This window comes from Aulonocara stuartgranti (assembly GCF_965226115.1).
Source record: "Aulonocara stuartgranti genome assembly, chromosome: 23".
Classification (NCBI taxonomy): Eukaryota; Metazoa; Chordata; class Actinopteri; order Cichliformes; family Cichlidae; genus Aulonocara; species Aulonocara stuartgranti.
This window is the reverse complement of record NC_138958.1, coordinates 8,124,093-8,180,997: the sequence shown is the minus strand read 5'-3', so window position 1 is coordinate 8,180,997 and position 56,905 is coordinate 8,124,093. Positions and strand designations below refer to the sequence as shown.

General features: G+C 40.3%; 2 protein-coding genes and 1 pseudogene across 5 annotated transcripts; all 3 read left to right on the top strand.

Annotated features, from left to right (window-relative positions):
* The first annotated feature begins 835 nt into the window (after positions 1-835).
* LOC309700162 (GTPase IMAP family member 8-like) lies at positions 836-3,575 on the top strand (annotated as a pseudogene). Its single transcript, XR_014280815.1, has 4 exons — positions 836-1,099; positions 1,161-1,217; positions 1,707-2,398; positions 2,824-3,575. The product of XR_014280815.1 is annotated as a GTPase IMAP family member 8-like (transcript).
* Positions 3,576-6,953: 3,378 nt separating this feature from the next.
* Positions 6,954-16,217, top strand: rabggta (Rab geranylgeranyltransferase subunit alpha). Its single transcript, XM_082525413.1, has 17 exons — positions 6,954-7,092; positions 7,419-7,455; positions 7,601-7,711; positions 8,382-8,506; positions 8,610-8,797; positions 8,945-9,202; positions 9,337-9,420; positions 9,517-9,599; positions 11,039-11,134; positions 12,665-12,770; positions 12,858-12,909; positions 12,994-13,082; positions 14,085-14,173; positions 14,275-14,391; positions 14,487-14,600; positions 14,752-14,839; positions 15,506-16,217. The coding sequence occupies exons 2-17, from the start codon at positions 7,453-7,455 to the stop codon at positions 15,652-15,654; spliced, it is 1,752 nt and encodes a 583-aa protein (XP_082381539.1). The 5' UTR covers positions 6,954-7,092; positions 7,419-7,452; the 3' UTR covers positions 15,655-16,217.
* A 4,778-nt stretch (positions 16,218-20,995) lies between these two features.
* Positions 20,996-42,417, top strand: LOC309699931 (protein-glutamine gamma-glutamyltransferase K-like). Of its 3 annotated transcripts, none has more exons than XM_082523184.1 (14): positions 20,996-21,104; positions 30,813-31,096; positions 31,210-31,401; positions 35,118-35,369; positions 37,537-37,655; positions 37,748-37,855; positions 38,155-38,332; positions 38,417-38,555; positions 38,917-39,109; positions 39,303-39,456; positions 39,589-39,873; positions 40,844-41,004; positions 41,102-41,238; positions 41,338-42,417. In XM_082523184.1, the coding sequence occupies exons 2-14, from the start codon at positions 30,814-30,816 to the stop codon at positions 41,495-41,497; spliced, it is 2,361 nt and encodes a 786-aa protein (XP_082379310.1). In that variant the 5' UTR covers positions 20,996-21,104; position 30,813; the 3' UTR covers positions 41,498-42,417. The 3 variants fall into 3 exon arrangements, with proteins under 3 accessions (XP_082379310.1, XP_082379311.1, XP_082379309.1); XM_082523185.1 differs by lacking the exon at positions 20,996-21,104 and adding an exon at positions 28,927-28,987; XM_082523183.1 differs by lacking the exon at positions 20,996-21,104 and adding an exon at positions 29,873-29,939.
* The last annotated feature ends 14,488 nt before the right edge of the window (positions 42,418-56,905 follow it).

Genomic DNA, 56,905 nt, shown 5'->3' with positions numbered 1-56,905 from the left:
GAGAGATATAAGCAAAGAAGTAAATCAAGCTCATGAAAAGTTAGCTTTCATAGATTAAAGCTTGATAAGTTCATGCATAAAATACTGATATGTTATATTAATAATTTTTTAAAATCTTAAATATAATAAATCATTGATATAATTAAGATTACACTGTTTATTGCCCATTATTGCTATTATTTTTGTGCAATAATATTAGCATTTATGGAACAGGGAAAATAAATGTCATAAACACAATAAAACCAGTTAAACCTGAGTTATGTTTGGCCAGAAGGGCAAAATGGATTGAATTCCTGCAGGCTATCAAAAACACATCACACACATATCAAATGACTCAAAATTCCACTTCAAACAGTTTTGTGTACCTTGAACATAAACAAGAGGAAAAACTGCCACGCAGTTCAATGAAAACTTTCTTCAACAAAGCAATTTTTGTTTTTTCTCTTTATTCTTAAGTCTTGTTGACGTTGCAGTTATATTCTTGATCTTCTCAGCTAAAGGTATGGATATAAACAAACGGGTAATTTAGTTTTGTTTTTAAATGGTTAGGATTAGGTTGTGTGGTCAAAGTAGATCAACTCAGTCTGAAGTGAGACATGAAGTTGTGGAAGGCAGGAAGCTCACTGTGATTGATATTGATATCGAATTTCCTAGAGGAACCCACCCGAGGGAACCCACCCGAGGGATTAATAAAGTTCTATCTTATCTTATCTTATCTTATTCCTGGATGAAGGAGTTGTGTTTCCCTCTCTAAGATCCCAGACAGGGACAATCAAAGATTTAAACTGCCTAGACCAAATACTTTTCTCCTCGTTATTCCAACAGACTCAGCTTTCTCTGTGGAGCAAAAGATGAGTGTGGGGGAGCACATGAAGCTCTTGGGTGAATGGGTTTGGCGATGCACTATGCTGTTCACCTTTGGGGATTTCCTCTGGGAAAAGACAATAGAAGAACACATCAAAAGCGAGGGAGAGGCACTCAAGTGGTTAATAGAAAAGTGTTTGAACAGGTACCATGTATTTAACAACAAGGGCAAGAGTAACTTATCTCAGGTCACAAAGTTGCTGCAGAAGATGGCAATGGTGGCAGTTACTACAAGGTAGAAGAGCACATTTTCCAAGTCATCAAAGAGAAGCAAAAGGAGGTAGCTGAGAGGGCAGAAGAGAGAAGGAAGAAGGCCGAGGACCAAAGACAACACATCAAAGCACTCATTCCAGGTGAGTTTGACAGAAGGTGCACTCGAGCAAAAGCTTCCTGTATTGAATGCTCTTGCATCCTTGTGCAGATTACTGCATAGGCAGTACAGTACATAGTTTCAGTCCAGGAAAACATCCACCACATGAAAGTCTTGTAAAATGACAAACTTTTTTTTTAAGTACAGGTGGAGAGATGTCATAGGGGAACTTTGTAAATGTTAAAAACTTAAAACTTAACTTAAAAACTTAAAAACTATTTTAGAAAGCACAGAAAATGAAAAACTGATCTATAAAATGTCAGGTTAAATAATATCTTGAGAAGCCACAAAAAATATGAATTAAAAAAAAGTGATTTTTCTTTTCTCAATGTCGTTATAGATGTCAGTATGGTGTATTGCAAATGTCCACTAAAATATATCGGAACTATGGGAATTTAATCATTGTATCTGAATTTAATAACTTACATGATCTGTGAGCTCCAAGCCTAATAAATGTTTTGTCCGATAACAGAAGAGATAAACTACTCCTGCAGATGATTCTTCTGGGAAGCCGTAATGTTGGGAAAACCTCTGTAGGGAACACTATCTTGGGGTACAAAGACCAGGAAGATGGAAAAAGAACGCCAAAGTCTGTTGCCTGCCGGGGTTTTGTGGCTAAAACTGAAATCATTCTTGTTGACACACCAGGCTGGTGGAAAGGCTTCCCTGTGTTCGACACTCCTGAAGCGATCAAAGATGAACTGATGCGCAGCATGTTTTTGTGCCCTCCCGGGCCCCATGTCTTCCTCCTGGTGATAGATGCAGATGCGTCATTTAATGCCAAACACTTAGATGCAGTGACATCACATGTGGAGCTTCTTGGTGATGGAGTGTGGAGACACACTATTATAGTTTTTACCAGAGGAGACTGGCTAGAAACAAACAGCATAGAGCAGTACATCGAAGGAGAGGGGGAGGCCCTACAGCCTCTAGTTGAACAATGTGGAAATAGATATCATGTAGTTGATAATAAGAATGCAAGTGATGGTACACAAATCTCAGAGCTGCTGGAGAAAATCACTGAGACTGTGGCAGCAAATGGGTGGAGCTACTTTGTTCCAGACCAGCAGATATTTCAGACCATCGAATAGAGAAGAAGGAAGGTGAAAGAAGGAGCAATGCTGAGGCAAAGTCAAGTCAAGGCCACACGAGAATCCCTTGGAGGTATGCTTCACTATCACCTAGCATCAGTGTCACAAGTAAAAACGTGCCGCAATGTCAGAGCTGTTTCCACACACTCATATTAAATAAATATTAGAGATGAACAAAACACAGAAATATACTTCAAAAGAACAGCAGTACCTTTTGTTGAAAATGCTAGAGGATATGAGTGACTGTAATAGACACAGTATGGTTATTCAGTAATGATAGCAGTATAGTGTCTGTCACATGTCAAATAACTTGGCTTTAACACAATGTCCAGGTAATTACATCTTACCGAACTCAGAAACGACCACCCCTCACCCCTCAAAATGGACAATATAGACAGAAGTGTATAATCTTACCAGTGACAGAGCATCCTCACTCAGATTATATGCAACATGACATTTTCCCATTTCACTTTGCTCTGACAGCTGTCTTCTTCTCAGTTTCCAGTAATAAGCTACAGGAACTGAGAATAATACTGCTTGGTCAGAAGACTGTTGGAAAGAGTGCAACAGGAAATACTCTCCTGCATAAAGAAGTCTTTGCATCTAGTCAGAATGAACAATGTCAAGTGCAAGAGGAGGAGGTTTCGGGCCGACGAGTTGAGATTTCACTGAGCCCAGTAGGAGTTCATGTTACTCTGTTAGTCATTCCTTTGGACCTGACATTCAGAGACGACATCCACCTGAGAAATGAGGAGAAGTTCAAGAGGAAGTGGCCGAAACAGGAGGAGAGAGCTGGAGTTGATGATGGGGTTCAAGGAAACACTCCCTGAGCTGCAAAATGACATCAAGGAATGTGTGAGAAGCATGAAATACAAGTCACTGAGTGAGTATTAAGATGCAAGAATAACAAATCAGGGGTTACTAACTGAAAAATGTCAGTTGAAGTGAGGCTGTGGGTGGGTGTAGAGTGAAGAGGTAATTATTTTGGTACACTGGCTCTATCACTTGTATAGGAGTGCTACGCTGTAGGTCAGAGTGGGATAATTATTAGGGATGGGACTGGAGAACTGGTTCTCTCCTAGTAGTTCAATGCCGCCCAAAGCCCAGCAGCCAGACCCGGAAGTTCAACAGGTAAAAGTAGTGATGTGCATTCAGGCTGTAGGGATATTTGTTGGCGCGTGTTACTGTAGCCTATAGGTTTATATTGTTACCTGGTAATCATGAGACAATGTGTTTCAGGTCATTTTACAGAGAAACGTAAGAGTAATGTTAAACAAATTACTTTCTCCTGGGAGTAATTCAGCAATGTACTGGATTACTTTTGTTTGATTAATGACCCCAAAATCTCGTCACAACAAAGAGGGGAAATACGTCCAGCATGTGCAACATTTGAGCACATAGAATGTAATTAATTTGGACGAATGTATATTCGATTTTTAATGTTGTATGTTATTTTTATATTGTTTTAATCATATGCTTTGATAAGCACCGTCACATGAGTTGCCAATTCCATGTCTACATGCCTTAAAGCCTATGTGCTTATGCTAGAGTGAGTTCCTGAAACAGCAGAGGGAGCTCAAAGTGTGCTAAATTTTGTCCAGGTTGGAAATCACCTCCACAGTGCTCCTGGCCAGTTGTTCTATGCAAGTGCAAATGTTGGCTTAAGCATTATTAGATGTAATGGTGTACACATTTCAGCACTATAAGAGCCAAATCTGCACCTTTATTGATGGCCAGTTCCCTTTGTAGGAGTATTGTAGAACTCAGGGTAATCAGAGCCTAATCATTTCAATTCAGTTAAATAAATCATTTCAGGTATTACATCTGATAAATAAAAGGACCTTCATGTAAACACTATATAATTTCTTGTTTCTTTTTCCCAAGGAGTCACATTGTGAAGATGGTACAAAAGATACTATTAATCCTCACAAACAGTAGTTTATCTGAGATGTATGTTAAAAGCTTTTTACCTTATCATATTCAGCAGTAGTAAATGGCCTGTATTTGTATAGCGCTTTACATGTTCAATCATCCACCCATTGGTGATGGCAAGCTACAGTCACAGCCACCCTGGGGCGCACTGACAGAGGCGAGGCAGCCGGACTCTGACCACCACCAGTAGGCAACGGGTGAAGTGTCTTGCCCAAGGACACAATGACCGAGACTGTCCGAGCCGGGGCTCGAATCAGCAACCTTCCGATTACAAGACGAACTGCCAACTCTTGACCTACGATCGCTCAGTAGCATTAATAAACATTTAGAGAGAGGTATACCGTTTGTCTTGTCAAGCATATGTTTCATTTTTATTTATTTATTAACTCCATGCTTTGTGTTGGATGTCATGATTCAGTTTAATAGTGATTTTAAAGAGTAGCTGTTTTAGAAAATATTTACATTTTAAAAATGACTCCAATAAATCTTATGATTCTGTATTCCTTGTTAAGGTAAATAATATAATTGTCTTCATTAATTATTATTAACTGAAAAACTGTGCCAATTCTCAATACTTTTATATTTATGATAATTTTAGCATGTTATGGGATTTTTATTTTTTTGCTAGAAAAAGTAATTTCAGGAGAAGGTACAACAATGTGGAAAGTTTCTCACTCGATTTAGCAGAAGCTGAGATTAATATCTATCTATCTATCTATCTATCTATCTATCTATCTATCTATCTATCTATCTATCTATCTATCTATCTATCTATCTATCTATCTATCTATCGGTGTATTTTCTTCCCTTATCTTTATAAAAGGAAAGATAAAAATCGTCACTTCACTTCCATGCATGCTGGGATTTCCCACAATGAAAATAAAAACAAAGTACAAAGTTGTACAAAGTTATGATTTTCCTTTTTCTATTTTTTGTGTTTAAAACGATACATATCGTTGTTATGTCCATCAGTTTGTTATGATGGATTTCTTTTTATACTTCTTACAAAATGATAATTAAAAAACACAATTTTACATAATCTCCTCTAGGAATAAAAAAAAGTATTCTGATCCTTTAATTCACCACATTTCACAAAAAACTATCTTGACAGTTAAGTGTGACATGAGAAGCTGTCGGAGTCTCTCCTTATGATAACAAATCAATTTTCCACTCAAGTTGCTATGTCTCTGAAGAATGTCCTAACTTAAAAGGACACATCAAGTCTGTGGCCCTGAAACTATCTTAAGATGTCAGTAATTTTTTCCTTTAAAAATCAATACATGCATAGTTTTCTTTATAGTGCAGGCCATGAACAATTTGGAACAACTTTAAAGAGACACTTTGAGTATATAGAGCTTGTTTCTGGCATTACATTTTAAAAAGGTCATATTCAGGGTTGGTTTCTTATAAATAATGCAAGCGGTATTGCATTGACCTTTCTATCTGAAGAGCCTCTCTGCAAGCCAGTATCAAGAGACATTTTCTGGTAAGTTTAAAAAATGTAAATTTTCTAGTCCTCAAATAAAATGCTCTGCATTTATGACGAACCTTTCAACCTTAGCTACATTCTACAAAGTGCTTTTTAGTATGTTTTGCATTCACCCACTCAGACACTCTGATGCTGCCACACCATGTGCTCGCCCACTATTGAGAGTGAGTTTGATATGATATTGAGACATTTTTAAGAGGTCTTTTTGAGTTACTTTTAAATAGTGAGGAAGACAGTCCTCGCTCACTGGCCACTTTATTACATTAACCTCTTCAACTGCTCGTTAATGCAAATATCAGCCAATCACAGCAGCAACTCAAGTGTATTTAGACATGTAGACCTGATGACCTGCTGAAGTTCAAACCAAGCATCAGAATGGAGACAAAACTGACTGTAGTGACTTTGAATGTTGTATAGTTGTTGGTGACAGGCAGGCTGGTCTAAGTATTTCAGAAACTGCTGATCTACTGAATCTTCCTTCACAACCATTTCTATGGTTACAGAGAATCTTCAAAAAAGAGAGAAACCTTTAAACTAATAAGAGGGGAGCAGTAATGAATAAATAACCACCCATTACAACCAATTTATGAAGAAAAGCATCTCTGTAAGTACAAAATGTAAAACCTTGAACTATGCTAAAGCAGACCACTAAGAACAGTTAAACTGATTCACATTGCTTCACCAACACTGAACAAGGAAAGATTGAAAAAATATTGCCTAGTCTGATGAATCTCAATTTCTGCTGTGACATTTGGATGGTAGAGCCACTGCTGAGTGTCATTAAAATTCTCTCTCTCATAGTGTGTTTTGTCCAGTCTCTTTAAGATCGCTTCTTCCCTTTCTCCTTTCTCTTTCCCTTCACCACCAACCAGTTGAAGGGGATGGTTCTGCCGGTGGTTTCTCCCAGTTACAAAGGGGGTTTCCCTTCCCACCGTCGCAAAGTGCTTGCTCACGGGAGTCGCTCGATTGTTGGGGTTTTCTCCCAAACTGTAGGTTTTTACCTCACAGTAAAGCGCCTTGAGTCGACTTTTGCTGTGAATAAACCTGAATTGAACTGAACTACACCGATCCTCTGTCTTATTTGACTTTACGCCTCATCCAGTCGCTTAGAGACTAGTGTCACCTTCTTAAGTGTCACCACCTTATGTGGCCCCTGTAACTCCGCAGCTGTGAGCCGTTTTCGCCACTAGAGGACAACGAAAGCGCGGCGGCTGTGCGAGAGCCTCTCAGTGACGTAGATGTCATGAGACGGAAGTGAAAAAATTGTAGTCGTTAGCACTCCTGATGGTGACATGACAAATCAAACTGCATTCTAAAACACACAATCAGCGTCAGTGAAACACCAGGTATGTATTTAATGGGATAGGTTGTGCTGCGTTCAGTGTACAGCGTTAATGAAGAAGTGTTGTATACCGCCGGTTGTGCTTAATCTGTGCTCGTTTCATTGAACTGAATGAGCCCAGCCCACAACGGAGCTAATTAGCATGCTAAGTTTACATTCAGTGATACTTGTATTCAGTGTTTTGGCATTACTGAGCACTGTATACCTGAATACTGAGAGCTCTTTACGTTAACTTGTTAAAGCTTCTGTGTCAGTCTGTCAGCACTTTGCTTCTGTATGTCATGTGAACATTACTCTGGCCTAAACATGACTGTCACCCCTCATAAACAGATTCTTAAAGAAGCCTCCTTCACTAACAGCAACGATGGTAAGAGATGAGCCATTTACTATACTTGTTCAAATCTAGGCATTTCCAGTGCATGTGGAATTACAGTAGGTCAATTATTTACACATTTAGCCAGCAGAATAAACTGTACTCTGCTGGTATATCCTTCTCTTTTTGCTTTTGACAGCATGGCAGAGTGAAAATTAAAACTACAGCCCAGCAGGAGGAGGAGAAAAGAAAGGAGAGGGAGAAGAAGCTCGAGATATACGTAGCAGCACGTGATGCCTGTTTTTCTAAGGTGGAATATTAAATTTCCCTTATGTTTTAGTGGCAATACTGCAGCATGTCTTTGGGTTAGTGTAGGGGTGTCAAACATAAGACCTGGGGGCCAGAATCAGTCCAGCAAAGACTCCAATGTACTCCACTTGATTACACCAACATTAAGTAATAACTAAACAATTAAATGACAGAAAGGTTTTTCACCTTTTTTTTTCTTTTACAGTGGGTCTTTTAAAAAGGAGAATTTTCTGTAAAGAACAGCAATTTTTTTTTAAATCATGTACAAAAATTGGGGGAAAAAATCAAAAGATTTTGTTAAAATTCTGCTTCTCTTTATTTATATCTTATGAACTAAATGTGAAGTTACTTCTATACATTGACAGAAATTTGAGTTCCATAGGTGGTTGGTCAGAACAAGGAAAAAACCAATTCAATTTTGTCCACATTTGGATATCAGCCCCCTTTTATCCCTTTCTAAATTTTCATCTGTCTTCTAATGTAGTCATCTTTTAACAGTTGTAAATAGTTAACTAATGGACAGGATTTAAACTTAATGTGATATTCATATGTAAAATGTTTTTGTGGCTCAGGTGTGTGTCTTTAACAGATAAAAATGTGTTGTGTTTTTCTCCGCCTGCTTTTCACTCCATGTATTTTCCTCACCCTCCTCACTTTCTCCTGTTTGACAGAGAAATGAGGGTATCTGGGATGATGAGGCTCTTCAGCTCACCCAGCAGCTCCTATCATCCAATCCTGACTTTGCAACCCTGTGGAACTACAGAAGAGAAATCCTAATGCACCTGGAGACTGTGAAGTTAGTACTCACAGATTCATAGTTGAATCCCTTTTTACTGAATGGTAAGTCATTTGCGGTGTCACAGGAGAATGACGACTTTGTTTCCCAATATCCTCTGCAGAGACAAAGATGAAGTGCAGAAGATTTACGAGGCTGAGCTGTCGTTTACTGAGTCTTGCCTGAAAGTGAACCCAAAATCTTATGGCAGCTGGCACCACCGAGGTTGGGTCTCCGCCCGTTTGCCTCGACCGGACTGGGCCAGGGAGCTGACTCTGTGTGATCGCTGCTTGAGCCTGGATGACCGCAACTGTGAGTGGGAGAAAAAAATAAAAAGGAGCTGAATGTTAAAGATGTGTAATAATGCATTTTTTTAAAAGTAATCGATCTAAACCTTGTCCTTCACTACATTATTTTTACTCATGTTTCTGGCACGTTCTGTGTTTCTGTCTTGCCCAGTCCATTGCTGGGATTACCGCCGAATGGTTGTAAAGATGTCTGGCGTGCCTGTAGATCAGGAATTGGCATTTACTGATCGTCTTATTGGCTCCAACTTTTCCAACTACTCCAGCTGGCACTACCGTAGCACCCTTCTGCCTCTGCTTCACCCAGAGTCTCCAGAGCCCCCTTCACCATGCCGTGAGCCTCCGCAGTCCTCCCCCCCACCTTCTCCTCAAACCCATTCCCATCGGGTCTGTGAAGAGCAACTACTAAAAGGTAAACTGCAGTTCCCAATAGCAACTGATAGGGGGCAGTGTAAGTCTTTATTATCCTTAAGTAAAAGGTGTTATTTTGCAAATGAAGTCAGATTGTATATTCTATTACAGTGAAATTGTATTAACTACTTTCAGAATATGAGCTTGTACAGAACGCTTTCTTCACTGACCCTAATGACCAGAGCGCGTGGTTTTACTATCGCTGGCTGTTAGGCAGAGGTATGTCTATTGGTCGTAGTGTCTGTAAGTATGAACGAGAATACATTTCAGCTTTGCTGTGCTTTGTAAATCACAAGTTCTTTGTCTTTTTAACAGCGGAGCGTGAAGAGATGATAAGCTGTGTGTATGTGAATCGGGATGAGGAGAGAGTGGCTGTGGCCTTCTCCAGGCCTGTGAATGTCAGTATCTCCACTTTTTCTTCACTTAGAAAATGCTGTAATGGAATTCAGGATGAGCTGTTCTTTATTTTATTTTTTTAATAAGGTGACCTAAATAAATACCCTGGCATTTTAGGGTTCATTGTCCTAAAGAAATTAAATGTGACAATATTCTAAAGTAGACTTGCAGATACATTTTTTTCACATAAGTACTTTAATTTGTCCTTTTAGAAAATTATATACTCTTTTTTTTTTTTTTAATTTTTTTTAGTTAGTTAGATGTTGTAGATTTGTGATATGTAAGGGTATGAATATGCACTCACCATCTACTTCTTTAGCTACACCTTGTTAGTACTTTTTCCTCCAGAATTCCCTTAAGCCTTTATGACACATTCAAAAAGGTGCTGGAAGCACCTTCTCAAAGATTTAGGTCTAAAGAAGTCTATAGAGTTGCTGCAGATTTTCTGGCCACTCGTCAGTGATATGAATCTCCCGTTTCCTCACGTCTCAAAAGTTGTTTTGGTCTGAGATGTGACTGTGGAGGCCATTTCAGTACAGCGAGCCTCCTGTCATCTTCAGGAAAACAGTTTGAGATGATTTCAACTTCATGATACGGTGCGTTATGTTGGTGCAAGCAACCATCACAAGATGGGTACACTGTGGACATGATGGGACGAACTCAGGTGTTTAACAATGTTCCTTTCCACTAAGGGATCCAAGGTGTGCCAAGGAAATGCCCCCCAAACCATTACATCACCATTACCAACCTGCACTGTTGGTACAAGGCAGAATGGATTTGTGATTTCATGTTGTTTATGCCAAATTTGAACCTATCATATGAATATTGTAGCATATATCAAGACTCATTAGACCAGGCATGTTTTTTATTTGCCACTTGTCTAACTTTGGTGAGTCTTTGCAAATTAACGTTGCCTTTGTATCAACTTGAAGCTGTCTGAATTTTCTATTTTTGAGACCATTCACTACGAACTCTAGAGATGGCTGTGCAGGAAAATCCCAGTGGACCATTTCTTTTTGAAAGACTTACACCAGGCCGTCTTGCACCAACAACTTTGGTACTCAAATAGGTGTCACTTAAAAACACGTTTCAATTTTAACTTATGGTCTTGACCATGTCTACATGCAGTGAATTGCTGCCTTGTGATTGGCTGATTAGATGTTAGCTAAAAAAGCAACTAAGCAGGTGTACCTGATGAAGTGACTGGAGAGTGTAGATTTAGGTATTCATGATGTGCATATAATCATGTGCAAAGTGGAGTTTGTGTGTGAGCAAGAAAAGAGTTTTCCTCTGCTGTCATGGAGACTGTGACAGTTTTGGAAAAGTGAAGACTGGTAAGATGTGTCTGACCAGTTTTTTGTTGTTTTTTTTAAACAAAGTTGCCTTCATATGGTACCCTGTCTATTCTTGGTGAACGTTCTCCCTGCTTTTGTCCTGTCAGGCGCAGTCAGTCGGCTTGTTCCTCGTCCTTGACGGTCAGCCCCAGAGAGTGGAGTGGAGGAGTGTCCATCCGCGCTTTAAACAGAGCCCTGTCTGGGTATCCTTTTCCATTGTGACTTAAAACTGACAGGTTACCCCTGCAGAGAATAAGAATACTTTTCCTGGTGTGCTGCTGATTGAACAGCATACTGGTTTAGCATTCTGCTCTTATCATTCTGCACGTACCTCATGCTGCTAAGACTCTGTGGTATGTGCATCAAGAGAAAAGGTTTCATCATGAAACTTTGATCAGTGCACTGCAGTGGAATGTTATGTTGGCTTTAGCACACTAGTGAAGGGAGTTCCTTGTCAGAGTGCTTGTCAGAGTTTAGTAATACATGACATCATGTTTAGACTGACTATTAAAGTTGATAGCTGAAGTTAATACTTTTGGAAAGAGTATCTCTAAGATTAGCTTTGTTTCTGACCTCAGAGGCCAAGCTAACAAGATGGAAAAATGGTTAAAACTCCAACTGTATTAGTATGTAGAACAACTTCATTGCTTTATGGTTCATTGGCACTAGAGTAAAACTAGGATGGCAACCTCCTGGCGACTGGGAAAAATTGGTGGTTGCCTGGGATTTATTCAATACCAACTGGTTGCCTAGAGGTTAAATGTCAAGCAGCTTTAACCTTGCACAGGTTTGCTTGATGTGAGGCAACCTTGTTTATAGTTTTAGTACCACAACAGGTCACATTGTAAATGCCAATGTGAACCAATTCAATCACAAACTGTTAGCAGACTCATTCCATCTTATTACCACTTTATCACTTATATATATTTTTTGAAGATGGCAGCTGACAACAAGCAGTCACAGACCACCTCTGTCTTGTCTCAGTCTCAAACTACTGGTTTTCCTTGTGTGACTGTAGAGTTACCTTTACATTTGGGTGAAGAGTAGGGAAAAAGCAAATACCAGTACCATACAAATTGATACATGTTTCCCGGTAAGCAGTTAAAAGCAATGGGAGTAGCATATAAGGAGAAAAACTTTGGAGTAATAATCAGGATTTTCTTCTAAGTGTGCAGTATGTAACACATTGGTCGTAAGCAATGTGTAAGTGGGCACACTTAACACTGTCTTCATAGGGTGATGGCATTTGCACAGTAGTCATGGAAATGACCCTCATTGATATGCAAGCTCAGTAATTAGTAAAATGTCCTCGATATCTGTCATTCACATCCATATTCATTCACAGTTCCACGTGAATATTTTATTTTTTAAACCAGATGCAGTCATTCGCTCAGAAACAGGAGTCTTCTTTACCTTAGGCTGCTTCTCTCTTTGGTATATTCTAAAATGTTTTGTCTGAAACAAAGTGCTCAGTGCTGTTTGTAAATCTAAATGAACTTATTAAAGCCTCAATAAAGTTTGGAGATTTAATATTTTAGTCATAATGCCTAGCTCTACCAGGTTGCCGTATTGGCCCTGGAAATCAGCCATGGACTTAGTATGCACACTCACACTGTGGGCCTGCGCGGGTTTGCTTTAAAGTGACTAATTTATGTTCAAATCAAATACTTCCGTTTCACTTTTGGAATACATAATTCATGTTTGGAGGTTTTCTCTCCTTAGCAAAGGCTTAGATATGCAATCTGCCTCCTGGAACGATTAGCGACATCACCAATGAACGCAACCTGACTGTGCACTGGACTGAAAAACACACTCATAGGGACTGTGCTCTCTACACAGGTGACACATATACATATCTACCATGTTGTGTTCTTTGAAAGGCAGGATGATGACCTTCATGACACTGTGAACATTTAACTTTCATAGGTCGAACTGAGAGTTGGTGTAGGGACTCTGCTACAGATCAGGAACTTTTCAGGTACTTTTGTTTTTGGAACAACTGAAACATTTTGTAGTTGGCCTTCTTTAGGGATTAGGAACTAGATATGGTCTTTTTTTGCAGGAGCGAACTTTCAGTAGAAAAGACTTCTGTGCTACAGTCGGAGCTACAGTCGGTTAAGCAGCTACAAGAATTGGAGCCACTCAATAAATGTAAGTGCTTTTTCTTGTATGTTACAGGGTTTACAGGAAATCACCGGCTTCGCACAGAAACAGATCTGTGGCTCTTTTTTTACAATGTGTGCATGTGTATGAATTTTGTAAAACTCAGCAAAGCCTCGATTCAGACAGGCCACAAAGTTGAGCTCAGCCCACAATCAGCTGATAACAGGTGATCTAAAACAGGAGCCCATATCAGCTGAGACCAGCTGAGAAATATCACATAAAGTGTGCTATTTTAGGTGTTTTAGCCTGCCTACCCTTGCTGCTTGTTCTTCAAGCTGCTTTGCGACCTGCATTCACCCCTGTTTTTCACGCTGTGCCCTACTTATGCAGCCTTTATGTCCTTGTGCTTGCAGAAGCGATCCCCTGCCTCAGGCTTTTCATGTATGCGTGCAGAATGACAGATCAGAGCAGAACAATAATGCTAAATGTGAATCTGATTCCTGCATAATTAAGAATATGGCTTTGTTGTTGTTTTTAAGTACTAATCTCTTGAGTAATTGTTCTCTAAAAGAAGTGGAGCCCACTGGTAGGGCATAGAGACACTACTTGGGCTGACCCTGGGGAAAACTATGGAGTGAAACTAACTAAAATAAATATGATTTGCAGGAAAAACACACAAGCAAATGTTTGCTGATGCTATCTGGTTGACCTTTACGTCACTTTCTATCCATTTGTGTTGTCATTGATAAAAAATTGTGGGGTGTGAGTATTTTTTTCAGCTTCTGAAATGGAGAATCTTTAAGAATCTCTGGCCTATAAACATAATTACATAATACATTAGCATTATAACTGTGTGCAATGTGGTTGCGAAACTTTGCAGGTGTGTAGTTGACATTTTCATGAAAGGCAGCTTTGATGATGGGAGTTAAGGAACGTATTGGTGAGATGGTGTGCTTGTTCCCATTACAAGATTAGGTTGAGTATTGAAGTTTGATGTTGCTGGTGATAAAGGTCTTATACAACCACTGACTGCTAGCTTTGCCTCGGCAGGGTGCTTACTGACCATTATTCTCCTGATGAGGGCACTAGACCCTCTGGGATACGAACAGGAGATGCTTGCTCATTTTAGAACACTCAAAGTGAGTATAAACCACATACAGTACAGTATATGGGAATGGCAATAAATGCATTTGTCTACAATGCAGTCAGCAATCACTAATTCAATGGCTTCATTCACTAGGAAGTGGATTCCATGCGCTCTGCATATTACAGTGACCTGTGCAGCAAGTTTATGATTGAAAACACCATCCTGAAAATGGAGTATGCTGAAGTGCGCGTCTTCAGCATTTCTGACAAGGTTGGGTCAGAATAACAAGACATCAGATTTCCCTGAAACCTTTTTTGCTGATTAGGGAGGTGCTTAAATTTGATTTCTTTTTTTCTTTGTAACAGAACCTGACCACTTTATGCCACCTGGACCAGCTGTTGTTGGTTACCCATATCAATCTGTCCTCTAATCACCTGCAGCGGCTGCCTCCTCAGTTTGCCATGTTGCAGTGTCTCGAGGTGATGAAGCTGCAATTGAAATCCAATTTGCTCTCCTGCATGGACAGTGATTTTTTTCCTCTTTTGTGTCTGCACCAATAGATTAGAAAAGGAAAGACAGATATTGATGAAATTCTTCTCCTGCAATTCAATGACTTCTTCATATTTGCAGGTCTTGGAGGCTGATAACAACGCCATAGAAAACCTGGAGGGAGTTTATCACCTTCCCAAACTGGAGGAAGTCCTCTTGAAAAACAACAGTATCCTTAAGTTAGTAGTGTGTTCTGGATCTCCAGTCATCCTTCAGAATTAGTGTCATAGGGATCAGTTTATATTGTCTGTTTGTCTTTTCACAGGGAACTAGTGACTCAAGAAATGCGTTAATCAGTTCTGAGTGGCTCAGTGCTTCAAAACAATCCTGTAAAGAGTGCGAACAGCTGATGTAAAAGACACGCTACGCACTAAGATTGTGTTTACAGCATTTAGAAAATTGCACTTTTAACAAGACTCTTCAGCTCAATACATGAATAATTTATTTTACCTACGTCTGAATCGATCGGGTAAATAAAAACAGCACCGCAATTTCACCGAACAAACAGCATCATTAAGAAGCGAAGAAACATTTAACAACACATCATCACCACAGACTCCCTCCTCTTCATGCTTCACTTCCCCTGCTACACTTGGGAGGAATTAATGTGATTTGCAGGTTATGATGAGGATAGTTACTGTTTTTCTTTTTTTCCTCTGGCAATCACAGTTGCTATTTTTAGAAAAATGAATTTATATCTCAGTGTCATATTTGTCATTTAGATCTTACTTTTTACACCGGTGCTTGGAATATGTGCATCAGAGCTCATGTTATTCATTGTTACTGATGTTACCACAGCACACTGCAAGGGATTTTCATTAACTCAAACATGCAGAAATCTCTACATTGGCAGATCTTCAGACGTTGGCATCCTGCCCCAAGCTGAAACGCCTTGACCTCCGTGGAAACCCCGTCACTCAAACGGCCAATGTCGAGTCGGAGTTAGCCGAACTGCTGCCCTCAGTCACAGACCTCCTGCTCTGATCTAACGCAGGGCAGGAATCACTGCCATCTTTGTTCTGTCGTTCAGTTGTCCTTCACGTTCTGAGCTGTTTTTGGTGGTGAGTGGGTGTCATCTTGTGACTGTGTCTGTTCCACCTGTTTTGGAAAAATGTCAGTCACAGTGAACCCTGTTGGTCTGAAAGCCTCATACTTCGGAGCAAATGTCAGAACCCTCTCTAGCATCTTCAGCAAAAAGTCAACATTTCTGTGTGTGTGTGTGTGTATGAGTGAGTGCGTAATAACCAATGTTGCATTTCTTTGTTTGTGTGTGTGTACAAATGTCTTTAATGCAACAGACCAGTGCATGCAGAAACATTAATAATGAAGTAAACTAATTATGGATTGGCAGCGATGATGGCTTATTGCTTCCAAAAGTTTAATGGCTGACTTTAAAGAAAACGTTATACTGGGTGATCAGAGTATTGCATCACTCTCTACGGATTTTTTTTAAGGTCGGTTAATGCATTTGATTTATGACATTATACTGTTGCACAGTAAGTCACAGATCCAGTAATAAACAGCACACATTGTGTCACTGCCTTCCAGTAAGCCTCTTGTGACTTTTTTCCACTGAAAGAAAAATGCATGCCTTAAAGTAAAGGTTCATAATGGTTAACTCACATTTTGATCTTAACTGTCTCATTTCTGTAATACTGGTGAGGATGTGGTGGAGCTCAACTACAATGTAAAGTACCAGCCAGACTTTCTTGGTCTTGAACAGTAGTTCGATAATGCAGTTTGGCAGGTATACAACAACATTTTTGCTCCACCAAGGTGATTTCAAAAACATTATTAAATGAAAGCTTGTGTCATATATATCAGGATGGTGTGTAGGGTATCCCTAAAGATTTTTTGTAAAGAATGAAGAAGTGGGAAGCTTAAAAAACATCTACAGTGAAGAGTATATGAAAGTCATGTCCTTAAGAAATATCCAAAAATCCAGCAAAGACCTGACACAGGAGAGGTGCATCTGGCCTTTAGTTGATTCATCTACTGTGTGCTGAAGTCAATCACACAAGAAATGGATTGAGAATAGCTGGTAGCAGGTCTTAAGGAGTGATGAATAAAAAATTTGGACTCACAAGTTTTTGTCAGTATATACACAGGACGCCAGGAAATAGGTATAAGGGTGTGTCTACCGTCTGTAAATCATGGTGGAGGTTCTGTTATGGGGCTGAATTTCAGCCAGTGGCTGAAAAGCACAGTTGATTGAATTATGAATGCAGATAAGTATAGTCAGATTTTGAGCCACCATGCAAAAAAGCATCTATTTGGCGACGACTTCATTAATAACGGTGATCTCAAACACACTGCCAAAGCAGTAGACTCATACCCAGGGCACAGGCAAGTATTAAAGCAGTATGGGATCATTTTAACAGGAATTGGGGGGAAAAGTCAGCCAACATCCCAAAAAAGAGCGTTAAATGTCTTTCAAGACAAAAAAAAAGTACTTACTCTAAACTCCCGAAATCTTCATTTTAAAGCCTTGGTGTTTAGTTTTTCTTTTTTACCCAGATGTGGCCATATTTAGGAGCAGTATTTATTAATTATAAACTGCCAGGTGCATAGTGGAAATGACCATACAAAAGAAATATCCGACTCACTGGAACTGGAGCAAAGACTTTTTAGATGTGCTGTACTTGGGTTGTGCATGTTATTTGTCAGTTAACTCTATTACAGAAGCTTTGAAATGCACCACAGGTATAGAACGTTCAGTTCTGTGACTCCAATTAGCAAAGGTGACAGGGTGCAGAAAGGGTTGGGCTTCAGCTGCCAGTGCTGCCACACCTGTCAGTCAAGGTGGCCAAGGCTAACTTTAAGTCTAAACTAAATGAAAGCAGGTGGATTATAAAAAACAGAGAAAATAGCTATAGAGACCAAAACAGTTGTATTTGTCCTCTTGTTTAATTGTTTTACTTGGCTGCAAATATATTTTTTCTAATGTAAAGCTGGGCACTTAAACATAGAGTCTATATTATTCTTGGATGAACTTCAAATCCAGAAGCACCTAAATTTCACACCCAACTGGAGGTCTGAGCAATCTTTAGGAAAATTAAGTAGATATTATACTCCTTCCATTGATCATTTTTTTTCTTTTTGAGTAGGCTTATATGACAGGCCTGAAAAAATATGTATCTACTTTTATGTATGATTCCAAACTCAGGTGTGCCAGAGCGACTAGCAGTGTGTCACCCGGTCCACCCTTAACTGATGCCACCTTCATTGTTCATTCGTTTGCCTTTTCGTGGGAAGAGCTGGGATTTTGCAACACATCAGGTTTGTTTGACTGTGATGTCATTTTTAAGAAGGAATTGCATTAGGCGAAAACTTTTCTTTGGGAGTGTCTAAAAACAATAAAAGAAGCTGAGAAAAAATTAGAAACATGGCACACCTTTGTACTCAAAGAAATGTTTGTCATAGTCACTGTCAGCCTGGCACCTCTTGAAGGTTATGCTGCACTCAAAAAGCTGTAAGGAGTTTTAGGCATTCAAGCTGTGATTGTAACTTACAATGCAACTGTTCTTTCCCCCTGGCAGCTGTCTCTGAATTGGCTAAGAAGTATAGACAAGATACGTATATAGCTGCACATTATGCCTACTTGACATTAATTGTTACATGTACGGGCTTTTAAAGTTAGGTTTAGGGCAAGGTTGTGCTGCTAGTTTACCTCCGCTACTAGTTACCTTAAGAGGGCATTTCAAGACCCTTACCAAATTAGTATGTAATGTGAAAGTGTGTCTGGGCAAAGTCAAAGACAGTTATGGTTTCAGAAATTCTTCAGAAACTGAACATGTTGTGTGTTTTTGGATATTTCTTAAGGACATGACTTTCATATACTCTTCACTGTGTGTCTATTTTATATAGGAGAGAGCTGACAGAGTTCAAAGAGGACTTTAATTCTTGGCCTTGGCAACAGTGAAATAGTAAAACAGCATAAAGTCATTATGTATGGTACACATAAGGAACAGATTTCATACAGAAGCACACGTTTTCTTATCATTTCTTTAAATACACAGACTAGTTGTTTGGTGTTTTTAATATAAATTTAATGTTTATTACTGTTGATTTCATATTCTTATTTATAAATGGTATTACAACAATTTTTTATGATAGTGGCGAGGATAGGCTTTAATCGTTGTAATGGTAGTACATGTATCTAAGTCCAAAAAGGTCCAAAATTCTTATCCCGTTTTCACCTTCAAAAATATAGGTAAAGTTTTCCAGCATGTGAGATCATCTTCTACCGTTTTAAGAAGACAAATGTATTTTACCTGTACCCAGTCTGAGAGATCTATACCTAAATATCTAATGTTACCTGACTGTAGTGAAGTGGTGAAGGTGTTCTGAAAATTACAACTTAGAGGCAGAAGTTAATTGAAATTCACAACTAAGCATTCAGACCACGAGTCTGCTTCCTAAAACTGACTGACGGGGTATCAAAAAATGAAATAAAAAATAAATAAATAATAATAATAAAAATGAAGAAAAACACACTCTCCCTGGTCTCTGAAACATTAATTAAGGATTAATCATCCATTTATTATTGTCACATAGGTTATGCATATGGTTCAAATAGATCTGCAGTTGAAAATTTATGAGCAAATTCTCATCCTGGGTCAAAATTAACCTGGACCATATGCAGGCATCAAATATGAACACTATGTAAGGGTTATAACGGTGTTATGTTTTCATCTTCATGTAAACAATTCTGCAGTCATACAATGATGTCACAAGCTGTTAACATGAGCATTTTTCCATGCCTTAAAGCTAATCAAGATAATAATCATCACATCATTTGTCAGTCTTGTTATTATTAATCTGCTGAGCAACATGAAAAGTTGGAAATCAATGAATAACCCCCCGCCCCCAATGTAAACTCCTGAAAGGAAGGTTTTGGGAGCCTCTTGAATCGACTGATCATCTCAAGATCTACTTTAGCACGGCAAAGAAGTTTCTGCTTTGCCTGTAATGCTATGCTAAATGCCTTTCACTGGTAAAGTACTTTTAAAGCTTAACAGTCCAAAGTGCTTTAGAGTGTGTTTCTCATTCAACCTTTTACGCCCACACATTGTCATAAAGCAGTAATGGCTGCAGAGATTTCAGGGGGTCCACCATCTTACCCAAGGTCATCTTGGGATGTGGAGGGGACTAAATTACCAGTGCTTTGTTTACTGGACCCTGTAGCATCTGAACCACAGTCGGTAACATTTTCCACACTATGTATAGTGAAGTCTTCTCTGTTTATTGAATTCTTGTATCCAGTGGTATCAGGAAGAATATTGTTACATGACTTTCATTGGGGTTTTACGCTTCATTAATTGCTCTCTTAATAGGATTAGGCTTTATTCAGCATTCATTTACCTATCAATCAGTGAAAACCAACTCAACCAGTCAGTGGTCATGTCTGTTGCATAAAAGTGAGTGGGCATCCACTCCCTTCCGGTTCACATATTCCTCGAAGCAGGCATCCCACATGTGCCATCAGGTAGGTCAAAGGTTTTCAGATCATGCCACTTTGCTGAAGGATGGGTTTTTGTCATGTGTCAAAGCAGAAAATGTCATCTTTTTTATTGTGCATTCATCTTTATATAAAGAATTCTTTACTTTACTGGAACAGCTAATCACGTTAAATATAACGGGGTACAGAGTTTGTAACTTTAACTGTCCAAAACAAGCAAAAAGTCCCAAAACATTCGTCCAGCTTTCTCCTCTTATCCAATTCATGGTCACGAGGGTGTCAGCTGCCATAGAGGAAGAGGGCTGTCGCAGGGTCAACAACACAGAGAACCATTCAAACTTCTTCTTAACTTATTCATTTTCCATATGTTAAAAAACAATGAACTTTTTAACATAATTAAGATGAAAAATACTAAAGAGAACAAGAAACTAGCTCAGTTTCTCAAACTGTCATATTTTCCAATAGTGGAAAAATTTTTAAGTGGATGTTTGATTTCACCTGCTCTGACGTTGGCTTCTGGTTAAACATTTGACATGATTGATGCTAGTGCAGCAGGGAGGTGTGTCCTCACTGTCTTACTGAGGATTAACCTGTTTTGTGTGAAAGTGGGAGAGGCACAGGTGAAAATTTGTTACTAACTAAAATCGTTGAAACAGGAGACAGTGTCAGTTTTTGCATAACTTATCCGATATAGTTCATACCAAGAGTGACAAGAAAAATTTATTTTCTCTCGTAATATTTAAAAGGCTGCTTGTGCCATGCCTAAATAATTTCTGTTGTTGCTTCAGCGTCTGGAGAAATATCTGGCCCGACTGCTCCATGTGCAACAGAAAGGCGTGTCCCCTGAGTCTTAGCCAAGTATTTAAAGCAGCTCTGAAGTTGGAGCTTGTTTAAGAAAGGGAAAGGCACATCGAAGACAAGGTTTCTCCCTCCAGACTGCATTTCTTTCACATTTCTTCTCAAACTGAACTGAGTGAGTTTGAACTCTATACTTGCTATGTAGCTCAGACAGATTTACACTTTGTGTTCCTAACAATGTTTACTGTATTTAGCTCACATTCATTCAATTGTTCTTCTAAACATTAGTTTTTTCAACCAAGTAATTCATTAATAGGGAAAAGGAGTATGGCTCAAACGCAGTTACGTATTGCTACCTCAGTTGCCATGTCAGGATTGTGTATTAATGAAAAAATAATGAAAAGGTTCATTGACATTTCTATTTCCTGCGAAATTAGCTCTTGCTGTCAATCAATTTTTTGCATTAATGTATTTTTCTTCACAGTGAATTCCTCAAAAAATATCTGTATGCTGTACATATTAGATATGATTCACAGTAGCACCTTAATAGCTATTAGATTTGCCAAATTACGCATAACAGTTCAATAAATACAGTGATCATTTCCTGTCAGTTTAATTGTAATGCGAAATAGATATCAGAACTTCTCCTTGTGTTTCAAAACAAACGGTCCTGTGGTCAAAGAGGTCATGAGTGCAGCTGTGGATGCTTACTGCTCAGCACCCTCCTGAAGGAAAATACCCAGCTTTAATGAATAACACTCGGGTCTTTTACATCAACTGCTAAAGTCATGAGGGTAAACTAAGAATCTGACATTTGACTATCATTAAATAAATGCCAGTTTCAGTTGCTCATTGGTTCAGTCATCCAAGATGTGCCACTGCCAGCCAGAGAAAATATGCTCTGATTAGTTAGAGTGTAAAACAGCAGCTGAAGAAGTAATGACAATCGGCTGTCTCCTTCTCACTGATGGGCAGCTTCATGAAAGTTCCCCTTATCTCAAAATTTTACATTTGACAGATTATTTAATATAACATCATCCTGCAAGCAAACTAACAGGAGCTATGTCTATTCTGTGTGTCTCCTAAACCTATAGTAGGCCCTCATACAGGCCTACTATACAGATGTAACTTATTAAGTGTCAAGTGGAGGGTGAAAAAACAGCTTAATTTAACGTTTTAGCCATTCTGCTGGCATGGGATTTTTACTATACTAAATCAACAAACAATAAAAGTGTGCTGGTCAGCACTGTTACCCCAGTAACGTTCAAGGTTCAAGCCTGTGTGCACGTGCATTCTTTCTTTTGGTAAGTTCACAGATGTGAATGTTCAGTTAAGTGGTGATTCTAAACTGGACATAGGTGTAGTGGTGAGGTTGAATGAGTTTGCCTGGGCTACTGCCCTCTAACCAGATAAACATCCAAATGGATTTATTTCCAAAAACCAAGTTAAGCATATCTTATATGTTGTTGTGCCGCTGCGTGATTAACTAAATTTTGCAGAACAATAGTCTAGTTCATCACAAAAATCTGGATATGAAGTTCATAAAAGGTTTCTGGGGCTCTTTATCAAAGGCGTCTTTGCTATTATCCTTAAATTTCTAGTCTTGAGAATATGTGTTGTTTTCTAAAAGAAAGGAAAGTATAGACAATGAGTACATTTATCCATTCACCCATCCATTCTCTTCTGCTTATGCTTAGCAGGGTCGCGGGCAGGCTGTAATCTATCCCAGCTAATCTAGAGCGAGTCTATCGAGAGTAATTAGTAAGTGCTGTCATCTAGAATATAGATTTTGTCTGGTCCATTGTACCCACTGTGGGCCAATCTCGATGGATAACTTTTATCTTATTCAATTCTTTTGTTTTCAACAAATATATGCAAAGCTATTGACATTTACATTAACTCCTGCTATTCAGTGCAGGAGGATTTTCTGCAATTATTTTAGGTTATTTGCATGACAAAGGATGAACTGAAGCTCTGCCATCACGTAATGTCGCATACTGCTGTTTCTGATGTCATTTAGGAAAAAAAAAAGGTTATTTGCATGCTTATTTTTAGATAACTTTATAACTTTGTAAATGTGTCGATATTCACTTTTTTTTTTTACTAGAAATGATGACTTGAATGGATGACCCATCTTGAATTAACTTATAACAATTTCAAACATTTTAAAAAGAAGTAGCGTTTTAGCAGACCTTTCAGCACATGCTGTTAAAATGCTCTGTAGGCAAAAAGGATCTTCAGTTTCTCTAAACAAGAATGAAAACAGTTTGTTTTTATATGTTTGTACTTATTTAGTTAGAAAATTAGTTCAACAGCTGAAGCTTTACATTGTTTGTGTCAAATTAAACTCTTTAAACAGAGAAAATATCAGTAGTGTGGTGGACCACTAGAGGGCTCCACTCACACCCAGTGTATAGGAAGTGTATTCCTGTGTTTTGTGGCGCGATATGCGCAGTTGATGTTGGAGACGAATAAAGAAGGAGTGAGAACTGAGAGCTGTGTCGTTGATGCTTACCTCGACATTGGTGACCCCTGACTCGAGCATGCAACGGGCCGTAGATAACGCACACTCCGCTATGGATGCATCAGCGGCCGCCGGACCTCCGCCTCCTGTTGCAGCTACGTTCGCTGTGGCGCTTAAACTGCCGGACTTTTGGCTCCATGACCCCCCGTCATGGTTCGTACACGTGGAGGCTCAGTTCGCCCTTCGCGGCATCTCGGCTGACGACACGAAGTATCACCATGTGGTGGCCTCGCTCGACCCGCTGGCCACCCGTTGCGCGATGGCGCTCCTCCGGGACCCACCCGCCCAAGGGAAATACGCCGCCCTCAAAGAGCTGCTTCTTCGGCGCTATGCCCTCTCCGACGCCGAACGAGCCGAAAAGCTCCTCAACCTGTCAGGCTTGGGTGGCGGTACCGCGCTCGAGCTCATGGAGAACATGCTATCGTTGCTCGGGCCGGATGACGGTGGTTTCCTCTTCGTGCACCTCTTCCTCCGCCAACTACCGGCCGCCGCGAGAGCTGTCCTCGCGAACTCTCCGCTTCTGCCTGCGAAGGATTATCGCTCACTGGCTGAAGAAGCGGATCGTATTGTTCGAGTTTTTGCGCATGCCGTTTGGCCTGAAAGGTGCCGCCCAGACCTTTCAGCGGCTGATGGACTCCGTTTTGCGTGGGCTGCCGTTCGTTTTTGTTTATCTGGACGATATATTGGTGGCCAGCTGCTCAGCGAGCCAGCACGAGTCCCATCTGCGCCAGGTTTTCCAGCGTTTGGCAGCGCACGGCCTGATCATCAACCCTTCCAAGTGCCAGTTTGGGTTGCCTGTTCTGGATTTCCTCGGGCACCGCATTTCCGCTGAAGGTGTGGTTCCGTTGCCCGACAGAGTCCAGGCCGTTTCGGCTTTCCCGCGTCCCACGTCGGTTAAAGCGTTGCAGGAGTTCTTGGGGATGATAAATTTTTACAACCGCTTTCTCCCCAGAGCTGCCCACCTGCTACAGCCACTCTATGCTGCCTTAAAAAGTAAAACAGCCAAAGATCCGGTTGACTGGCTGCCTGAACGCGTCCGTGCATTTTCCGCAACCAAGTCTGTGCTGGCTGACGCCGCCCTACTGGCCCACCCGCTTCCATCGGCGGAGATCACGTTGACCACCGACGCCTCGGACGTGGCAGTGGGTGGAGTGTTGGAACAGCGGGTTTCAGGTCTCTGGCAACCGCTCGCCTTTTTCAGTCGTACGCTCCGGGAGGCTGAACGCAAGTACAGTGTTTTTGACAGGGAGTTGCTGGCCCTGCACCTCGCGACACGACATTTTCGTTTTTTCCTCGAGGGTCGCAACTTTACTGCGTACGTTGACCAAAAACCTTTGACGTTTGCGATGTCCAAGGTCTCTGACCCATGGAGCGCACGCCAGCAGCGCCAGTTGGCGGCCATTTCTGAGTTTACCACAGACATTCAGCATGTGGCTGGTAAGTCCAATCACGTCGCTGACTGTCTCTCACGTGTGTTGGTTTCTCCGGTGTATGTCGGCATCGACTACGCTGCCATGGCCGCCGAGCAACGTGCTGACCCGGACGTCCTTGCCCTTCAGTCAACAAAAACGGGCCTCGTGCTGGAGGACACCCCGGTGTGGGACGGCGGTCCGCACCTTCTTTGCGACGTTTCCACCGGCCGCCCCCGCCCGGTGGTTCCCCTTTCGTGGCGTCGTCGTGTTTTTGACTCGGTGCATGCCCTCTCTCATCCCGGCGTCCGGGCCTCGGTCAAGCTGGTCAGCGCCAGGTTTGTTTGGCCGGGCCTTCGCAAGGCGGTGAAAGAATGGGCGGCGGTTTGTATGCCAACGCTCGAAAATCCACCGGCACACACAGGCACCCCTCGAACCTTTCCGTGTCCCGGGTAGGCGTTTCGATCACGTTCATGTGGACCTGGTTGGTCCCTTGCCACAGTCACAGGGTTTCACGCACGTTTTGACTGTGGTGGACCGCACAACCAGGTGGCCGGAGGCGGTACCCCTGGCGTCCACGACAGCGGCGACGGTGGCCAGGGCATTTTTGTCAACGTGGGTTTCACGTTTCGGCCCCCCTGCTGACATTACCTCGGACAGGGGCCCCCAGTTTGTTTCCGAGCTTTGGTCTGCTATGGCTGACGGCCTGGGAGTCAAGGTCCACCGCACCACAGCATACCACCCGCAAGCTAATGGGATGTGCGAACGGTTTCACCGGTCACTTAAGGCCGCGCTCCGTGCTTCCTTGACAAGTGGCGACTGGGTCGACCGTCTTCCGTGGGTTTTGCTGGGATTGCGCAGCGCGGTTAAAGAAGACCTCGGGGTTTCCCCGGCTGAACTGGTCCTCGGCCAGCCTCTCCGGGTCCCCGGGGAATTCTTACCTGAGAGCCCTCCCCCATGTTTCGATACCTCTTTGTTGCCTTTTCGCCCCCCAAGAGACTCATTTCCTGTTCCTGGTCCTGTGCACCACTGCCTGCCTGACACTTTTGTTCCGAGTTCATTGGACTCTGCTCGTTTCGTTTTCGTCAGGCACGATGCCCATAGGACTCCGCTGCGTCCACCATATGACGGGCCATACAGGGTTCTTCAACCAGGCAACAAACATTTCGTTTTGGACTTTGGCGGTCGGCAGGAAGTTGTCTCTGTTGACAGACTTAAGCCTGCACATGTTATGCAAGAGGATCAGGTGGTCCCGGCCCAGGCCCCTCGCCGCGGCCGCCCACCTGCCACCGGGCTGATGGATTCTGTTTTTTCCCCCAGGAGCGACCCAAAATCAACGGAATCCGAGTCGTCTGCAGCTTTTTCTGACCGCCAGTGCCAGCCTCGCTCCCGGGCTGGGTTGCCCTCTGTCAGTTCCCCACCCCCCCAGTTCAGCCGTTCCGGCCGTTTGCTTAAGCCCCGGGTCCTGGACTAGTTCTGCTGGGTGTTCGGGGGGGCATGTGTGGTGGACCACTAGAGGGCTCCACTCACACCCAGTGTATAGGAAGTGTGTTCCTGTGTTTTGTGGCGCGATATGCGCAGTTGATGTTGGAGACGAATAAAGAAGGAGTGAGAACTGAGAGCTGTGTCGTTGATGCTTACCTCCACAGTAGAATACAAGTCTGCTAAAACTGTAATGGCACAACATTGTAGGTATTCTGGTTACTTCTCTTGAACCTTGATTGAACAAATTGATTTGCCGTATTGACTGTAGAAAAAGGGGGGGGAAAACCATTGTATCTTTAATAAATGTAGCTGTGTGGAGTACAATATATATACACATACATATATTTTTAAAAAGTGTTTTGTTGCTAGGCAATAAATCAGTTTCTGTGTGTGTAGATAAATGTGTGTCTTTGTTTCTACATTGTTTTGTTAAGCAGTTTTTAGTTGGCTATCTGCCAGCAGTAAATATGACGCCCAGTTCCTACCTGGGTGGAGGTGTTTCGTCACCAATGCTGAGGCTGCTTGCAATTTATTTTAACCCCTCAGATTCTCGACATATGAATAAGAACCGAACTCATTGTCAGTCTTATTATTGTTTGAACCTATTTGGTGAAAATGAAACAGTCGCTGATGTCGAGGAATGTAAAGTGTGGGTGTGAAAGGCTTTTAGAAGGTTTATAGTATTTCTTCGAAGGAAGAAAAATGTGCAAGACAAATCAGAGTGAAGTGAGCAAAGCACAGAGAGAGGGAGAGAAATAGTTGTGATGATTGTAGTTCACCTGAGAAATGTACCCTGTGTGTAATGTTTCTTCTTAAGAGGTGACAAACGACTGTGTTCTTTGAAATTTGCAATGACAAAATTCTTTGTCATTGCACAGCTGTGGATAAGAACATGTGCTCGGTTCCCCAGAGGACCACTCAAATGCTTTCACAGACTCATAAATCAGCTTCAGAGGATCAGCTACAGAACTCTCCTGAGGGTAGCCTACTGCAGAGTCAAAACACCCCTCCTAAGTCTTGCCGGGGGGGGGGGGAATCATTCTTTATGCATACAGAACTAAGTTGAACAAAGTAGTTTAAAGATTTAGAGACAGACTAGGCTGAATCAAAACACACGTTTGAGTTTCTCCTTGAAAACAAATCAATGATTCATAAATGAAGGAACGAATATTCCTCACAGTTTTTGGTTCATAATGATGTGATAGCATCGTTGGCTCCTACAAATTTGTGGGTGTGATTAAAAGCTCCCATTCCACCACATTTTCAAGGTTGTTGCTCCATTTCAGAATCAGAAAGGGTTTTATTGCCAAATGTTGAGCAGGTTTACAGCATTGGGAAATTGCTGCGGTACGTAGTGCAAAACATACTGTAAGACAACACTTAAATAAACATAAGTGATGATCAGTGCAAAAATGGAACAGATGCAGAGAACACAGTATAGAGTCATGTGTTTGTGGTGTGAACAGTCATATGGTTATTGTTCATGAGTCCAACAGCAGGGGGGAAGAAACTGTTCTTATGGTGAGAGGTTCTGGTTCAAATGGACCGGAGCCTTTTGCCTGAGGGGAGCAGGTCAAACAGACTGTGTCCAGGGTGAGAAGGGTCAGCTGTGATCCGAGCTGCACACCCCAGTGTCCTGGAGGTGTAAAGGTCCTGCAGAGATGGGAGTCTGCAGCCAATCACCTTCTCAGCATAGCGCACAACATGCTGCAGTCTCTGTTTGTCCCTGATAGTGGCTCCAGCGTACCACACGGTGATGGAGGAGGTGAGGATGGACTCGATGATTTCAGTGTAGAATTGCATCATCGTCCGTGTTGGCAGTAGAGCTGGGCGATACGAGATTTTTTCATATCACGATATGTTTTTTTCCATTTCAGGCGATAACGATATATATCACGATATAAGCCAAATAACTATATTTGTAAGATTTAAATGTGCCGTTGCTCACAAGTAAAATGTGAAATAATCAGCAGCTTGTTTTTATTTAAATATTTATTTCCCATAATAAGTTCAACAGGGTAGATGTACTTAAGGAACATGAGACTTTTTCAGATAAATAAAGGCAAATATTACAAACTACACAAAAGGCAGCCGCTAAAGCGGTTAAGTTTCAAAATAGAACAAACGAAACAGACTACTAAATTGTCAATTCCACTTAGAAACAAAATATTAATTCTAAAAATAAATCTTAGTTTGTTTTACAGAAGAACAGACAAAACTGACTAACTTTTGTCAATATCAAATAAACTGAGAACTAAAAGGAAATTCTCAATCTCTCCTTGTTGTATAGCTTAGCTTTTCAAACAGTTTTAACAGTTACTTTAGTCTGACAAAAGCCGAATGACAAATTAGCGCTTCCAGTCAGAGACTGAGGCTACGTCCACACGTGCACGGGTATTTTTGAAAACGGAGATTTTCCGTTTTCGTTTTAAAAAATAATCCCGTCCACACATAAAGGCAGAAATGAAGGAAAACGCTGCTATGAACATGCCAAAGCAGCAGGTGGCGCTAGATTCCTAACCGTGCAGAAATGTTGGCCAATCAGAAGTCTAGAAGCCTCGGTGGGAAAAAGTAAACAAAGCTGCGGCATAGAAACAGAACCGAGTCGTATGTGTGGACGGACAGTAACTGTGTGTATATGTAAGCATTTAAACACTGCAGAGAGTAGAATTAACAGTAACAGTATTGTAGAAATTCATTTCACCGAAACAATAACGTGGCGCACAGTGTGACGCATGCACCAGTTTATTGTATTTCCAGACTTGCTTTCGGCACAATTTACAGTGCACGCTACTCTGTTTTTTGTCAGACTTGAAATAGCCGAAATACCTTCACACTACGGAGCTTCTATGGCTCTTCCGTTCGACAATCTCTCCGGCGTTGGAACCATCATCTGTTTTCTCTTCGGTCACGCTCGGTTGATTTTTCTAGTCGGCACACTCATTTCCTCCATTACGCGCTGGCTCCATTACCCGCTGGCTGCTTCCCAAACAAACACACGTGCGGCTTGGCACTTGTGCTGTACATAACAAGTCACGCGACGTGACGCTGCGGCTGTGATTGGTTCGGCTCTGCGCTACTTAATTTGGATTGGCTGACCTTTTTTTTTTTTTTTTTTTTTAAGAGGACAAGAGCGGTGAAGTCTATCGCGATAGTTTAATTTCTCTATCGAGTAAAAGTTATATCGCGATACATATCGTTATCGTTCTATCGCCCAGCTCTAGTTGGCAGGTTGAATTTCTTCAGCTGCCTCAGGAAGTACATCTTCTGCTGGGCCTTCTTCATGATGGAGGTGATGGTGGGCTCCCACTTGAGGTCCTGGGTGATGGTTGTACCCAGGAAGTGGAATGAGTCCACAGTGGTGATGAGGGTGTCAGTCAGGATGATGGGGGGGGGAGTGGGGCTGTGTGCTTCCTGAAGTCCACAATAATCTTCACTCTTCTGGGCATTCAGCACCAGGTTGTTGTGGCTGCACCAGGACACCAGACGTTCAACCACCCTCCTGTAGGCAGACTCATCCCCGTCCGAGATGAGTCCAATCACTGTCCAATTTGACTCATAAAGAGGCGATCGTGGTCAGCAATATGCTCAGGTAGACTCTAGCATTTAAAAAATGTTGTCAGTATTAAGGGGGCCTGAGGTGTGTTACGAAAATATCACGCACACTATGACATTATTACCAGCAGCATGAATTGTTGTTTCAAGGCAAGATAGATCATGGACGTTTTCATGTTGTTTACACCGAATGTTGCAGCAGAAATCCAGACATGTTTCTCCAGTTAATAGACATTCTTATGGATAATGGTAATGGATAATGAATATTCTCCATTTAAAAGCAGCCATTCAGTCGTTCAGATGGTTAGCTAAGATAAAGAAATTGTTGAAAGACTATCTGTAAGCAGTCAAGCAACACTGAAATCACTGACTATAACCAATAAACAGTAGAAATGGTTGCAGTTTAATATGAATAACATGTAATATTTATAATACTTTCTTGAGATTACCATGCCATTACCATTTTCTTCTTTTTCCCTGCCCAGATGTTGCACTCTGGGAAATAATATGTTAGGGTAGAGTTTCACTGCAAGATTATGTTCCGGTTTTTTTAATTTATTTCAAAGGACTTAAATCAGCAATTTCTCACACTGAAGCAAAGACATGATGCATAGAATCCATCAGTAATGAGCCGGTGAGCTTAGATCATAAGATACTGAAGCTTTGATGGATTAAAAATACTGCTGAACTTAGCTGATGAAAAGACCCTTCTTGTCTTTGTTCACAGTGACAATGGATTACCTTTTAGATCACTTACTGTGGTACCTTAATCATTTATGACCATTTTATGAACAGTTGTGAAAAGAAATATATGCATAGAAGCATTTGTAAAGGCTGGGATGTTAACTATTATTAATACCAAAGTCATTGATTATCTAATTGTTGTTCTTTATAAATTTTTTTTCTCCAGAATGCCTGCAGAGAGGCGATCAGCAAGAGGCAGATCTGCAGTAGGTCGCTTTCCATCTGTCACTTTTGGATTTGGGGAGGACACAGAGGCAGAAAAAGAAGAGCCAAAGGAAAACAATGTTAAAAAAGGAAATGCATGCAAGGAGTGGCTGCGTAAGGTCTGCCCATGCTGCTGTCCCAAGCATGATGATGGCATAGACACTGAGGTCACGCTGGTTGATGGGCCGGGTAAGGAGGACGGGGGAAACGGCGAGAAACCTGTGCCTGGTGACAAAGAGCTTGACGGTGATTAGAGAGACTCCATATAGCCACTGTTTACCCCCCCCCCAAAAGGGAAGAAATGCCAACAATATGAAATACTTCAACGTGTCCTATGTTTTTTCTTTTCTTTTCTTCAGAAGTCCTTCTCAAAGTGAAGTCAATAGACCTCCTGAAAAGCAAATCAGGGGCGAATCGCACAGAGCATCACACTCATCTCTACCAAAGTGATAATTTAATCATCCGCAGGGGGCAGAGTTTCGAGATGTGGATAACCTTATCTCGACCTTTCAACCCCTCCTCCGATGAGCTTCATCTCGACCTTAAAACAGGTTTGTGAGAAGTGAATGGAGACTTTTATAAAAGTAATACATGTCATAGTGTTGTTTTGTTTTTTGGGGCAACAGAAAATTTCAAATTTGACTGAATTTCATCCAAGACTAGCCAGAAATATTTAGAGCCAGAGTATGAAACTGGATGGGAAGGATCCAAACTGGTCACAACATACTCACATGTTTTCCTGAAATCTTGTGCAGAGCAGCACATGATACAGTGCATATAGTGGGGAGCCTGTTCTAATATAGTCTACTGTGAATAGGAATGAATGGAGCTAAATTGCTTTTTCTTTTTTCTTTTTTCTACATGCACTTCCAGACAAAGCAGCCCCATTTTTAATTGTTTGTAGTTACAGTATTGATTATATTCCTGAACTGAAATGAAACTCAATGAAATGCAGTGAAATTTTGTTTTCTTATTCTCCTGTGAAGTATTTCTTTTCTGCAGTAGTTAAGCACCAAGATGCATCCATAAACCAGATGATATTACTTCTCAAATAATTACAGTAAAATAGGAGATCACTATCAGCAACAGCTTCCTGTGTTATCTGAAGTCAAGGCACGGTATTTAAATTAAAAAATCCACTGGACAGCTTTGTAAAGTTAAGCTAGCCCTAGAAACCACAATAGTTGTTTGTTTCTTTTGCAGGCTCCAAACTTGTTCTCACAGCTGAAATTGGGCATTTTAACATGGGAATGCACACATGCTGACTTTTTTTTAGTGCCAATTTCAAGAAGTTGCTGGGGATTGCATCAAAGGTTTTGGACTGCAGGTCTTATAGGGCCCATTCATTCATTATAAATGGCTCTCCGGAGAGTAGAAGCTCTCTAATTTACAAAAAAAATACATTTTTTTCTTTTATGCTCACATCTTGTACTGTGTTTTTTTGCTGATTGTGTGTTGAGGCTGCATAGATGTGTGAAATAGATACTTATAGATATATGGGAAGGCTGTGGATGAGAGAAGGGGATTTTTTAGTTCAGATTGCTATGGTAACAGTTGGGGTTGCTATGGTCCTGGGAGAGTGTTTTACAGATGCAATCTTCAGTCCTGCTGATACTAGAGATCCCTTCTACTGAGAATTCACTGTCACTGCTGCCACTGCCAGCTGCATGAGCCTCGGACGCCACCTGTTTACCCAGTGTGCATGCCTGTCTCTGCACACTGCTTGTGAGAATTGAATGCTGTCAGACAGGGAAAACCAATATAGATCTTACAATTACAGCTGTGTGTGATAGCAAGTTAGGGACACTTAAGCAGAATAATTACAGTGCTGCTGCTACAGAAAAGGTGGGCTCTATAATGCACTGTTTAATGAAAGGTTTTGTTTTGGTAAAGTGACAGAATAATAATGTATACATTTTAAATTCTAGATTTTGCATTTAGAGGGAAAAAAATATAGTTCTAACCTATTTTATCCATAATTTGAGACAAAAACAACAGCGACATTCAACGTGAACACTAATTTAAAAAGCCATCTGTAATACCAGCAATAAGCAGGAGAACAAAAGCAGCAGACAATGCCAGTTTTTATGCTTTTGAAAACCATAACACCGCTCTCCAGAATGGCACTGCATTACTAACTAAATTGCCCCCAGCTCTCTGTTTTCAGGCATGCTTACAGTACCCTATATTCAGTCTAAAGACTGTACTCTGAGACACATCAGACACACAGCACAAAAGCTAATCACAGCACAACCTAAAACGACACACTGTTTTAAATAGTCAAGGATTTTTTAGGCGAAAGAGAGTGACAGTTGACAGATGCTCTGACCTTTTGGTTCGGAAGCCCTGCAAAAAATTTTAAGGAGGTGATTCTCGTCACACCTGACAAAATGAAAGTGTCAGGCACAGTGAACTGCACGTTGACAGTTTTTTCTTCTCTGTTCTTTCCCCCTGTAAGGCAGAGAAAAGGCCTGGCAGTAAACAAAAGGGTTAATACACCCTGGAACTATCAAATCTCAATATTTCTAGGAATAGTTGTCTTTAGAATCTTTAGCCAGCAGCTGTTTACTGTTGCTTTGCAGAAATGCAGGCCGTGCGCAGCAGGAAACCATAAACTGAAGATACAAAACAAAAGTGTAAGAATGTCAAGTTGTGGCAGTTACTCATCAATTAGGAGTAAACTCTTTAACAATTATCATCAGACTTTTGGGGTTTTGCTCATTTGTACCCAGAAGTGTCTGAAAATGTCATGGCCATCTGCTAATTACAGTTCTTTTGTGCACTGGTATAATTTATGTCCCAATTATTGAGCAATAGCCACCGAAAACAGAAGGCTTCATCAACTGGTCTCCTTGAATATCTACAGCACTTATCATGCATATTTATCTGTTAGATTTAACAAGCTTGTCGAATTATAAAAGAGTCTTGCTCCTTTCCAACGATATTTTTTCATTCTTGGACTCAGCTACAGAGGCCTTAGTAACTCTTTCTTGATTCTTAGTTTAAAATATCCTAATTTATCTTCTCATGAGTTATGTTGAACCCCAACATTTCATCCACTGTTTGGGAAAAAACAACAACAAAAAAGCTGTATTAACTTTTCTCCTTTCCCGGTAACATTCCTTTAAGTCAATTTTCTTCTGATTGGCAGCCTCATGAAAACAGAAGGTTTAGACAGCAGGTGGGAGGGGCTTATGTGTTCACACTCAGAGCTGTGCGCCTGAGAGTGTTATGTTTCTCTCCCTCTGTTTATCTCTTGCTCTCTTTTGTTTTTATAAAAGAAAATCATAAAGTCTTCCCTGAACCAGAGTTAGAGTCTCGAGTAGCTGTCACTGGGTTAGAGTCCCTCAGTGGTTATGTAAAGGTGTAGTCTTTGTCCATGTTAATGAACTTGCTATCTTTATCACTCGTGGTGGCTAGTGGTGCACAGCTGCTGCTTTCCCATCAGCCAGTAAGTCATTATGGCGTCCTGGCATCTCCTGTCTGTTTTTTCCCTCCCTCTTGGTCACTATAATGCAGAGGCAACTACTTTTTCCTTAACAATGGCCGTTTCATTCATTTTCCTCATGTCTTTGCGAGCCGCTTTCGATTCCTTTTGTCACACACAATCAGTGGCCTGTCTGTCCATGACTGAATCAGATAAACATCTCAGGGTGAAACTGGAGAAAAGCAAATCAGTTCTCTTAAGGCATTTGAAAACACAGTCAAGACAAGGTCACACCCACTGAGGGTAGAGAGTGATAGCCATGGAAAGCTGTTGTTTTCCACTATCACTTTAGAAGGAGAGCTCCTTAATGTGGCAACAAATTGAACGTTTCAGCTGTTTGTACTGTGGGAAATTGTGAGTTTATATATTATAGAAAACACTATTTTTTTTGTTGTCTTTGAAGATCAAGCTTTCTTTTGATAATGATGAGGCCACACTAACTTCAAACGTCAAGATAGTGCAGTAACAGTGAAGCTGAAAACATGGAGACTTTTATAGCACAGCTGCGCTGAGATCAAATGCTGTCACGCAAGGTGTGTGTGTGTGTGTGTGTGTGTGTGTGTGTGTGTGTGTGTGTGTGTGTGTGTGTGTAGACAGCTTGTCAGGACAGAGCTTTCTGTGTTCCTTCTTTTTAGTTTCTGTTGTTCAAACATACTCTGGGAATGCAGGTGTGGTTTTAATTGAGGGAAGTGATTCTTAAAAAAAAGCACAGTAACTGTTTGGGCATGTTATGAATAACAGCCAGTAACACTTTTTTTCTTTTCTTTTTCACCTACTAAGGTCCATTGGCAGTAGTGGCAAAGGGAACTCATGTAATCATCCCACTGGTGGCGAAGCTGGAGGGTGATCGCTGGGAGGCTGCTGTTGTGAAACAGGAGGACAAAAAGATAAAACTGTTGGTGAATTCTCCAGCCACAGCCGTCATTGGCCGATATCAACTCACAGTGGAAACAAATAATCAAAATGGATCGGCCAGTTCCACACATGACCCTGCCAATGACATCTACATATTGTTTAACCCCTGGTGTCAAGGTAAATATGGACATCTTATGGTTAATTTATACTTCTGGAATGAATCTATGCAGAGCCTATAATGCAGCCTATGCAAGTGGCCAACCCTGCTACCAGTATTTATACCTGTGTGGGTTGTGGTCAGTGTTGGTCAAGTTACTTGAAAAAAGTAATCAGTAACTAATTACTGATTACTCCCCCAAAAAAGTAATCCCGTTACTTTACTGATTACTTATTTTCAAAAGTAATTAATTACTTAGTTACTTAGTTACTTAGTTACTTTTTAAAAACACGATTTACAACCTGAAGAGGTGATAAAGTGATAGATCTTTCAGCCCAATTCTACTTTTTCTACATAATCCATCATACAAAATGTAATCAAATGGAAAAGTCTCTTTTTTTAACTTGTTTTATCAGTTTTAATCTTTTAACTTTATGCATCAAGCAAAACATTTAATTATATGCAACATTCTCTGACTTGAATAAATTAGTTTAACATTTAAACCTATTTTCTACACATTCCAGCACATAAAATAAAATATTTTTTGTGTTTTCACTCACTCTTTCAAACAGATGCAAGTAAAACACAGCAGAAAATAAATAAAGTCAAAGACTCAGCGGTCCTTTTGCTCTATTTTCACCTGTAAAGCAGGAGCAGGGTAGGCGGAGGGTTACCCTGGTGCAGGTGTGCTGCGGTCAGTTGAAGAATCCGCGCGAGTGTCTCTGTGAGTTTCCCATCACGTCGTAGCTACTCGGTGCTTGCTCGGAAGTTTAGGGGTTTTTTTCGCTGTAAAAAGAAGTTTTCTTCCCACGCACGATGGACGCTAATGTTTTTGTCACTTTTTATGGAATCAAACTCAAAGTAAGGTCAGTACTTCCACACTTTAAACGCTGCACGCTCATACTCTCTCCCGCACTCGATATATTATCCATTGTTGATCTGCACACAGCTGCTGTCACCAACGTCGCACTTGCTTACGTCACTGTCATGAGACATTCTCGCAAAAAAAATCACGGTTTTAGTAACGCAGTAACGCAGCGTTCCTACGGGAAAGTAACGGTAATCTAATTACTGATTTTGCAATAGTAATCCCTTACTTTAATCGTTACTTGAAAAAAGTAATCAGATTACAGTAACGCGTTACAAGTAACGCGTTACTGCCCATCTCTGGTTGTGGTGATGGTGATGTGCAGTTACATTTCTAGGTTGGGCCACATCAGGCTATTGTGTAGGTTATTGTGTACATACAAAATTGCATACTTGGAGTTTTTTGGAATAAAGTCCTCTGGCATTAGTGTTAAATAAGAAAATCAAATTCTCATATTGAGAATGGCAAATAAAAAAATTATTAAATCACCTAGTGTATCATATTTGATACATACAGTTTCTTGTGAGTGTTTTGTGACTTCAAAATCATCGGTGTGATTTTTCCCCCTGATAAATCTAAAGAAGTTACACAACAAGAAAAAAATGCCAGATGTATCAAATACAACACAAAATAAAAATCATATATGGAAATTAAAATGTATTTTTTTTAAAAAACAAATTTGTTTTTTGTTTAGGCTTTAAAGGGTTAGTTTTTGTTTGCAGTGTTGTTATTTGTGGTAGGCTGGTCACTTATAGTGCTACTATCTTTTGTGCTAAATAGCAGTATCTTCCCACAGTTATCACTAAATATAGCATGTTCAGGTTATGCTGCTAGCAAGAGTATTTTTCTTGCCAGCATCTCCCTCCTTCTGTTCAGCTTCATCTTCTTATGTTGTAGTGAGTGTATCTTTCCAAAAATACCACACTATTTCTCTGAAATAATGCCCTATACAAAGCAGTGACAGCCCCTAAAATGACAACTACTGAACCTCTCAAAAGTTCAGTACAAAAATTACAAGCGTCACCAGACGACAACAGACGTATGCCATCGTTTCCAAATATATGTGTAGGAGGTGCTCTTATACAACAAGCACAGTATGGATATACCCTTGTCATCAGTTCAAAATAAATCTCCACAGACAGCCTTCAAGAATGACTCAGACAGTTTAATAAAAGATATTTAGGGTGGTAAAAATACCATGAAACTGTGATAGAAAAGAAACCAAATTTAGAAGATAAAGCCTACTTGTAGAGTCTATGCTTCAGAGTGACCTTGTGTTATTTCCAGTTAAAAATTTAGCCTTTCCTATTTTCTGTCAGATGACATTGTGTACATGGATTCTGAAGATGAAAGGCAAGAGTACATCCTAAATGACACTGGACGAATCTACTATGGCACAAAGGATCAAATTGGAGCGAGGACATGGAACTACGGACAGGTGAGGGTGCTCTGAATCTTAATGTTTAATGACCAAGCTTAGCGGTCGAAACTGACATGGTCTCCTCATGTTTTCCTCTCATTTGATATCAGTTTAGTGACAGGATTCTGGCTGCTTGCCTCTTTGTCATGGAAAAGAGTGGAACTTCTCCATCTGGGTGGGGTGACCCAGTTAATGTGGTGCGAATCATCTCAGCAATGGTGAGACGAGATCCCAACTAACAACGACATCACTGGACATACAACAAACAGTAAAATATGTTAAACCGCATATGCCATATCATAGTCCCCTAAACGCAGGCAGTGGCTGAAAGCTGGAGTGGATACCAAGTGGCCAAATGGTGGCTGCACACTTCTGCTTACACCTGCTATGGATTAAATGCAAAAAACAAATGTTCAGATTTGAATTAATAAACAAAAAACCTAGCTAACTTAAGGTATTTCGGGTATTGTCCTTAAAGTCAACCATGAAAACATGAAACACTTCCTTTATTTCTCAGGTAAACTCCCCTGATGACCAAGGTGTTTTGGAGGGAAACTGGTCAGGAGATTATTCAAATGGAACTTCTCCAACAGTGTGGAGTGGAAGTGTAGAAATCCTTGAGGAATACCACAAAAAGAATGGAACCCCTGTTAAATATGGCCAGTGCTGGGTGTTTGCTGGTGTAGTCACTACAGGTTAGACTTTTTTCAGCTAACAATAAATTTATTTGATCAAACTAAGTGGCTGATACGATATTAAACCCATTGTCTTCTTTTCAGTTTTACGGTGTTTAGGCATTCCCACCCGAACCGTGACCAACTTCAGCTCAGCACATGACACAGATGTTTCATTGACAACAGATGTGTACCTGGATGAGAACCTGGAGCCTATAGAGAACCTCAATGTGGACTCAATTTGGTATGTTCACCATATGTCACATTTACCTTGACTTACAAAGAAGGAGGTTAAGCGTTGCATGACTCTAGTGGCTTAATCTAAAGTTACTCCTCAGTGGTACAAGTACCAGTATTTGGAAACAACTAAAAGATAAGTGGTATAGCCTAATAATTTAAGTCTGACGATACAAAGATGGCAACATCAGCACATGTGTCTTCATTTATACATTGGTATGTGGTTGATTTACTTTAAAATTGTTACAACAGGTTTTAAAAACTACCCACAGAAACCTCATAGTACTTGACAGATTTACGCAGAACTAAAATTTCCACAGCTGTTTTCACTATAACTTTAGTTTACCAACCATAATTGTTTTCTGAAGGAACTTCCATGTGTGGAATGACTGCTGGATGGCTCGTAAGGACTTACCTCCTGGCCACGGAGGATGGCAGGCTGTCGACGCCACGCCTCAAGAGACCAGCCAGGGCACCTACTGCTGTGGCCCTGCTTCTCTCGCCGCTGTGCGCTATGGTCAGGTCTACCTGAAAAGTGACACAGCTTTTGTGTTTGCTGAGGTTTGTGAAATATTCTTCTTTACTGTGTTTTGGGAAGGTAGAAGACATTTATCATAGTAGATATGAAAACACTGTATACTGATAAGGATTCATATGGCACGCATTAAATATATGCATGACAGCTTCCTTTGTGGTGGGGACTTTATTTTCTAACCCCATCTCTCTCTCATGGTCTGTCTCATCGATATCTCAGGTGAACAGTGATAAAATCTACTGGCAGAAGAATGCAGATGGGACCTTCACTCAAATATACAGTGAGAAAAAGATTGTGGGCATCTCCATCAGCACCAAAGCAGTTGGCTCTAATGAACGCAGAGATATCACCCACCTTTACAAACATCCTGAAGGTAGCATCAAACAAAAAAGCAGACACTTACTTAGACTTAAAGGAGATCACAAAAAATTTAAAAAGGGCTATAACTGAGATATTATTTTTGGATAACTTATTCAAATATCTCAACATTTCTTGTCATTCTCAGGCTCAAATGAGGAACGCATTGCTGTGGAAACAGCATGTAGCTTTGGCTCCAAAGCAAAAGCTTTTTCATCTCCTACAGCTCAGGATGTCTCTTTAGAAGTTACGCTAGATGGTGAAGGTCCTAAAATGGGAAAAGATGCAGAGCTGATGATCACGTTGAAAAACAGCAGTTCACAGCAACGCAGTGTCAGTCTGCACAGCCAGGTGTCAGTCATGTACTACACCGGTGTCCACAAAGCTACAGTCAGAACTGACACGACAGATATAGAAGTACTTCCCAATGAGGGTGAGTGGAGCATTTCATTTTGGATGACTTTTTTTCATCAGCAAGATCACAAGGCTTATCTCACAAGCAGAATAAATATTTTTTTTATTATTTATTGAAGTCTGGATCGTAGTCCTTTTTCCCTCCACCACCATCTCTATGGGCAAGGGCAGACACCTTTTTGAAGAAGCCAATTTCCACTGCGTGACTCCATAGTCTTAAACTTATGAAGAGGGGAAGCCTTTGGGCTCATCTCTGCCGTTACCACTGCATCACCACACAGACATGACACCGAAATATCTGACAATACACGGTCCATTCTTCTCCCACTTGTGAACAAATCCCTAGATTACTTGAATTCCTCCACTCCAGAGAGAAACTCAATCATTCCTAATCCACAGTTTGCAATCCAGTCTTTTCAAGCTGGCTTGAGACTTGGAGATGCTTTCTGCCCTCAGCGGTGCCCATACATTGTATCCATATATGTTATAAAAGGAATCAATGATGTCTAGGTGTAGCTTTCCTGTCAATCTTCACTGTATCTGTCCAATAAAGCCCAAAAAAGGCCAAAAAATATATATATTAAAAAAAAGATTAACTTGATATAATATTATGAAGCTAAATATGTTTGAAAACATCTGCTGACAATGGTTGCAGGTAAATTATTGTAAAAAATTATAATGTACTGGTGCCTAACATTATAATACCAAGTTCTGTCAAATTTTGGGATGATACAGTTGCATTCGCATTCATTGAGGGGATCAAGGAGGCAGAATACAGGAAACCAGTGAGTGACTTTGAGGGGTAGTGTGGGAGGTACCGACTGCACCTGAATAATTACAAACTCTGAATAATTACAAACTATATATATATATATATATATATATATATATATATATATATATATATATATATATATATAAATATCACTAATTATAAAGGCCATCTTCACTAATTATAAAGGCCATCTTCACTATTCTGTTGTCTACAGAAAAGATTCTGGAGTGGGCCCTGGAATACAAAGACTACAAGGACAAACTGATAGATCAGGCTGCCCTGATGCTTACAGTATCAGGCAGGGTCACAGAAACACAGCAGATCCTTGCTACTCAGTTCAGTTTCCGACTCAGAACACCAGACCTCATCATTAAAGTAAGCCACGTAGTTAATCAGGTGATTATTACAGGAAAGAAGATTAAGATATAAATCTATATCTAAAGTTGTTTTCTTTCCGTTTTTTGTCAAATAGCCACTGGGGAAGGCTGTGGTAGGAGAGAAGATGTCAGTAGAGATTTCATTTACTAATCCACTGCCACAAGTGCTGAAAGCAGTGATATTCCATGTGGAAGGACTTGGCCTTCTGACTGCTCGAATGATAAATTATGGGTAAGGAGGAATAATATACTTTATACTGTGTTTTTTTTAAATACCTTGTCTAGCTATCTCTTTTGTGATTACTACTGTCATTTCCTGTCCTACCCTCAGAGATATTGGCAGCCACGCTTCTGTGTCTCTCACTGAGCAGTTCATCCCCACCCTTTCTGGAACGAGAAAATTACTAGTTTCACTGGACTGTAAGCAGCTGACGCAGGTTCATGGTGTGAGTGACATCACTGTGGAGGAGAAAAGCAACGCCCCTCTATAGTGATAATAGAGCCACTTTGAGGCTGAATGCTGACAGTTATTTCATTTATATAGGCACTGATTGTGTCTTTTTTTCTGCTTTTTGCTTTCTATATGATAAGCCAGTATTTTTTTCACAAAGCACAGTACTGATTTATTTTTGCAGTAGAATATTGAAATTACTTATAACCACGCGTAACCATAAAATATTTGATAACATGGTGGCGTTTATGGGCTGTTACAGAGAATAGACTGTTTCTACAATAAGAAAACCAGTATTAAACTGCATAAAAATTTCTTTACATCTTAATGCTCAAACTCTTGCAACATACTTCTACAATGCATTGAACAAGGCAGCATCCATAAAACCTCTTTGGAACATGTTTGCTCTTGCAAAGGTGTCCATGTGGAACCAGAAAGTTTTTATCATGACTTTTTATGAAATCTTATGTAAGCATTGTAAATGTCATCATTATGCTCTGACAGCCGATCAAGCACTATAGCTAGCACTGACATGTATTGATGTATTGAACTAAAGTGACAATTGCTCACATTTCCTCATCTTGTATGCTTCTAGACTTGCAAAAAAAAAAAGAAGCATTGAACATTATTCTAAACCAACCAGTGCAATAGAGACATAATCGACACACCACATAAGCACCTCACGTTTTCTTGGAATATGCAAAAAGTATGCATATGAAAGTATGTGGTTACTATGATTAGGAAACAGTCTGGGGACCCACAGTAGATGCTGAGGTTGGACCATCTGCTGGCTTTAATGTAAGAGATGTGCTTATGTAAAGACTGGCGTTATGTTTATGTCTTTGATTCTATTTTTATATATATTTATTTTGTTTATTATGTGATGCCAAAAGAATCATTTAAATATCAAATCACTACTTAAATGCTATTATATTAATAAAATGCCACTTATTAAAATTATGTTTTATTCTGTGATTTATTGATTTTTAATGTCAGCGTGTGCCCATTGTTATGCAGCTGCTGTCAAAAGTTCTCTGTGTCTCTGCTAAGAATTTTTTTTTTCAATGTTGCCAGTTGCCAGTGTTAAACTATTTAGCATGTGCTTGAATGTTGTTTGTTGGTGGCAAATAGGCTGGCTGGAGTATTTTTAAAAATCTACTGGGTTTTCCCCATACAACAGTCTCTAGAGTTTACAGAAAATTATACAAAAAAGAAAATATCCAGTGAGTATCCGTTCTCTAGACGAAAATTCTTGATGATGAATGTAGAGAAGAGCGTTCAGGCAGCTTCAAGCCAATGGTAACTCAAATAACTACTTGTTATAATTAAAAGTATGCCAAAGACCATCAGAATGCAAAGAATGCACTCAAACACTGAGTGCTGACTCCCCACAAGGGTGTGTATTGAGTCCACTGCTCTACAGCCTTGGTAAATGGCCTAGTACTTAGGCCATTTACTTAGGCCATTTACCAAGCTCTTTTTCATTCTAACTGAGCACTCAAACACTCGCACTCATTCATACAAGCTCTTCTCTATACATAAGCACCTTGTCTAACACAGCGTTGGCTTCTCTTTTTGCAAATTGCCTCTTCAACCCTGGCAAAAATCCATTTACACAACATAGCAGTTGCACTTATAGAGCGCTATAAAGGTGAGGATATGCATTGCATCGTCTCTGCCAATAAACTGGATTATGTGCCCTTGGAAGAAATGCATCGGTGGAGTATTTGTTTTTGTCCTTTACAGTGGCATCAGCAGCTGCAGTGTGGGTGGGTTTCACTGTCAAAAAAATTCCCACAAACTATCTGTTGAATTGCTTGCTGTGGCTGCTGCTGCTGTTCCTGCTGACTTTTAAACTTTCTGGGAGTTTGTTCTACACACTGTCAATCAAACCTAGAAACAGACTGTGAAATGCAACATAAAGAAACTGAAACAACATAACTGTGTATTTGCTTTAACGCTGTCAATTGCTTTGATATTAACTACAACAAAATGCTAGCACAGACCCAGAATAGCCAGTGAAGCTATGTTGACTCAGTAATGGCACATCACAGGAAATAAGTACATACAGCTACAGCTGTGGTGTGTAAAATTAACATGTGGTGAACATAAAAGCGTTGGAAAACGTCACCCGCTTTGTCGCTCTTCCTCTGAGCTCTTCACTCTTTCCGAAGGTTTCAGTGAGGTTTTCTTTTCACATAGAAATTTCTAAATCAACAAATAACACGGAAGGACAGAGTCTGTTGGATTTATGAAACTGTTTCATCAATGTCTTTCTCTATTAAATGATCTTAGCTTTCTGAGGAAGTGTAGATGCTGCTGTCCCTGCTTTCACAGACCTTCAGTATTTCCATCAATTTCCAATGTAGCAGTTTTCAAATCACTATGGTTAGTTACAGACCATCTGTTTATATATCAAACTATCCAAACAAACTGGTAAAAGCAAACTGAATCTCTCCACAGCCAAACCACTTGTAGGTGTTCACATAGCCTACAGCCACTCCAGTTTTATTTGTTTACTGGAGTGTGCTGTTTGCAGTGGTGTGAAAACATATCAAGTACAGTGTTTGGCTCCAGTCCTGTCTTTTTCCCAAGGTTACCTCCTGTACACAAACTACTTCCTTCACAAAAGGCTACTTTCATCTTGCTTTCCCAGTAGTTTTCTCTCCACAGGTGTAACAACTCTGAGTTAGGTCCCAGGGCAGATTTTCTTATTGGGCCCATACCACCATATTGTACTGGAGCAATCGAGCTTCTCTTATTCTCTCCCTTTCTCTCTCTGTAACACACACACACACACACACACACACACACACACACACACACACACACACACACACACACACACAGTAGGTGCAAAAGCAATATATAGCATATAGCAATTCTCAATATTAACTATAGCATCATTCTAGATTTGATCAGCACCATGGACAGCAACTAGAGTCAGCAGTTGGGGGAATGGACATATTTGTCTAAGATTATCCTAAAAGCTCACACCATCTTCTTCAATTAGACTACCACAAGCCTGTGATCAAAGACTGGAAGCAGTGGTGTGTTTGATAAGAAGCTAAGATAAATCAACTGGAACTAGTTCTCTGCATATAAGTACAAGAATTTTAAAACAAACCCTGAAATCTGCTGGGAGCCAATGTAAAGAATATAAAATAGAAGCAATGTGAGTTCACTTACTAGAAAGTGTTAATAGTCTGTCAGTTTGTATAGCGGGGAGGTGTGAACGAGATTATTTGTTTGAGCTGGTAACGGGCATTGCAGTAATCTAGGCACGATGATACAAATGCATGAATAGTTTTCTCCAGTTCCACTGAGGAGACTATTGCTCACAATTTGCAAATGTTACTTAACTGTAAGAAACAGGAATGAGAAATAGATTTTACATGTAAGCCAAAGCCCAGAGAGGAATCAAATATTGCACATGTGACATTGCAGATGAGCAAAAGGAAGCAATCACTTGACTGATGTTTGGATGTAATTCAGGAGGAGCTATAATCATAGTCTCAGTCTTCTTGGAATTTAAAACAAGATCATTATTAGACTGCAAGTAACCAGCCTGGATTAAGCAATCAACAAGGATGGACCTTCTGCTAGCGAAGCTTAAAAGAGATTTAGGACTGAATGTCATCAGCATAAAGTTGGTAAAATGTCCCTAAAAGATTGAATGATTCCAGCAAAAGGAAACGTATAGAAAGAAAAGAAAAAGAAGTGTAAAGCAGGTCTGGGTGGTTGCTAGTGCTTATGGAAAGCACAAAAAAATAAACCACATGCTGTCATAGAACTGGACAAGTCTTTTAGATGCATAGTGCAGGAATGAGTGAGCTTTTACAGCTGAACACACCAGGCCCAGGCGTAGCTCATGCAGCTATACATGCTCTGATCAGCACCTGCAGGACAAAGCACAGCACAACAAAAGAAAACATACCCTTAGTACCCACATGGCCCGGGGGTTTTTACAAATGGGACTTCGACTGCATATATTATATTGACTGATTATATATCCACAAAAGCAAAAAAATGCACTTTGTTCACTGTAGTTATTTGCAAGGTCACCAAGCCCAGTTGATCCGTAACATTAGGGGTAGCTTTGTTGCACTTGGGAGGCCAGTAAGCTGTGCCTAAAAGCCAGCATGCATGTCAGCAGGACCCTACTGAAACAAAGGAACAAAAACAAAAGCAACATGTTAATATATTAAGATCAGCTCAACACTGAACAGCTGTGACCAAATATACAAATGTGTATTTTTTTTTTTGCTGGACCATTCTACTCATGTTTATTAGATCCAACATGACCCTTTCTTTTATTTTACTAAGTACATGTTAATAATTAATAAGTGCATAGAAAAAGTGTTTAAGAAGTGTCTGTCATGATCTATTGTCTGAAAAAAAGAAAAGAAAAATGTGAGCATGTGCAAGGAGTGCTAATCCACCACTTTGTGAATGATTACTCACTAATAGTATGGTTAACCAGTGTTTTAGTTCTGATGACCATGCAGCATGTGGGCAACACCTGGGAAAAAAACCTTCAAAGGTAAAAGCAAATGTCCTACATGTCACTGAACTAAAAGCACTCAGAGCATAAATGCATTCAATAAGGCTGCAGAGTTCTCTAAATCTATCTTTACATGTTTTGAATATGCATAAAGGTTGACTAACCCATGCCCACTGTGCTAAGCCATTAAAATCTCTTAATGAAGTGCCAGACAAGTAGAGAACCCGTGCATTCAAGGACACGCAAGAGTAATGGTATTCTATGCAACATTAGTAATGTACACAATAATGTGGGAAACAGACTGCTGAACCAAACCACACAAAGACAATTTAATTTGTCTCAATTTTTTTTATAGAAAAGATGAACAATAAGGAAAAAAAAAGAATAAAAAAAAATAAAACAAATGTGAATATATCCAAAGACGCATTGTAATGGCTATTTGTAAAAAATACTTGCTAATCAAAAGGGTCAAGTCAAACTAATAAAATTGCTTTTACATACATAAATAAACTTGTTTACCTTATACACTAGTGCAGGGGTCGGCAACCTGCGGCTCTGGAGCCGCATAGGGCTCCGGAGCAATCACTGACCCTATGCGGCCCAGTGATTGCACGGAATTATTTCACATTCAGTGACAAGTAGTTGCAGCAACCAACTAGTGGCTCAGAAGTGGAGCATGCAACATCCTTAACATCTGGGTGATCATTTTCAATCTTAAGGTGACTGCACTGATCGCCTGAGGGATGTACTAAGAAGATAGATTAATGGTTGAGCAAGGTTTGTCGACCTCAATGCCAAAGTTTTCTGGATCACAAAAGCCGGTCCCTTTTTATCTACTAAATCACCGTGGTAACTTATTCTGAATACATTACCTGGCCAGGAGCAGGTTATGTTCTGACTTTCAGTTTAAAATTGGCAAGAAGTGCCACATTTTCAATGAATCTTTCATTTAGAGTGTGTTTTAAGCACAGTACGACTTTCCTCCAGGGGAAATATGCTTTATGTGTGCAAGTTGTTTTGTTAAGCAATACCTTATTAAAACCACTGAATGAAGCACTGCATTGTCAAGGCAAAATGGTATTGCTAATTAAGCTGGTGATGCAGAAAATGTAAAAATGCAAACCTTTGTACTTGGGTTTTAATTGCACCTTAGAACACACATGCATCAACACTACAATGAGCGGGTGGAGGGAGGTTTGAAGTCTTCTCCCACCCCCATTCTCTGCGGCCTGCTGGAGCGGGAGGGCTAGGTGGAGTTGGCCGTCCGACTGCGGTCTGGAGTGTGGAGCCTCCCTGCTGCTACGGAGTCGGGGTGGTCTGCCTCTCCCCACCGCAGGGAAAAGGGTAACACCACCTGGGTCTGGGTGCAGTTCCCCCCTCCAGGGGCAAGGGTACCTAGACCCGGTTTGTAGAGTATGCTTGGGGAGTGTGATCGTGTGTACAGCGTCTCTTTATGTCTGTCTCCACGTTGGTTGAGTGTGGAGTAAGTGCATATGAGAGCATGAGGGGGGGAATGGATGTTTGTGTCTGTGTGTGCCTGTATGTCTGTGTCTATATGTCAGGTTGGGTATCAGACGCCACCTCTCTGGGGACACCTCAGGCCCGCCAAGGTTTTGAGGCCTATCTCCACCTACCACCACTTCCCCTGCCGGTGGCGGACTCCCTCAGGTGTCGGTGCGTTGGTGGTTCTTTGTGTCTGGGGGTGGGCGTCCAGGTACACACCGGCTCACTCCTTGGCGGCCGCTTATCGGGGCCTGGAGCCTGGGGCTCGCTCGGGCCCCTTCGGGGGTGGGGTGCCCCCGGCCTCTTGGCCTGGGGCTCGGTCACTCAGGCACAGCTGGCGGCCGGCGGAGCTCGCGGGCGCGTCACTGCAACTCCCCCTGGCTTCTGCTCCGCGGCTGCTGAGTGAACCCTCATCTGGGACTCTCCTCAGCTCTTACTGGAACAGTGGCGCGGCTGCCCCTCTGTTGGTCTTCCATGGTTTCTTGTGTTCTGGGGGCCTCTGGATGTCTGGAGTTTTGATCTCCTCCATACCTGCTTCACACCCTGGAGGACGGGTCTGTGGCCCCCCCACACTCCCTAGCAGATCGTTACATGGAGAAACCTTTGGAATACAAGCGCGCTGATCCACACAGGTATGCACACGGGTGTTCACTGCTCGTAGACCCAAATTACACCTTTCTTGGCTGCTACTTCGAAGCACATCTGTCCTGCGTGCTGCACAACAACATTGAATATTTAGTATTTACTGCTGTTTACACTTAGCTAGATTAATGCGATGGTGTTGTGTTTAGTATTTTGCTTTGTTTTTTGTTTTTTTTGTCTTTTTTTGCTTGTTTTCTATTCTTCTCTCAACAGGTGATCCAGGAGATTTTTATTTTTTTTCTCCCCCCCTTTCTCACTGTCCCTCTCCCCTTCTGTTTTTCCTTTCCTTCCTCTTTCTTTCTCCCTTTCCTATCTCTCACTCATGTCTGTCCCGTCTGTAACATCTGAAAATAAAATATAATAAATAATAAAAACAAAGATCGACCAAATGGACCAATACGGCAATGCCACGATGATCCATTTGGCAAAGTAAATCCATTGGGTATCCTTGTTGGTCTTCAGACAACAATTCTGATGGCTAAAGAACCAAATGGGACAGGCGAAAAAAAAAACAAAAAACAAAAAACAAAAAAAAAACCTTTGTACTTGATTGTAAATCTGCTGCTGAGACTCTTTTACACTGGTGAAATTGCAGCTACTGGAACACAGAACACACTTACGAAGAATACCTGTTCAGTCAATAAAATCTATTTTAGTTTGATCTGCTGACAAAGTGTTTTTAACATCTCTTTGATTCGGCTATGAGACAGCAAAAATTAATGTTTAAATAATTACAATTAAAAGTTTCAGAGTTCTAATGTGCAGCTGCCACATTACAAATAAATGCACTAAATGATAAAATAATTAACTAAGTCTAAAATCTTTATTTTACTGATCTATGTGCTAAGAGCCCAAGTTTAAGGATTTTCTGCAGCATTAATCTGTTTTCCTATCTGTAGGAGTGTTATATTTTTGTCATAGTTATTTTAGCTTAATGAGAAAGTTGATAACCAGTTTTGTGAAGTTCCTAGTTTAGTTTTGTATTTAATGTCATTTTTTTTCCAGCAATAAAAGCTGCCTTTTGACTTTATTTCTCCGTCTTGAGTCCTGAATTTGGGTCTTTCATCCTGCCTGCCACACAGCAAAATATTGATTATTTACTGAAAATTTTAATTATATGCATTCCAGGCACTTGATCATCTACTTAGTGTATGGTGGACAGATGCTAAAACAATGAGATTGGCCCCAGATTAATTGATTTTTGTGTTTTAGTGTAATTGTTTTTGTGCAATTACTGCGAATATGGGTGCTGAGTTTTAGTGCAAACAGATTTTTGTGTGTGTGTGTAGCAATCACTTCTCTCCTTTGTGTTCTCCAGGATGTTTGGGAAAATGTGTCCCTGAGGGTCTGAACTCTATTTAAAAGTTCTGGGAGAGACCAAGGAGGGTTGGGTGGAGGTGTTGCTTGGTAATTGTAGGTTGATTGTGTTATTTTGTAACAGGTCTCTTGCAAATGAGACATTGGATCTCAATGGGACTACCTGTATAAATAAATGTTAAATAAAATAAAATAAATTATATGTTTTAAATGTAAATATAGGTTGATGAATAGATTATATATATATATATATAATATAACATATAAATATTATTATCACCATTTGTCTTTTTGGGAAGGTGTGGAAACACCCCAGGTTATGAGGAGGATGTGGCTTTTCAGCACCTGGGTATAAAGTGCTGCCAACTGCCAATTAGGGGGACTTTAGTTTGATGCTGGTAGAAGCTACTAGTGCTCCAAAGAGCTTAGAATTGTTAAGCTGTAGAACTGAGGCTTGGATGAATCAAAATAACAGACTTGGGCTGTGCTGAATCCTGTCTCCTGCATGCAGTGATTGGACCTTTGCTGCTCAATGGCAATTTGTCACAGAGAGCAACCCATCTGGGATGTGTCTCTTTGCATTAGGGAACTTGCATCAGGGAACTTCTGGTTCTACTCCTGTATAAAAGCACTGCGGATATAGAAGGCTTCCTGAATGTGTAAATCTGTGGTTCTGAATGGACTGAATCTAAGTACTTAATGTGAATATGTGTGTAGATGGCAACAGGTTTCACTAATTTATCACAGCTAATCACAAACATATTGCAGGCAGTATGTTTGTGATACATCAAAGTCACTTTGCCAGCTGACTGCAAATGATTGCAGACCTGGTCCCTATATTTAAAGCAACCAATCCAAAAGCAAGAAGTGTTCACTGCAGATGGCCGCAAAAATTTAACATGTGCCACTGACCCCGAGTATTGTTTTCCCTAGTGTTACTGTAGTGTTAAGTTCTACCTTGGCCCATTGCCTGATCATACAGGAAGTTTCAGTGATGTCTGTGGAGCAGTTTTTGAGCCCGACTCCGAGCAGAGGTAATTAAGCTCTCATGTCTGACACTCATTGTTGGGCTGTTGTGTGTCAGATGCTGATGGGATGTGTGCTGATTAATGTGAGTGGCTTCCCCCGCAGAGATGTGCAATTGAGTTTGCTGTTTTACATAATGAAGTTCCATTTTGAATTGTTGTTTCTGAAACTTAAAGCAGCCCAGTTTCCCATTTGTTATGCAACACAAAATGTAGACAAGGCCTACTTCCTTTAATTGAAAGCTTATGAGTGGTGAGGAGCTCTGGGTTGTAATTACTGGTTTTCTTAGGACTGTTCTAAACCATTTTTTAATATCAATTTATCTGTCACTTAAGAAATCATTAGCTTTAAAAGTTATACAAATATTGAAATGTCCATTACAAGTTTCAAGGGAACAGTGTAATGTGTCCATCCTCCTTTTTTTAACAATTAGTCTAAAATTCAGAGACCCTCAAGTCATAATAGAAAAAAGTCAACATTTAAAAGCTTGAAAAATACTGCATTTTTTTGTTATTTATTCATTACTACACATGAGTTTTCTGAGGCCAAATTCTGGTGTGTTTTTAGGTGTCCGCGGTAAGAGCTTGGCTCAGTATATCATTATGTAATTTTTATTCTATGAAGTCGAAGATGAAATGAGAACCGAAATACAGGCTGCGCACACTGTCGACAGCATTCAAGTCTTTGATGTTTTAGTTTTAGGGATTGGGGCAAAGACGGGAAAATAAAACGGGAAATAACAGAAATCTATCTCTGTTTCTAACAGTTTCCTCTAGGTGTAGCAGTCATTTGATTGGTTACACTGTGAAAGGCAAGTGGAAGTCAGGGCCAAAGTTTTAATAGTTGGAAGACATTGGAAAACTGTTTATAGTGGTTCAAGGTGGAACAAATTGATTCTGCCACTTCATATGTGTATAAATGTTTGGTGGCCCTGCCTGTATATGAAGCAACCAACATGGTGTGGTGACTCTTAGTAAAGGCTGTTCGGTATAACAAGTGCATTTAATATTGTGGTGGCTAAATTGCAGCGCTTGTATGAGGGCTTTTTTTCATAGCTGTTCCATTTACAGAATTTTAAGTGTAGATCTCTGACTGCATATATTATACAGTTTTACTCCTGTGGTCTAATGCTTCTCTGGTTTGTACCTTTGTCTGCTTAGACAGAAGCCAGTCACTGGCTGTGATTTGAAAAGGCAGGTTGCTTGCACTTTGATCAGATTTGATTTTTTTCTGATAGCCACTATGCTCATCTTTCTGTCTGATGTTTCTCCTGAGTAATAAATCAATTTACCTGTGACATACAGTAGTTATTTGTCTCCATGTAACAGTAGCACTTTGTTCAGCAAATTCACTTAAATCTGTCCGCTGTATTTTGAGGGCATTTTTACAGACACTGTTGACCTGATGAACCCCTTGCTGTTTATCCAGAGCAATTTCTCATACTGACCGTCCCTGAGCATTTGCAGAGACAGAGTGTGGCACTATTAAAGAGCAGCACTCAAGCTGCATTTTCAACACAGTCAGTGAAAAGGTTAGAACTCCTAATGCACATCAAATTATCTGATTTACAGATTATGTAACTCAATTTTCCCCTAAAAAGAGATTTTATTATATGCAGCTGATATTTAACAGTTTATTTCCTCAAATACCTTCGCTGCTCTTTCAGTATGTATGTTAACAGTTTTGCTGCGAAGCACAGAGAGCTAAAATGTAGTTCTGTCAACTTTCTTAGTAAAATAAAAAAAAAAATGCATGTAAGCCGATGATGAATTTCCTACATTTTTATTGCACAAAGCTCACTTGACGTTTTGATTATTCTCAGTGTTTCATATATTAGCCTGTCGTGTTTTACAGCTCCTGAATCTTGATATCTCCAATTTACATCATATTATGGATTCCCTGAGAAGGAACTGAATGGAGTGCTGAGACACACATTCAAAAGCAGACTATAAATAATTGGTTTCTCTTTGAACTAAGATAGCGACATTACCACAACAGAGGAAAAAGTCTTAAGCTAGGAAAAAGGTCAGTATTGTAACTGTTATCCTAACTCTGAGAAGATGACTGATTTATCACACAGTCAAGCAACCATTTATCTTGCAAAATGGGAGCTATAGAGTCATTTCAGCCTGCAGTTGCTTGAGTCACAGAGTGGGTGATAAGCGCCCATCAATAACGGTGCAATATGCTCTTCACTGATAAAAGGTTTGCACAAATAGCGAAACAGCAACATTTATGCTTTGTGTGTCTTGCCTTGGAATCAATACAGTCCCTTCAGGGGTTCTGGTTTCCTTCTTCACAATGTTCCAGATGGTTGTTTTTTTGACATTTTCCTCTTTTGAAGACTCCCCGCATTGGAACTCCCAACCTGTGTCAGATGTTATATCGGCATAAAGCATTCGCTCACTCAGCTGGTCTTTTATTTTCAATCGAGACTGTGTCTCTATGCCAAACTCTAGCCTCTTGACCTCATAAACATAAGGTATTTTCAACTCATTGTACTGAAATCTGGTGCAGTTAACTTAGAGGTTACTGGTGAGATCATCAACAATTAATTGGAAAGAAAGAAAGAAAGAAAGAAAGAAAGAAAGAAAGAAAGAAAGAAAGAAAGAAAGAAAGAAAGAAAGAAAGAAAGAAAGAAAACCTACATCAATGACTCCACAATATATGTATTCCAAAACTGAGATAAATCAATACAAATATCCTTTAGTTGTAGTTACAGGGAAGGTGCTAGTGTATGCTGATCATAAATTGTTTGCTAAATGGTTGGCATTTTCAAAAATACTCTTGCAGATGATCTGTTTATCACTGTAAGGTGCCCCCAGGGGAACTGTCTGCAGGTTTTCATTCCAACCAGAGACATCCTCTGCACTTAAGGGCAAGATAATCAACAAACGTACCCTCAAAACAATATTTAGTTGAAACAAAAAAGGATGGGAAAGAAGCTGCATGATTTCCTACTCAGATGTATTCCCATGCAAATGTATGTTGCTGCAAATCTAAAACACTGTAATCGTATTGTGCTACTAACAAATGGCCTTGGTAGGTAAAACATGACACTGGTGTCCTTCAGAACTAATTTTGGACTCCTTAAATACAGAAAGCAAATGATAATATACACACACCAGAATGTTTGATACACACAGCTCCCCACCAGGGAGATAGGATCACCTACCTGCTGAATTTTAACACCAGCTCTATCATTCCTTACTTGCCTTGGCTTGCCAATTTATGTATGACCCAGCTTAGGAATAACATAGACATAGCAGGAGGTGTGAGTCCTACTCCTACCACCCCCAAGACCAGTACAGAGCAATTAGAGAGGCTACACAGCAGCTTTATTTGCTTCGGAAGTAAGCAATGCCAGAATAACAAACATTTTAAATGATCCCTACCCTTCCTTAACAAAGAAAGTAAAGAAAAATTCTCCAACCGAAGCTCTTACAGTAACCATTAAACAAGAGGGGGAAAAAGTCTTTTTTTTTTTTTTTAAAAAGGGCTTCTCACTCCTACTCAACTGCTGCAGTGCAAAATATGTACAGTTTATAAATGATTACAATTCAGCATTTACACTCTCAGGCACACACTCTGCTGCTACTTCTAGAATCTGCCGGTTCTGTGATAAAAGCTTCACAGTAAGACATTCATTACTTGTTCTCCTATTTATATCTCTTTTACTGCTTCTCATGTAGACTTTGTTACCAGAGGACGTACGTGAAACTGTCTGAAGGTACATTAATCTTTTTTCTAAATTACAGTGGTTTTAAAATCCTCACATCATTGAACCCTGTGCTGTTCCATAACATTTTATGTTTTTCACTTGAATGTCACTCAATAATGACATTTTCCCATGGCTGCTCGGTGTTAATATTGCTCTTTTTTATCATTCAGTGGGGTTATTCATTTATATTTTTTCCATTAGATTGTCATGCTGCACGGACCAATATACTTTTTCCTAATTTCCAAAGATGCCATTGATTAAAAGGGGTCTTGGAGCGCATTCATTACTTCTGTGGAACAGCTATATGCCACTAATTCCACTGAATCTGTCATGCTTGTTGGACTGATTTGTGCACACAATCTGTGCTGTGCCTGTGTACCCCGTTTCACCAGAATGCCAACAACCATTTGCCAAAAGCTGATCTCTTTAAAATACAGACGCTTCAGTGAGCTATTGGAAGTGACAGAGCAGATAGCCTTATTTTGGCTTGTTGGACATTTTGATGACCTTTCAAATAACTTCACACACAAAAGAAGCTCCTTTGGCTGTTCATGTAGCAGCTTCTATTGGTTGAACTTGCTGATCAAACATCAGCTTTTTGTATGTTGGAGTATTTGGTGAGTTTTGGACCTTGTGACATATTTGTTGCCGATGGAGAGAAATAAGAAAAAAATCATAGCAAAAACAGCTTTTATGAATGTCAGAAAAATCAGTGTTATTTGTTCAGCAGCATTAAATTATCAGGGATTGTCATTTGTATGAAACTACTAGCAGGCGATGGAAGCAACTGCCATATGTATGAATCCAAAATGTGAAGTCACATGCTTAATACTAGTGTGTGTGTGTGTGTGTGTGTGTGTGTGTGTGTGTGTGTGTGTGTGTGTGTGTGTGTGTGTGTGTGTGCAGAGGTCATTAGACATTTCTTTATATGGATTTATTCTCTGGTTGGTTTCCCTCCTCTCATTAGAGGAGCTAGAGGAGCAGTCTTTGGATAAAATGCAAGCTGCCACCCAGAGGATTTAGCCAGACAATGTGCACACTTCTTTCATAGTTTCCCCTTTTCTCATGGGCTCACCCTTCATTGTGGTGTTTTGAACAATGGTGCATATTTTAGCCTGATCCTCATAGACCCCATGGAGTGTAGATGCTGGTGGTAGCAGAAATGAAGCAGGTGGAGCTTTGGATCAGAATCTCTAACTGACCAGGAGGAGGTGGAAATGGTCCTAGCACAAATGAAAGTCAAAGGCAGAATGGAAAAAGAGCACTGAGACTTGAAGCACATGGAACAGAGGCTAATTAGCTTGGAGAGAGACATGCAAGTAAATGAGTCTGCCAGAGCGATGGTGACAAAATTTAATTTGACAGCGTGGGAAAGCCGAAGCGATGTAAAGAATAGACACTCAGGAATCCAGGCAGACGAGTGAATACAGATCTGTCTCATTGTATTTACACGCAATCATAATTTAGATTTATTGAAGGTTAATTTTTTTTGTACTTGTAAACCAAACTGACCAATTTAAGCTGCGTACAGGTAAAAGTTACAGCAGAGTCGTCATGTTGAATTGCAATTAATTGTACAGGAGTTCCTAATAAATTAAATGCCATGTTATATTTATTAGCTATTGCTAATTCTGTTACGGTTATTGAATACGGTAAAAATCATAATATATTTATTATCCTGAGGCATCCTTGAGCTTTCCGCATGCTGTAAAACTGTTTGCACTTTATTTGGACATCAACTGATCCATCCATCCAACCAACCAATCAATGAACAAACGAGCCCACCACGCTGCTAACATTCCCATCTACAGCCAATTTAGAATCACCAATGTATAATGACAGATTTTAATTGATCTGCCAAAGACAATTTAGAGGTGCTCTTATTTGTGCTACTTGTGATTTATAAACATAACCAATTACCAAGAGGAAAAAAGTGTTTTCAAGCTAATTTTTTTTTTCAACTACAGTGGATAAATAATAACAAGTCACTATTTACAAAGTTTTCTTCAGTATTTACAAGTACAAGGTGGTGATCTGGAGGGGGGGAAAAGGTCAGTGTCGTTTTAACCAGATCACCACCTTTACATCAGCCTGCACCTTTGCCATTTTTATTTCATCCGGCAAAAATAATTTAGAGCTCGTATATGCAGTACTTGTAATTTATTAAAGGAGATACAGTAGAGTAACTGATGCAATGCCCAGACCTTGAATGTAATCCTCTCTGGGCTGCACCTGATGAACTCCAAATAGGGAAGCAGTGAATCAGTACAGTACAGTGGTTGGATAGCGGTTAATGCTTTGGCAGCTTTCCCAGAGATTTTCTTACTGTGAACTGAAAAAATCTCTTTTTCCGATGTTACTCTCGATTCATCGGCAGGAAACTAGAGGAGGAACCTGAACCTTGCTAAATAGCGGCTTTTTTAACTGCCCATATGTGTCCGTTTTTTTTCTCTCTCATACTTTCTGAGCCACACGTCTTTACACATGTACTTTCCTGTATCACACAACATGTCTACACAGTGCTTTACTGGACTTTCTCATTTCAACGCTTGCATATTATGTTCTTAAATGTATATACTTTCCTCATTCATTACATTAATTAGGTTTATTTCCATCTACTCTACACTTATCCAGTCAGGCTGTCTTAGGGCACGTCTATCGCAGGGTTAACAGAGATGGACAACAAATCTATGGGGAATTTAGAATCACCAATTAACCTAACCCCACTAACTCCA

Excerpts from the sequence above, each read along its gene's own strand:
- LOC309699931 (XM_082523183.1), top strand. Across the intron at positions 31,402-35,117 it reads TCATCTCGACCTTAAAACAG|GTCCATTGGCAGTAGTGGCA; the intron begins GTTTGTGAGAAG and ends TCACCTACTAAG. Across the intron at positions 38,333-38,416 it reads TGCTGGTGTAGTCACTACAG|TTTTACGGTGTTTAGGCATT; the intron begins GTTAGACTTTTT and ends TCTTCTTTTCAG.
- rabggta (XM_082525413.1), top strand. Across the intron at positions 12,771-12,857 it reads GGACTGTGCTCTCTACACAG|GTCGAACTGAGAGTTGGTGT; the intron begins GTGACACATATA and ends TAACTTTCATAG. Across the intron at positions 14,601-14,751 it reads CCATGTTGCAGTGTCTCGAG|GTCTTGGAGGCTGATAACAA; the intron begins GTGATGAAGCTG and ends TCATATTTGCAG.